Source organism: Lytechinus pictus, chromosome 5, assembly GCF_037042905.1.
Source record: "Lytechinus pictus isolate F3 Inbred chromosome 5, Lp3.0, whole genome shotgun sequence".
NCBI lineage: Eukaryota > Metazoa > Echinodermata > Echinoidea > Temnopleuroida > Toxopneustidae > Lytechinus > Lytechinus pictus.
In genome coordinates, this window is record NC_087249.1 from 34377159 (window position 1) to 34446562 (window position 69404).

General features: G+C 35.8%; 3 protein-coding genes across 3 annotated transcripts; 2 read left to right on the top strand and 1 right to left on the bottom strand.

The window, feature by feature from the left end:
• The first annotated feature begins 6557 nt into the window (after positions 1-6557).
• Positions 6558-34151, top strand: LOC129262043 (extracellular matrix protein 3-like). Its single transcript, XM_064099472.1, has 19 exons — positions 6558-6621; positions 9353-9502; positions 12935-13144; positions 14987-15184; positions 15644-15808; positions 16315-16497; positions 22596-22729; positions 24875-25027; positions 25545-25721; positions 25896-26151; positions 26441-26775; positions 27083-27284; positions 27737-27841; positions 28038-28165; positions 28549-28683; positions 29086-29212; positions 29682-29869; positions 30250-30396; positions 30850-34151. The coding sequence occupies exons 1-19, from the start codon at positions 6558-6560 to the stop codon at positions 31270-31272; spliced, it is 3480 nt and encodes a 1159-aa protein (XP_063955542.1). The 3' UTR covers positions 31273-34151.
• Positions 34152-35465: 1314 nt separating this feature from the next.
• LOC129261504 (uncharacterized) lies at positions 35466-45815 on the bottom strand. The gene is made up of 8 exons (XM_054899564.2): positions 45798-45815; positions 44801-44860; positions 42832-42942; positions 42110-42211; positions 41381-41543; positions 40791-40970; positions 39251-39375; positions 35466-38745 (listed from the first exon to the last, which is right to left on the bottom strand). The coding sequence occupies exons 1-8, from the start codon at positions 45813-45815 to the stop codon at positions 38671-38673; spliced, it is 834 nt and encodes a 277-aa protein (XP_054755539.2). The 3' UTR covers positions 35466-38670.
• A 4524-nt stretch (positions 45816-50339) lies between these two features.
• Positions 50340-57089, top strand: LOC129262042 (uncharacterized). Its single transcript, XM_054900078.2, has 2 exons — positions 50340-50854; positions 52958-57089. The coding sequence occupies exon 2, from the start codon at positions 53028-53030 to the stop codon at positions 54762-54764; it is 1737 nt and encodes a 578-aa protein (XP_054756053.2). The 5' UTR covers positions 50340-50854; positions 52958-53027; the 3' UTR covers positions 54765-57089.
• Positions 57090-69404: the final 12315 nt, after the last annotated feature.

The window sequence follows — 69404 nt, forward strand, 5'->3', positions numbered from 1 at the left end:
AATCACTTTTATGTTGTAAGAATTAATCATAAACACGAGTTGAGCTGGTGCATCATATTTATTCAGATTTTAAAATTTGCTTCCTGTAAAGGATAAACAGTACCAGGGATCTTTGAAAATTAATGGAAGACAAAGTTAAATTTAATTTCTTTAAAAAAACAGACAAGCCATGCATTGATTAAAAGAAAAAAATGAAGACTAACTGTAAGAAGATACGGTAGCAAAATACTCCTGTCAAATTTTACATCCAAAAACACAATTTGTGAAGACTCGACCCGAAAAAGCGAGCATCCTTGTCCCCCGGGCATGATGTGAATTTCCTCGTCCGATTCGCTCATCTTCCCTAATCCTTTGAACGATGCTTTCCTTCCTCAAATTGACTACTTTTTGTGACATCGCCATGGTGATGGGAGCTGAAATTGACAGTTACAAATACACCCATGTCTAGCACGGAAATTGGCAAGTTAAACTTTTCTTTGGAACCCTCTCTCACTTTGTTGATCCATGATATAATCTTCAAAGCATTTACAGAGAACATCCCAAACAAAATTGTCTGTAGGTATTTGTGAGTAGACACATCACCATTTATTCCTCCTACACGCTTGTCTCCCCCTTTGAACATCAATTAACGCTTGAGGCACATCTGTCAAACTATATACATTTTACCCAAGTAACATGCATATATAAACACTTCTATTCCTTAAATCATCAAGTTGATGATTCTTTTAAATGATAGATAATATCGTTCAAAAATATTGTCAATTGGTCTTGGTTAACTTGTTGCATGACCCCCTTCACCAGGCCACCTTCCAACTCTCCCCCTCCTCCAGTCTGCATGCAACTTCATAACAACAAAAAATATCCTTGATGATTCATAAATGCTTTTCTTCCCACCCCTTCACATAAATTAAAACTTCCTCTTGATTCTTTTCTCTCAACCCCCATCCCCCTCTATTCATCATGTCTACCTTTGGGTTCAATAGTTGCATTTATTTGCCTTTGAACATGAAATAAATCACACAGAGTTATTCATAACCTGAACTCTATAACCACCACACCAAACCTTCAAAAGTGACACCTACAGACAGTAGCCCCAGTGGTATAACCTTTGAGAGACTCCCCAGCTCAAGCTGGGGAGCCTTGAGCGCCATTTCCCCCTTAAGATCCCTTGTAAGTCACTTATTCGTTCTGTTTAAACAAGTTCTTAGCATCAAGCGAAATCTTTTGACATTTTGCAGTTGAAGAGGGGAGATATTACGCAGCAGGGGAAGCAACAATGGAGACAAGCTAGGATTGTTATCTCAATGTAAATCCTCCTATATCAACAGATTGTAAGAAATATACTTGTTTACATAGTCCATTTTCATATTTTCAAAGGAAATCATACTCTCCTGAAATGCAATAGGGCATTGATTTCCAAATACTGAACAAGGTAATAATCATTTTTGGATTTGAATTGATCATATGTTTTCATATTTCTATCTTCCTTATAAAACTGGAAAGATTGCAATACTTTAAAATGAAGATTAAAAATATTCATTTCACAAATTGTGAATTAAACAAATTTTGTAGGGAGTATGTACATGAAAACAACAGTATTGTATCACATGTTATATCATTTATATCATCATCAATACATTAATTCCACTGAAACAAAATATAGAAATGTGCAGTATGGTAAAAAGGGCTAGATTATGAACAACAGCGAGAGGGCACAGCAAATGATAAATTTTACGCGGCAAAATGCTACAAGTGGGATCGCTTCACAAACTCTCTTTTCCAGTTTAATGACATAACCACTATGTATGTCTGAAGTAGATCACGCTCAACCCAAATTGGTAATGGCTTTTAGTTCTGACAATGAACTTATCATTCAAGATCTGTCAGATCAATTCCAAATCAAGGATCCTTGGTAACCATTTCCAGAGGAGAAGAGGGGGGGGGGGTTGAATGGTTCTTCCAACCAGCCAGTGTCCCAATTTAGTTTATCTGCTCTAAAAATCGCATCACATTAGGAATTGGTAATAAGCTTTGGAGTCCTTTTCAATCAGTTATATGAGGGGGTGATTTTGGGTCCATAGGGGCTCATTCCCACCTTCATCACACCTACTGCTATGAACTCTGACCTTGCTAGTTGACCCCGTGTCGCATCCCAGCTTGTCGGCTCACTCAGTGATGAGATGAATAGGATAAAGAGTGTTGGGAATAGAGATTAAAGCAAGTACATTTTGCATCATTTAACTCTATACAGTTTCAACATTATCATTAGATAGAGACAGATGTTGTTAGCAAATACCAGGCATAAATTGTTTTTAAAATAGTTAGTTTTCCAAAGCAGAACAATTTTTCCTCACAGAACACACAAAACAATATTTGCAGGTGACAGGAAATCCTTGAAATTGGTTTACACAAACACATTCAATTCATCATGCATGAAATTCAATGACAGATTAAGAGAAGAAAAACTTTGATCAACAATTTTTCACCATTGATCTGATAATGTGACCTTGTACTGAGAACAAGTTATCTCTTTGCAATATTATGATAGAAATCAAGGAAAATTTCCCCAATTTTCTGACCCTTGGTATTTTGGGGGAACCTCCACATTTGTAATCAAATTCCTTCTTCAAGAGTCCAAAATACTAAAGAAATAAACACTTTAGATTCATGATCCTTAAAAGATATATCCTTCATGCTATTTCTTAACAGAAACCTGTTGATCTATGAGGACATTATAATCTAAACTTGAGTCTCAAGTTTGATTTACAGCATGGAGGTTGATACATTTTACAGACACTTGTTAGATAGTTCACAAAATCCACCTTGACACTTTAAGAAGATTCAGTTTCGTTCTGGAATCTTTTCTCCATCATGCTTAAACTATTAGGTCGATTTTGGACATACAAATTGATTCATCAGTGTGGTTGACATTGACTATTCCAGATGTCAAATGTGAAAAACTGTTGGTACATCTGTAAAGAACATTGGTTTTTACTTTTTTGCTTTTAAGATCCATATTTAAAATCTGAACTCTCTTGGACATGGCTTTATTCTCTCATGTTTTCTGTGCCTCTTTGTCTGATTGTCTTTCTCTCTCTCTCCCCCGTCTGTATTGCTTTGTGTGTATTCATCTGTCACTTTTCTCTCTCTCACTTATTCTATCTGCATTTCCCTTCTCTGTCTTTTTACTTGTATCTCAACAATCTGTCTTTCTGTCTCTATCTCTCCACATGTAAGTCTAGACATCGGTATACATTGCTTCGCGTCTACCTACCAAGTCCTGACTCTAATTTACATTGGCAGTTCCTATAGTCCTGTCCACTTGCTACCCACCACTTTGTTTGCATTTAATTTCTAGACATGTATTGGTGACTGTCATACGAAGGTCAAAGTCCCATTATGATTATGACTAATTTGGCCTGAAACAAATTGGATTATTTAATGGGAAATAGGTCATAAAGCTTGTCAAAAATGCTCTTGAAACAAGTGGACAGAGAGCTTTGTATGTAACATTCACCTCAGACCTCCTGTGCTATTAAGCAGATTTTGTTTGAAATTTAAATGAACTACCAACATTTTTCCAAACATGAAAATTATATTGTTTGCATATTTCATTTATTTTCTTAGTTAATAGAATGAGAGAGAAGTAATAAGAAACAAGACAATGCGAAGGATATAGTACAACTCCAAACCTGAAAAATGTATGTGTTTTTGCATATTTGTTCTGGATTTCCTTTAAAATCTAAAGAAATGAGAAGATAGGAAAGATTTTATTTCAGTTTAGTTCTTGTTCCACTCCATGCTCTCCACTTCAGATGTAGGCTAACTCTATGAGGAAATGTTCAAGTTGATTATTTGAAGATCCTATTTCCATATTTTAAGATGCAGAGTGACTTTGAGCCACAAAACACACAAAAAATTGAGCGCAAAACACAAAGATTTAGTCCCAGTCACATATCCATTGTATTATTTTGAAGGAATATCAATGCCCGGTCACCTACACTTATTTGTTGTTTGTGTTTTGTTTATGTAAGGTACTCCATCGTGAAGTGGTGCACACTCTTTCAGTCTTTATGTCTCATTTCTGTGGATGTGACTTTCAATAGTAATGGTCATGAATACTGAACAGTGTCGGGAGGTTCAAAGTATCATTGTGGTTTTCTTTCCAGAACAAAAATTAAAGTTTCTTTAAAAAAAAAATGTTTACACAGGGGTGGATGGTGAAGGGAGGGAACAAAGAATCAAGAAACCTCACAAAATATTGGCAGGAATGAGTTGACCATGCCTACAAAAGATAGGTGTGCATTTTGAGGCTTTAGTGCAAAGAAACAATCGGAAGTGTTCTGAATTGCCAAAATAAGCAAGAGAAATGGCACACAAATACCAGAATATAGCTTCTTCTTTTTTTTAACAACATGTAGCTTTTTAACTAAGTCAGTGAAAAAAAAAGATCTGAATGTGCCCTATATTGTAATTTTTGTTAATATTGTCATGATAATACATTATTTGGTGGATTAAATAATGTCTTTGCACAATTCAAATTCCATTATCCCATCATCTAGATTATACTTAAATGCAATGATTTTTTCCATCTATGACTTCTATGACAATCTAAAGAGTATGCAAGAGTGCATCTCAAGTTCAAAACCGGAACATTGCACACAAATACGGAGCACATGGGCGGTATGTTTGTAACATGATATGATACCGGTCTCTCATCCCTTCATAAAGTCAAGAAATTTGATTATTTTTACAGGGAGCTGGAAGTATGTAGGGGTCCTTTTTTGGTTCCAGGTGGATGAATTTCCAATAATGAGGTGCCCCCATACCTTAACCCCCATCGGGTTTAGAGTCCAGGTCTAGGATGCCTGCCAACCTGTTTAACATTTTATTGGAATAAGGGAGAACATTGTCCTCCTGAAAATAGGATGATGTAGGCTTAATTGGGACCAGAACTACATAATGTTTCCCTCAGGGGTTCATGGCCCCCATAAAGAGCTCATAACATGCACATTCATTTTGGTTCCTCAAAGTGAAATTAGGTGTTCTTCCTAAAGGTTTGGTCCAAATTTGTTCTAGATTTCAATTCAGATTCTTCAACCCAATGGGTACCTTAAAATGTTACATGTGTGGTCTATTAAATTGATATAAAGCAAATTTTTGAATGAAAATCTTTTAAACTTGTATAATTTAGCCTAACTCATTTTAAGTAAGTCTGGATAATCTAGCCCTACAATGCAATAGTAAACATTAACAGTCATTGTAACCACAGACTCTATTATGTCTTTAAATTGTGATAAAAGTGTTTTATAATGGCTTTCACCAATAACATATCATCCAGAGGAATGCATTGAAAAGACACTTTGGGAGATATAAAAACTTGCAACTAAATCCATAAATTATCCATGTTCACTAAATTCCTATCAGAAACTGAATAATATCTCCTTTGTGACAAATTGAGCCGACACAAACAGTAATTGTGTTGGTCATTGACGTAGATGGGCCTGTCACAATGTACAAAACGTGATTGCAACCTAGAGATTTTGTACCCCCTTTTATTGAGTATTTCTATGACTGGCATCATGTTGGTGACCTTCTTTAATAGATGACCTAATGATATTGCATTCGGTCATCTGTAGACTCTATGCTGGACGGGGGGGGGGGGGGGGGGGGGGGGGTACTCACAAAATAAGGCATACAGGGATGTGCCGCTGGAATGGGTCGCTTTTTTGGAAGAATCCCTAAACATGGGGTATGGTTTTATTGCTGGAAAATCTCTAAGCATGGCCCCAATTTTTAGATACCATACCATATTTTCCTCCAATTTTGGGTGATAACTTTTTTTTTTTGCTTGTCAAATTTTAATAAATACTTAATAATGGGTACCTTTTTAGCCAAAATGACCTGTAAATATGGGTATGGGTTTTGAACATTCAGCCGCACACCCCCATCCAAACCAAATCTAAGTACCCCCCCCCCCCCCCCCCGGTGCTGGACTTTGATGCAGATTTGGTGTATATTGGCAGTGAAGTGAAAACTTTGTATGGCTGTTCCTTTATTTTTTCATCTTTGCCCCAAATGAGCAAATTCTTGACATGACCCAACCCCCTCCAAAAGACTAAAGGGCCCCCTCTAATGGTCAAGTTGTGAATAGGCAGGAAACCATCTGTAACCAATCCAGTCTCCTCTAAAATAAACTTGTTTCCTTTATACTCCCTCTCTCACTTCAACCCCCTCTTCCTTTCCCCTATCCCTGACCCCATCAAGTAGTCTTGGCAAATAAGCTCAATTTAAAAATGAGTTGTGAAATGCTTATTACCAGAGTGATAAAAACAACATAAAATTAATTTCATCAACCACCTTGAACTAAATAAATGTATTAATTGAAATAATTCAATGCTTTTTGTTGTGATTTAGTAGTTATCTTGACAAATATTTGTCAGGCAGTATCAAAATAAGATATTGCACATATATGTTATTATACTTGCACCAAAAACAGCAAAATGTAAAAACCCTATTAACCTGCTGAGGTCAAATTCTTAATTTACCAATTAAAAATGTTAAAGCTAGTATTAGATTTGAAAGAGGAAGGGGGAGTAGACGTAGGGGGGTTTGGTGGAGGCAAACTCCTGATATTATCCTGAAATTAGACATTTCCTAAATGAGCTTCGTAAAAACATTGGGTAAATTAATCCAATAGCTGAGTCAGGTGATAACTGCTTCTATCGGTCTAATTCTGAGCCAATGTGGATGTATACATTCACAATATTGGTAAACACATTTAAATTATCACCTCGAAACACCTTGGTGTTCAATTATGCAATGTTGTTAGTTTATTCTTATGGCCAATGTACAAGCTATTCTGAATTGTAAATAATAAGCTAAAGATTGAAGAAATTGTTGCCTATTAGAAATAAGCAAACCATTGACAGTATAATCATCAAGTCCATGAACACAAAGGTAAACAATTAGCGTAATAGTCATATGTTTTATATCAATGTCATCTTGAAAATGTTCAGAAGATAGTCATTCAATTGATAAACAGATGTTTTGAATTGTAACGGCAGAATTTATCTTTACAGAGGCTAAGTGTACACATGAATATTGTAGAGCAGATATATAAAAAGGGGATATACTTCAGTCATCACATTTTCAATAACATGATGTTCATTGAAACTGGAGGACAAACACATTCATACTCATAGATATCAATAGTATCTAAACCACAATTTCTTTGGTATCAACTTTAAGATTAGTTTGTTCAGTTTATTTGCAATAATTACAAACTTGTATGTCATCCGAGTCTTGCGTTGGACAATTATGACATGATAACTGTTAAATTGAATGTCTATGGTTGATTAATCAAAACCCTACACCAACACCCCCTACCTAGACAAGTATTTATTTGACACCTAGAAAATAATTATGATCAATGAAGTTATTATTTATTCACTTGGTATTAAAGCCCCAAATTTGCATTTACACTCTCTTCCCATTGACAAATTAAAGCTGAGAAAAAAAGGGATCTATTTATAATGAAGTTGTGCTAAAAATGGCTTGCTTTTCCAATTTGAAGATTGAAATTGATCCCAGACTAAATAATGGCCTCTTGGCGAGTTGAATACTCCTAAAATCTACAACTGTTGGCAATTATTTACTTATGGTTTGTTAATTTTTCTAACTGAACTGAAGCCTGTATAAGTATAAAGAGGTGATTTGCGAAGCTCTTTTTCTTTCAAATCAAAAGGAAGACCCACCAATAATGATTCCTTTCTTTGCCCCATAGGATTTGTTTATATCTAAGGGATGATAATAATTAGTAGTCCCCTGGCTATGATTTTGTGTAAGTCAATTTAGAAACACAAAAGCAAAAGCAGAAAATCAGTGTTGATTCAAATTGGCAACCCTTCAAATGTTGAGTGTGATTAATCAGCCAATTAAGTATTTTAAGGGGAAGCCATTTTGTGGAAATGAGATAGGGGGGGGGGCTCTATGTGATTTTTTAAGAGCACATGTTGGGTCTTTTAGAAGGCGTATATCCATTGGAAAATGGGAAGAAAACGTTTTTTTTTTACAATTTAGAAAATATTTTGGTAATTTCTATATTGGATTGCTTGTTTGTAAGTTACCCAGAATAAATACAACACCAAATCCGGAAATGTCTATGCCATGTCAACAACTTAAATCCAAATATTTTTTTTTCTTGCCACCTTACTGCACACATAAACAGATCAGTCCAAATCATTATAAATACAAGTACAACAATAAAATAAATTCAATAAAATATTGTTAATAGAAAAAGCAGCAATACACTTGTTGCTCTTTTTATGACACTGTTGACGTAAGATATTATCATGAATATTGGTTCCTCCGTTGTCTTTTGTCGTTTCAATCAACTTCTCAACCTTTAAAATCTTTTCAAATCCAAACCATGTCAAATTTGGGATCACCTACACTTTGATGAGCACCTATGCACTTGTAAGTTCTTAATCTCTGAAAATGGTGTGTTGACATAAAGGTGCAATTGAAGCCTTGGTCCGACATATGCCTTTATATGTTGTCCTTTCAATCAAAATCTCACTGAGAGAGGTCAGTATTGGGTCAGTAAATCTTTGGAATTGATGTAAGAATAATAGTTGAGTGAGATTAGATAGCATACCAGTGAATGGATCGCATCATTGGTGCATGTCGTCCCTCTACAGGAGCCACTGAAGAGAAACCATTAGCACAAAAAAGGTGGCCTTCTGGCCCAAATTTTGAAATAATGTTAGAGTGAAGTCACTTACAGTTCATCTGAATATTTTATGTTATTCTGATGAAAAGAGGAAGTTAGAAGGATAAGAAGAATGGGGTGCAATGCATGGTTTCTGGTTTAATGAATTGGAATGGTCTCTCCCATCGATGATAAATTTACCCCAAAGCCCATAATTTTATTCCTCATTTGATGACATAGAATGCATAAGATAGATTGAAGCTTCAAAAAAGTTTTTTGAACATGTATTCTCAAAATGAAAGCAACTGTTATATAACAAATCTTTCTTATAGTAATATATAATTATACGTACACGCTCTTTTAAAAGAAAGGTTCAAATATGATTAAATCCTTCTCTATTTTTTTCTCCAAGAGTAATATATGTTAATAGTCTATATCATCTATATAGAGTTTACATGATTAGAATAGTTTGTTTCAGTTTTTTTTATTATGTTAACATTACAATCACATTTTCTGATATCAAGAGATTCAGATAAAAACATACATGTATTCACATATATTGTCTAGTACAAAATAGAGTAAATGCTTAAAGGTGCAAGCAAAAAGTTCTAATGGAATCATGTTTTTCTTTCATTTTAGTTCCATCATTCTACTTTGGTGAGCCAGAATACAAGGTTGATGAGAATTCTCCGTTCATTGAGGTCACCGTCTTCAGGACAGGAACCGATGTATCCAAGATGGCCTCCATCACTGTCCGATCCCGTGCCTCCAACCCTGTCTCTGCTGTTGGTGAGTATCCATTGGTTAACCTTTCATAAAACCATTGCTTTTTAGTTATCCATTATGGTATAAGACATGAAAATGGTATGTTGCAACCATTTCACTTAAAAAGTTTAAGTTTTGGATGTGAAGTCACGACAGTCACTTGGATACAATGATATAAAAAATCTGCCTACCTGCAAATGTTTTCATAAAGATGTTTATTTAAATAATGTTAACATACTGATGATAATGAAATAGTCCTATGGTTTCAGAGTATTCTATTTTAGAGTCCTTAGGAGTGGTATATATTTTGACATTCTGAAACCTCAGGAGGAATAAAAGCCTGTTATTCATAGACTATAGAGGGCTTCCTTTTCATTTGAAATGCATCCTGGGAAAAAAATGTTGATATCATTATAATTCCATTACCTGCTTGAGAGCCCATTCCCTAACCCCTTTTCCCATGGGTCATTTTGAAGGATGTAACTTTGGAAAGAAGCATTGAAATGAGATCTAACTTAATGACTTAAATACAGAAAGCCATATTATAGTTTTCAGTTGATAGCAACGCAAACTAATGAGATTGTTTGTTAACTTATAACGCATCTGCTGGATCATGAAAAATGTACCTTTTTGTGTCCTGTTTATTTGCTTTATTGATCATTGGAACTTTTGAATTGCACTTTCCATATTAAACACATAAAGAATGAGCATTTGTAGGGGTTTCAAGATAAGGGTAAATATCACTTCTGAAAAATAGTGAACAGCGTGAGTGGCAAGAATACAAAATGCACATTATTTCTCCTTTTGCATGATACCAATTGATAAAGTAAGAGTGCAAGTCTTATTGTTATCACACGATTTCAGACACTGCATAGCATCTTCAAAATACTTGCTAAAGTAACAACAGTAGCCCAAAATCCACCAAAGACGAAATCTTTTTGGCTTGAGAGATCTTGGCTTCAAGATCACTTTGAATCAGGGTTGATCTGAAAGTGATTTCCTGCCTAGATTTAAAGGGATTCCCATCACATTATATCATCAAAGAGGGATGTCCAGATCACTATTTCCTTCAATTTTCAATTTTATTCCAAGATGGACATGGTTAGATTGAGGACAAATGATGCACTGGGGCGCATTTAAAAAAGCTATTTGTCAGTGAGTTTTGCTCACAGCTGTTAGAAGCTCCCGAGATTGTAACCTCTGATTGGTTAAAATCAATTTTTTTTAAATGCTCCCATTGCCCTGGTTCTACTCCATTATAAATTTCAAGTGTAGGTATATTGATTGGATGACATGATACATGGACAGTTGTTTGCTGAATCTAAATTTCTTGAATTAAAGTTTGATTCTTTCTTTCCCAAATTGATGAACAAAATATTATCCTAAATTATAGAACCATATATTGTATTCTTGGTCAAATGGGAAATTACTTCATTTATAATTCATAATGTTTATAGGAAAAAAAATAATTATAGTGATAATGATAAATACAGACCAATACTCAACAGAATGGTAGAATATGACCTTCAAGATTCCTGGGATGACTTGATATAATTTTGTTCATTTCATATGAAATTATTTTCAAGAATGAAGGCATCACTTCCTTTATCATGTTATCCCTTGCCAATAGCCTTCACAACTCAGATATACTGATAAGACCTGACAGTTCAGTTCCTTAGTACTAGGGTCTTGAGAGACCAGGGCCCCCTCCCATCCACTTTCTGGATTTGGAGTATTTATACTGCTTCATCATAAGATATCTGACTTATGCAGAAGCTTGCATATGTCTAGACATTACTGAATATAAATGACAAAATAATATATTTGCCAATTTCATTCATATGGGAATGATATGAGTTCCCTGTTTTATATAATGACAATTTATATGTTAAGGTTATGAAGTTTACAATATTTCGCATCTCTTTTGATATTATTCTCCTAAAAAACTTTCCTATTGTATGATAAACCTTACCAACTCATTTTTTATTTTAATTTCCTGCTTCATGGAAAGAAAATTGGTAAAAATACTAATTAATATGCCAGTCTCTCTTTTTATTTCATTGGTATTGTGCTCTACCAGTTATTTAGTATGCCATTGATGCTCTTAGTTCTTTGGGGCTTATGCATGAATATGTTGCATGTAGTTTTATCCCTGATTTTTTGGTTCATTTCACTTTCATATTGTCTTTCATTTTGCCCACTTTCGTCACTATTATTGTTTTGTTATTATATATTTTTATAAGTGTTGTTTTTGTTGCAATAATATTGTAAAAAACTTTTTTTTTGCTCATTTTGTCATATAGATATGGATTTAAGAAAAACTTTCAAGCACAAGGCATATTATAAGCTTTAAAAATGGAAGAGGGGGGTGATCATCAAATCATTCCTTGGGATATAATGGCTTAATGCCATATGACATTTTGTCATTATGTGGTTTCACACACCTGGGACCTTTGTTATCATACTCATTATTACTAACAAGTTGTAATAATTGATTTGATCCATGGAAACAAACATGCGATTGCCCGGAAGCAAATTTGTGGTATCAAGAATCATATGCCAGATGTTACATGCTCTCAAATAGTAAAATCACCCTGGTCCCTGGTACATGATATTGATGTAGCTTTGAAATAATAAAGATGTGTAATGCATTCTTAATTAAGGAAACATGTCTAGCAAACCTTCATCCTGATGTCTAATCCAAGAAAATCATATTTTTTTACAACATACCTGGGAGTGTGTCATGTAGGATTAAGCAACACCTGTTCTCCTTACCTCTACTTGACATTTTCCCAAGGTGTTAAAAGGTATTATGTCATCTTTTAAGAGCCACATGGGAGTTTAATCTGTAGGCCTACAATTTGAATCATATTCAGTACTAGTAGGCCTACTACTGTATTGTACAAAGTTTGATACCACCATGCAATTTGAATTTATTTTGGGGGATTTTTTTTGTTCTTATTGAATTTGGCCTTCATTTTATATTTTGCAAAGAAAGTCTTTTAGACATTTTATGTTGTTAATTACAAGGAATCCCCCCTCAGTGACTGTCTATTTATTTTGCTTTGCATCCGTTGTTTGTGTGTCAAAATGTTTGGTTGTGAAAGATTTGGAACATGAAACAGGACAGTTGTTAGACAGGCAGCTGATGTTCCTTCATTTAATTTCCTTTTGTTTTCCAATGAGATTCATGCATGCTTTATATGTTCTACTGTTGCAATTTTGTCAACAGTGTATCATGTGTTAGATTTTGTCAGAATATGGTAAATTAGATTCATGAATAATAACTTTGCAAGGAATGTATTCTTTATAATTTCAATTTTCACTTGTGTTTTGAAGTCTATGTATGATTGTGTTGGTCATATCTATTCAGTTGTAATCCAATGAATAAACGAGATAAAATTAATTGTTTATCTTCAGACAAATGATAACATTTATTTTATTTCTTCGTTTCAGCTGGTGAAGACTATGCTGGTATCAGCCGCAACCTGGACTTTGCTCCAGGAGTCAACCAACAGACTGTCAAGGTCTACATCATCGATGACCGTGGTCAGCCCCGTCTTGAAGGACCAGAGACCTTTGAGCTTGTCCTCAACATGCCAATGAATGGTGTCCTTGGAGCCCCATCAAAGACAGTCATCACCATCAATGATACCATCTCTGATTGTAAGTGAAAAGGAATGGGAAGGGGTCACAGAAGAAAGGCCGAAATAAGGAATAGATAAGAAAGAGTCATTATGGTTAACCAGTTATGGCACAGGACGGTTTATCGGTTGAAATAGTTGTCCATTTGGGGGAGTTGGAGAGAAGTTATGAGATGGTGAAATTTACTTGTTGTTCTTTCAGTTTGCTTCATGTGTTATCAAAGTATTCATCCTAATTAATGAAGAAAGTGACATTGAGTTTTCCTGATCAGTCCCTTAAAGTACTTGCCTTGCTTCTGAGGAAAACAAATATCACTTGTCCAGCCAAGATACCTGTATTCCAGCATGCTACTTGATCAAAACAGTCCCACGTTTTATCAGATTGAAAGTGTAGTTGCAAACATATGAATACCTGCCAGAAATGATCAAACACATCCAAGTTATTCAAATACTGGCAACTGCCCTTTCCTACCCTTCCTACCCCCAATATTTGTCTATATTAGATTATGTAATTGCACATATCTGAAAGGCCAGGTGCAATAATGGCGGAGAATCAAGAAAGACAAATTTGTCTGAACTCTTGAGAATATGTCTTAAGGCATGAAACAAAGACAGGCGTCTCATCTTAAGTAATGTCAGAAATATGAGGTGTAATACAGGAAATGTTTATTACACCACATGTTTCTTTTGGATGTGCATTAGATGGGGGGGGGGGGGGGGTGAATGCCACTGTTTTCAGGTACTTATGATGATTCATGATTAAGACATAACCACTTGTTGACAGTAACATCTAGATGATATCTTCAAAGAATTTCAGAGGTCTACATTTTTTTTTGAAAACCAATATGGGCAGAGAGGATCCAATAGCTCATCTTTATCTCAATTTCTTACTCTAACAATTCCCCAGCCCACACGCTATCTCATATCATGTAATTGCAGTCCCCGAAACAACCCTCAGAGACGGAGAGTTCATACAAGAAATTAACCTCAACCACCTAGAATTTTGAGTGGGAGGGGGGTAAACAAGACAGGAGATAATTGGTGGAGAAATTTGAAACAGCTCCAAATTTCCGTCAAAAACATGAAGCAGTCACCTTCTTCCTTCGCAGCCAAACAGTACTTTATTGGGAACAAATGTGTGACACCTATCATATCGTCTTGAGGGTTAGAATAAGATTTTAACATGAGATGGATAAAGATCTTGACAATGACATGGAACCAGCTTGCTTGATTCTGGTGAAATCCTCACAATCCGTTAGGGCATACAGTATTTGAAGAACTATGAAGTCAGAGAGCAGTTGGTATGTCACAGACATGTTTTGATATACAGGATTTCCTTCAAATTGCAGGTGCAACTAATTTAGTTACTTTCTGTTTTGAAGTGGAATTTGGGGTAAAATGAGGGAAATATTGGGTAGGAGAGGGTTACAAAGGATATTTTTAGGGGTGTCTAGTTGTGTTTGCATTTAGATTATACATATCAATCAAGCAAACATAATAAAGGCATGTAGATAAATAAATCAGAGTTTGAGTGTAGTTTATTAATCAAATATGATAGGTTTGTAGGCTATTTTTGTCAGGTTGCAATCAAATAGTTTTTCATTGTGGTGGATATAGACAATTTTAATTTCAACTCATTGCAAAGAGAAGAAAAGTGGTTTCTGTATCATGCAAGCCTTGGGATATTTGAGATGATTATAAAGAAAATACATAAGGTTTTTACTTCCATTAATTTTAGTGTTGATTTGCTACCCAATTGAATAAAATTCCTGGTAGTAAAAACTTTGCAGACTCTTACAGATCCTAATAATGTATTTGTGAATTCTTTTTCAAATCCATGATTTTCCTTTCTCTCCAATTCCAGTGCCTAAGGTTGAATTCAGACACCCAACTTACGAAGTCAACGAGAATGACATCAGAATCACTGCTGAGGTTGTCCGCTCTGGAGATCTGTCTATCGAGAGCTCTGTCCGCTGCTACACCCGGCAAGGATCCGCTCAGGTTATGATGGATTACGATGAGAGACCAAACACTGAGGCTTCCATCATCACCTTCTTGCCTGGTGAGTAGAATGATTCAGGGTTCAAACCTCCTCTAGGAAAGGTTTATGTAGACACAATGGAAGGACATTGTTTGTTCATCATATTGATTGATTTTCTTACAAAAGATGTTTTGAAAAGTCATGAAACGTGCTATTATAAAGACTTAGATCGAGGTTAAAACTTTGATGGACCAATTTTATTTCTAGAGCAGCTTAATAGAAAGTTGTAACAATTCTTGTAAACGTTGAAGTGGTTTTAGTATGAACATCCAATGTCTTTGAAATAGCACATTTGGTGGAGATGGTAAACTTTTGATGACTAGTACTTCTCTTATAATCATCATCTTTTGAAAAATCTATTGAATGGTTCTCATCTAGGTTCAGTGAAGCACGAAAACCAATACACTTTAATCATACCAGATGGAATTTTCTTCTTAACCCATCTAATCATTATCCCCTTCATCTATTTCTCACTCTCAGGTGAAAGGAGCAAGACCTGCACAGTTCTACTGATGGATGACAATGTCTTTGAGCCTGATGAAGCCTTCCGTCTTGTTCTTGGATCTCCACGTACCGCTTCAGGTGTCCCTGCTGTCGTTGGTGAACAGAATGTAACAGTTGTTACCGTCCACGATGTTGGAGATGGTATGTATATCTAAATAATGGAATGAATATTATATTGAAAACCTAGCTGAATTATGTAAAGTTTATATTGATAGTTTTAACCTCTTTTCAAACCCCTCTCTGTGAATAAAGCTGTCATATCAAGTGTTAGTAGAATTAAAAAAAGAAATAAAGCCACTTGCTATTTTCTGTTACAGCAAAATTAACACTATCATGTAGTTCTAATCATTATTTTTTCTCTGCTAATAATGTATGGATTAGTGTGAAAAACAGATCTTTTAATAATGATTTTATGCACATTTATTGAAAATTTGATTAGTGAGTAGTGACGGGGTATGTTTTAAAATGATATAGATAAACTGAATATTACATTGGTTTGAATTACAATTAGGGAAGCTATCGATCTTGATATTCCCTTCTTAAATGCACTTCAATGCGACAAGATATTAGAAGGGAGATGAATTTGAAAGTAGTGTTTTCCAACTCATACATTTCCATTATTCTCTCCCTTATCCCAATACACACAGCTCCAATCATTAAGTTCCCTGAGACCAAGTTCAGCATTGATGAACCCACCGATCTAGACTCTGTTGTTACCGTCTCCATCCCTGTCATCCGTATGGGAGACAACACTCAGACCTCCATCGTCCGTGTATTCACCAAGGATGGTTCAGCCAGGAGTGGTATGGACTACAACCCTCTCTCGCAAGGTAAGAACTCCAGCATTTTGGCTGAATTTCTTTTTGTCAGGAGGTTGCTACATATCCGTCTCCCATCTATTTTTTCTTTATCTCGCTGTCTTTCATTCCGAATCGCCCTCTTATCATCTTTCCTTCATTATCTATATCTTCTCCCTCAGTTTCTATGTGTTCCCATCTCTCTTTTACTTCCTCTCTCTTCATCCACCTTGTCTTTCCCTAGTCTTTGATCTTTCTATCTTCATAACTCATCTTGCATATTTCTCCCCCCTATCTACCTCCCATCTTTCATTGCCTATCTCCCTTAACCCTCATTTTCTATTATAATCCATCCCAATTTCTTTACCACAGTCCACCAACCCTTCATCAACCAGACATTGAATTCCCTTGCATTAAGATAAACAATGTATCTAAGTACCAATCTCTTAAAAAACAGTCACTCCTGTACTGCAGGGCCAACTTTAGAAGTTCATGTCAGAGTCATTCATAGTCCCTGGAGCTCTTCATGTTTACCCCCCTACCACCCATCTCCCTTTACCCCTGACAGCTCCAAATCAATCATCCAGGAACAGTTTGTTATCACCATCCAACCATTACTCATAATCCAAAACAATTTCAATGTTTAAAGCTGAGCTGTTGTCTTTTGAAGAAGGGAGTTGGGTCACATAGGTTTGTAATGTAAATATCCCCCTGATTGCATTCTTCGTACATGTAAGATATCTTAACCCCTGAATTCCCTTTCCTCATCCTCCATATGGTACTCGGTAAATCAAATTGCTCATAATAGTACATTTCAGGAACATGTTAACTGCCCATTTAATTGGAGCTCTTGAATGTGATACTGTTCCTCACTTAGCAGATTAGCTCTCATTTATTGAGTGATTTGTGTACTACAAATGTTTGTCATGTTTCATTTACTTATCAATAGTTAATTCTCAATCTCATTTACAAAATAATTGGTCCTGTTGTTTGAAATGGATGAACTTCTGGCAATGAGTTAGTAATTTACTTGAGCATCATAAACAGTCTGTTAATGAATATGAACATTTACCGTTGAACCTTACCCCCCCCATCTTTACTTTCATGCCAAACATATACCTTTCTCGCTCTCAACATTATGTGTTATTTCCCATGATTCACCTTTCTTGTTCAAACCATATTTTCTGCCTTACTAACAACTAAGTGAGAGTCAAATAAATCCATGTACGAGGTCATGCATCTTTTCTATGCCCGAGTTGGCATTTATGTATACCCAGTACTAAGAAATGTAGACAAGAGATAAATTTAACCGTTTCCTGTATGAGGGGATGGCAGGAAAATGCTAGGAGGCCTTTGTCACGCAAGTTCTTGTGAAGTATTGTTATTGTTGTCTAAATGATGGTGGTGGGGAGGAAAAGGGATTTATGGTGATCAAAGAAGAAACTCGGAGGGAAAAGAAGATGAAATATACACAAAAATGTAATTTTGTGGGGTTTACTGCATAGATAGTATGAAAAAATAAGAGAGAGATAGTAGAATTGTGAGAGATGAAAGAGTGAATGGGTAAATAAAAAGGAGAGGGGGGGGGGGGGGTGTGGGGGATAGTCTAATGGGACAGGCTGACAGATGGGAGAGATTACTCACATGAAAAAAAATCAGATAAAGTCTATCTCTTTTGCAAAATCTATATGATCTTCACTATAATAGGCCCTACATGCAGTCATGAAATTTGGAACATTGATTTATAATTGAAGTAAAAGATCCCCTAGTTGGGGCAAAAAGTAAAGGGGTAAAACGTGAATTTTAATGGATAAATGATCCACATTAGGGTGTAACCTGCGAGGGATTGGCTTTTAGAATGAGTAACCAGGCCAAGGAAGGTGTGGCAAATTGGCAACCTTAAGTATTCTTGGATGTGGTAAATTGTTTGGGCTGTATGAATATCTTAATTAAGTCCCATATCAAAATCTGTGTTATTTTCTTGTATATTTAAACGAAAGTAATTTAACACGAAGATACTTGCTCTTGGTTCTTGGTAGATAGAAACTAATTCCCCTCAGTAGGAATTTACTTTTGTAAATATATTATTAAATGTCAGACAAAAATACAAGATATCCTTTTTCTAGATGGTTTCTGTAATTTCACTTTGGGATCATGCATGCCTAAAGACACAAGATGCATAAAACAATGATAAATGAAATGTCAAATGTTTTGAAAAGATTGTAGTGTTCATTTCAGCATGACCTTTAACCCAGACAGAATACACTGGATAGTAGAAAAATGACTGTGACCCGAATTTTACTATTTGAGCCAATAAAGCATACAAATTCTAATTGCATTCAATCTGTCAGTAGTCCCACCCCCTGATTCTTGTGTGGTGTCTGTCCATGAAATCTCTGAATATAAATCTCTCAACAGCATAATTGTGGAAATATGAAGAGAAGTATGAAAAAGAATCACCCCTGTTAGCTCGAAACAGCATTTATATCCTCACCCTGCTCATGAATCTCCCTAAACCAGTAATATTACCTCCCCTTTACACTCAGTGCCACTGTTCAGAATATGACCTGTAAATCAAGAGGTCATAAGGTCGTGACCTCTACACTGGAGGTCGGATGGTTTGAAATCTTAAGATGAGAAAGCTCGGAGAGTATCTTGCATATATCTGTCATAATGCAATAATCATTGAGATTTTTGAGTGAGGGACTTGAATTTGATGAGTGAGCTAAAGAATGTTATAATGGATATTCTCAGGACCAAAGGTCAAGGGTCAAATTTGAAGAGGTTTTATGGTGGGATAGCTCTGTAGCAACGTTTTGATGGTTTAGTCTTTTTAAACCTCAGAGACACCTGAACCTACCCGCATGCAAAAATTCCACAATAACTCATTGATGAAAACAAATTGCGTTGTTTAAGAGACTGTTTCACAAGAAGTTTTACAGTTTTATTAAAATAGATTTTCCTCATATTTTCATACCAAATTCTCCTATTATTAAATATTTTTTCCCATTAGCAATAACCAGAATACCTTGAAATAGTTTTGGGGACAAGTAAATAGGGGAAATCATGGAAAGTACTTTAATAATGATTTGGAAGAGTAATGTCAGACTTATTTCCAGTTTTGAAACCATGTTAGCTAAATTGCAGAGGTGTACATAGAGTTCATCTATCACTAAATGGTATATCTCATGTCATATCACTTCCTTTTGCCAAGTTTGACTTCAAAATATTTTCCATTCCAAATATCCAGATCTATTTTTTGCGATCATTACTCTGAAAATCAGATTAGATTTCCACTAATAGAATCAATTTTGATAATTTTGATCCTTTCATATATTCCCTGTTCTCCTTTGTTGAATGAAAGTTTCCTGCCCCGTGAAATTGAGCATGGCGTAGGGCAAAGTTAAAGTTGGGATAACGCAATCCATCGTCATGGGGGAGGGGAACGGAAAAACAGACGTTGGTTGACGATAAAATCATTGCCACAGCCAGAGTGGTTTGAGTGGAGTATGCACGTTGCTCCTCACAAATTGATCAAATCACAATGGCAATCTCTGAATCAGTGGAGTTATGAGTTTTTATAACTTCCATCAACAGATGCATAGTGGGACCTCGTCATGCTAATTTGGTATTGAGTACACCAGGGCAAGGAAAAGCAATTTAGAGTGCAGTTTTTGTGGCGAGTTGCTAGTATTTTCGACACAGGCAATGGAATTTCAAGAGCACTCCATGTTATAATTGACTGTACTCTTTTACCAAGTCAATTACTTTAATTAACCACAACCACTATTGAGGGGGAAATGTGGAAAGAGTCATAATACATGTAGCTTGTGGGGACATTTACGTGATCATGACTACTAAATATCTAAAGAAAAAAAAGGGGAAACTTTTTAAAACTACATTTTAAATAAAAATAAGGGTAGTATTTTGTAATGGAGATTGTTGCATTTGAAGGAAGTTGTAAAGGAAAATGGGAGTTATCTTCATTTTTATCTTAAAGACAAATCGTGTTGCTGGGAAGATTTGGGATGAGAATACAGGATTGCAAAATAGTTGGTTTGAGGAAGGTGTCAGGTAACATCTGAACATAAGTTCCTCAACACTTTCTTGTGAAACTGAAACTGATGAGCCAATCCGAGCTTGTTATCCATTTGATAGGATAATGAATCCAATAAATTTTATACTGCTTTCAGAAAGAATTTTTTTAGGAAATGAGGGATGAAAATCTAAGCTTCAGAATGACCATTCCCATAAGTGTGTGGGTAGGAGAGAGGGCTATGGAGGAAGGATGGGGAGGGGTGGAAAGAAAGAAGGGCTGTAAAGAAGAAAGAATGGGCATGGATAAGAAAAAGTCCAAAGGGACCGAGGGCAGAAGACAAATATTGAAAGATAATTTGATACTCATGAAAATAAGCAATTGGTGCATTCATTTAAAATTATAAACAGAGATAGGGAGAGATGAAGAGAAAAGGAGGAGAGAGAGGAGAAAAGGAGGAGAGAGGAGAAAAGGAGTGGGGTTGAAGGGGTAGAGCAAGAATATAGTGGGGAACCTTTCTGTCTGTATGCATTTCACTCCCAAATATCAGCTATCAGATGACCTTCCAAGAAGCTTTACCCTCCCCTCACTTCCTACAATCCTTTCCTTTCTATCATGAGATTATCTTCATTAATATCAGGTCCCCATATCCTCTTATCATCATATTTCATCCATGATACGCCATTCAAACTTCAAAACCGAGTACGCATAGTTTACATGAGTAATGCCAGGCTGGCCAATCAGTGATAGCAAGTGGTGTAACTTGTCACCCTCAATGGCAACTAGTGAGTAGAAGATGCAGAACAGGGGAGAGATAAATGCAGTCATGTGACCGCAAGAACGTATCAAGGTCATTACTGAATCACAGAAGGCTTGACTGTCACTCAGACATGTGTATGTGGTATATCACATGTTATATCATTTAGCAAGTTGAAAAAAAATAGGGCTATTGATTTTATGTTCTTGAAAAATATCATTGAAGTCGGACAAAAATAGAGGATGTTGATTATATCTTATGATTCAAGGGAAATGAAATGTACAGTTTTGAAGTGAGTGAGCTTTTGTGCAAGAATGGGGGGTCAATGCAAGAAAAAAAAAAATATTGTTCATAAGCAGAACTTTTATCAAAGGTGTGATAAATATGAGCCTGGATTGATTGGTTTTCTTCACTGTTGGAGACATTCACTTCACACTTAGTAAAAATCAAAGATAAATATATAGACCCTCACAGGAGACATTCCTCTCCCATAAACAACAGCTTCATAAACACAATTCCCTATCATCCAGACAAGGGGGTAAAAAGATATCAAGAGGAAAATATCTGAATTATATAAATGATGAAAATGCCCATTTCTCCTCCCTCTTTTGTTTCGTAGTGTGCGCTGTAGGGCAATGAAACAAGTGAAATCCTGGGTTTATGGCAAACACTACTTAAGAGCTTACGTAAAGAGAGAGCTTTCATCGTAGTGTCAGTAGATGGGTTGAAAGTCTTAAGTTGACCCATGGTTAATCCTGGCTTACATCTCTTCCTGGTTTTGGGAGTACTGCATTTTCTTAGGCAAAGGATTGACTCTTGCCTTCCCTCTAGCTGTAGGGACAGGATCAACCAACTTCCTTCATTCACAGGAGGAGGAAAGGAGGGGGATGTTAGCTGAATTTGAGAGAGGGACGGGAGGGGGATTATGGTTTGACTTGTAGCAAAGACGCCCTCCTTTTGGATGACCACATATGAAGGCTGTGTATTACTGTGCAATTGAAGTGTAGTCTCAAGTGTATTCTTCTGTCTTTGAAAATGCCTTCTTTCTGGGTCTGCTATCCATATCCTTTAACATATGTTTATATTCTTGTGAAGATGAAATGGATATTTAATAAAGCTTAAAAGAAGATGTCAGAATTGAAAGATATTGAATCTGAAAAGTGGATTAAAGGAACTTCAATAATTTTAGTTTTTTTGCTTGAAGCTTTTTTTGTGTCAACATATCAAATAGATTGAAAACCTGAACTGTAACTTTAATGAAAAAAAATCTTAACATTGGTGTATCACTACCTGTAGTATAATTACCAATTCTTTTCTGTTGTTATCCTTTTTTTACAGTGCTTGAGTTTGGATTCAATGTCACCGAGCGTGTTGTTGAGATTGAGATCCTCCCAGATGAAGATAGGAATGAGATGAGAGAGGCTTTCACCCTTCACATCACCAACGATCAAATGATGATTGCTGACGTACAGGTTGGTATCTCTCAAGAGGTTGAGGGTTCAAGACTTGGGTTGTATTGCATGGCTTACTTTTTTCAGAAAGAAGGCTATAAAGTGCTGCACTGGGCGTGTACAAGTCGATTATCAGTGAAAACGTGGGTGAAAATGTTGTATCCATGTTGGGTATCTTATTTTCTGGTTAGGGTATTGGATGCGAGTTTTATTTTTCTGTTTACATTGCATTGACATAAATGCATCAGAAATAGCTTCAGATACTTGGATTAAGGTAAGAAAAGTCTGTTGTACCCGTTCATTGTATAATGTGATCGGTAAAAAGTAGGGTTGGGTAAGCAAGCCCTTCGCTCTAGCTTGCACAGTATCACCTTGACCAATAAAAGCAAAGAAAAAAAATCTACTCTCTCAACAGATCAACATAATTATCATTTAGCCTAGTATAGCATTACTCCCCAACTTCAAACATCATTCATAAAGGATCTTAGTTTTCTGGGTTGATTTCAGAAAAGGAAGTGATTTGGATGTCTTTTGGTAATATTATCTGGATGTTAACATGAAAGGAAAGATGAACCTTCCCCTGTGATCTCCTAAATGACCCCAGGAGAAGTGGAAAGACGGTTCTGGTTACGTTATTGCGCATCCCATCGCAACCCAGAATGGCATTGGAAAGGTTGCTTGTGGCTCATCAGAATCAGTCTATGATGTATTCTTCTTGTTTAGGGAGTTGAGAAAGATGAATACTGGGGCCCGGCTAAAGGCTGGAGCTTGTGTTTGATAACATTGAATCGCATGCTTTTATTTGGGTAGGGGGGTGCAAGCAAATGTAGAAAAACATTTCCTGCTATTCTGAAAGAGCAAGCCTGTCCTGTACATTTGTATTTTTATTATTGTAAACAAGGGACCTGTTGCTTAAAACTTTTGCCATAAAAAAACTCTGGCAAAAAAATTGCTTGAGAGTTTCTTTTATGCAACAGGCCCAAGGATTATGATGTCACGAAAACTGGAGTAAATTGTGGGTCTTTGATAAATTCAAGTAAGTGTATTGAATGTAAATCCAATACAATTTCTTTAGAATTATCTACATCAAGGACATACATATGTTATGCTTGTAATATCAGATGTTGAAGGGTAGGAGACATGTAATTCAGTTGGTTTATAAAAAGGCTCTTAAGAGTTCAGACAATAATACAATTGGTCGATATGATTCAGTAGTTCTGTGGGTTAGTCACCTATTACGACCATTATAATACATTAAATACTGCTTTCCTGACTTATTCAGTCTATATCTGATTCTATTTGGTTTTAAACAAGAGATCCACATCCGATAAATCTTATAAATGGGTTTTTATGGATAGGTTTATCAGCTTAATTTAAATGCTTTGAGATAATCCCCACTTACTTTAATTCTTTGTTCTATGATCTTGCCTATGCAAAGCTTAGTCAGGCTACATCCTTGAAAAGCTAGTAGGCATGGTAAAGGTGGAAGAGATTGAATCTGGCTTCCAACTTTCTTGACAGCAAAACAAATGATGAATTCCCACCCTTGATTGGGATTTGGAAGATGCATTAATGCAGATGATCCCATTTCCCTCGTTTCTTTTTTTTTCTTATCGTCTTGTGTTTATAGATGAATTCTTGGTTATTGGAACTATTGATGAAGGGATATGAATTTGTATCCTCTCAAGAAAATTAGGGTCATTGTTTAAATCTCCTAAAAAGTTTTTTTTTAGTTCTTTTATGTTTGTGAGAAGAATAAGTAAAGAGTTTGATCCTTTGAATAAAATCATGATGGTATTGATCCATGACATAAAGATTCTAAGCCTGATGAAAGACAAATATTGTGAAGCCAAGTGAAACATGTATATCCCCTTAATAACTTAGGTATAAAAGACAAGAAAAATCAGTTGGAATGCTCCATTTCTTATGACAGTGTAGGTTGATCTCAAATACAAGAATTACAGAATGTGTATCCAAATAGATATAGGTTGCATTGAGCTATAACTCTATCTGAAATTATCTTTGTATTTTACTTTTTAAAACCCATAGTTTACCTCTGTTCCTATAATAGACTCATTTTTACCACATGACCAATAAAAGCATGGGAATATATTAAACGATTGATTAAAATAAATTAAATTCCTTCTTTCTTTTTTTTCCCCCCAGATGAACCATGCCATCATCTACATTGAGCAAGAAGGCCAGGCCTCCGGAGTCACCTTCCCATCCCAGCCTGTGGTTGTCTCCCTCCTTGATTACGATGATATCCCCAATGCCAGGACCTACCCACCAAGAGGTTACCCACTCATCTGTGTGTCTGTAAGTAGTCTTAAGAACTCCTGCTTGGAATATTTTTTTCTGGTTTATACTTAATCATGTTAGATAGAATACCCCTTGGAGAGTACATTTCATATTCTAAGGTGGTACAATTACTGTGTATTCTTAAACAATTAGCTCTTTTGTAATAATTGTAGCACGTACAACATGAGTCGGGATATCATTATAAATGAAAGATGATTATATTCTTCCAAAATTTTTGTGGTTGTATACACTGATGTCAATACCTGTGATACAAAATATGAAATACAAATGAATATTGGGTCTATCTGGAGCCATCTTTATATAGAAGACTCTGTTACAGATTTGACAGACGTGGCAGTTATTCTTTTGGCCAAATTCCCCTAACCAATGGCACTGACTGTAACTGCATTTTCATCTTTTTGTGGGTTGTTATACAAAGCATTTTATATGAATTCTGTCCATTTGATATTCTTTGAAATGTTATTCCAATCATTCGTTCTAATGACCTTCTTTATTTTTATCATTCCTTACACAGCCTTGCAACCCCAAATACCCTGACTTTGCTACCACTGGTCCCATCTGTGACTCTGAGGGTCTTAACGACACTGTTACCCAGTTCAGATGGATGGTATCTGCACCCACTTCAGAGTCTGGTGTGACCTCTCCTCTCAGGCAAGCTGATAGTGATACCTTCTTCAGCTCCACTAAGAGTGTAAGTAAACTATTCCATTTCATCTAATTAACCCATTGACTACTGAAATCTGTAATTCCCATTGACTTTCTTCAGGAACCACATGTTGTCTTAAAAAGTATCTGATTCATCCTGTTGGAAACAAATATCGGCCACTTTATTTTCTCTGACCCATTCTCATCATCCCTCTTGCAGATCACCCTTGACAGTGTCTACTTCGGACCTGGCTCTCGTGTTCAGTGTGTTGCCCGTGCCGTCGGATCAGAAGGTGATGCCGGCCGTGAACACCCAAGTAATGCCATTGTTATCAGCACCACAGATGGAATGTGTATGCCACGAGTTGCCAACGCCATCGGTGCCGAGCCATTCACCGCCAGGATGCGCTACACCGGACCTGCTGACCCTGACTACCCCAACAAAGTTCGTCTGACTGTCACCATGCCTCATGTCGGTTAGTGTTTCTGTTGATGCCTTTCTCTTTTTGATTCCTGCTTTGACTTCCAAATTCACAAATAATGTATTTCTTTGATTATAAGGACAGACAGACTTAAAAGGAAATATTAGATGTTCAGGCCAATTGTATAGACATATAAATGAATGCTCTTTAAAATCAAAGGTATCAAATCAGATTCAAATCACTGAGTTGTTTCTCTTGAGAGAACCTTACATGGAGCAATTACAGGATATTTAGTATGTTACAAACCAAATCTAATCCTTCAACTGTCATCTTCTGTTTCTAGATGGTATGCTTCCAGTCATCTCCACCCGTCAGCTATCTAACTTTGAGCTTGCCCTCAGCAAGGATGGCTACCGTGTAGGAACCCACCGTTGCTCCAATCTTCTGGACTACAATGAAATCCCAACAGACTATGGCTTCATCACTGAGGAGACCAAGAACCCCAATGTCGTTGGAGACACCTATGCTTACCAATACTCCCCAGAGATCCGTGGAGAAGAGACCCTTCGATTCTACCGTAACTTGAACCTTGAGGCTTGTCTTTGGGAGTTCAATGCTTACTATGATATGTCAGAGCTTCTGGATGAGTGCGGTGGTTTGGTTGGAACTGATGGACAGGTAGGTGATGTTTAGGCAGTAGCCTAACATTCGACATAAAATATACTTTATACGGCTGTTCCAAGATAAAGGTGTGATATGACTGATAAAAGGAGCAAAGAATATAAAAGCTTACAATTTATACCTCTGGAATAAGTTTCAGTAATGAACATATTGCTTCAAATATTTGATGCTGAGAATTTAAATCTTTTTAATTATCAGTAAAAATCTATTTCTGCTCTAAATGTTTTTTTTAAACATAAGTATTAAATTCTCATAAGTGTAGAAACTAAAACTAAATGACTAAAACATTCTTCTGCTTCCACAGGTTCTAGATCTTGTTCAGTCCTACGTGAGCATGAGGATCCCACTCTTCGTCTCTTTCGTCTTCCACTCACCTGTTGCTACTGGAGGCTGGAAGCACTTTGACCAACAGTCTACCCTGCAGCTTACCTTTGTCTACGACACCTCTATCCTCTGGCAGAACGGAATTGGATCTCAGGTCACAACTGGAACTCAGTCACTCCAAGGTATGCTAGGCAGAAACCATTTGATTCATCAGTTTATCAATCTATATTTGGGTTTTGCTATTTGTCTCAGAATTAAAAGAATTTGATTTTGTTTTGTTTTTATTTGTTGATGTTTTTTTATTCAATTAGCTTTGATTTAATAAAAAATCTTCTAGTGATGAGATTCTATCCACAAATGTCAATTCAAGAAATTGTTGTTCTTTTTCATATCCCACTGCTGCCACCAAAAAAGCTTGAATTTCAGCTTCTTCGATTATAATTGGTTTACTCACAAATTCCCTTTTCCCATAATCATTGGACTTTATTGATTGGATTGATTTGTTTTATTCATATTCCACATTCACAAAGATGCAATGACAATACTCTCCCTTTTACTTTCATATTTGTTCTTATTCTCTGTTTCTGGTTAAATATCTGATGTGCAAAAAATGTATTTTTTTTTTCTTGCATAGGAAACCTGTACCCAACCAGCATGAGGATTGATGAGGATGGCCGGCTTGTTGTCAACTTCAGGACTGAGGCTCTCTTCAATGGTCTCTTTGTCCAGTCACATGAATGTAAGTCAGCTCTGGAAAATATAGTAGACTACAATTAATTTTGCACCTTGTTTGATGCTTTTGGTAAACTCTTTAAACAGTTTGATTAAGACTGGCATCTTAGTTCAAGTTTTCTTCCACTCATAATGTTAAAAGCCTTGTATTTAGCATGTTAGGTGTAGCAAAGTCTTATTCCATCTCTATTTTCCTTTGACAGCTACCGATGTTGTATCTACTGTGAACTCCATCGATAATCCAGGAATCACCTACTCACTGTCTCTTCTTAGGACTGAACCAACCTATGCTCAGCCCGAACAGCTCTGGCAGTTCGTCTCTGATCTATCTGTAAGTTGTCCAAACTGTTATTGCCAGTTCCTTTTTGTTCTCTCATTGAATATAATTCAAGATGTCAACATCAAGTTGATGTCAGAAATATGATCTTCTATCAAGCTATTATGAAGCTGAGAATTACCCTTGAAACGTTTATGAAGTGATTAGTTGATGTCTAACAAGATAGACCTTCATAACATGAGCTGAAAACTTCTTTTCATTCACAAAGCATATAATAGATTTTGTGTCATGAGGAAATTCTAAGGGTTTTATACATCTTGTATACTTATAAAAGGAAGATCTCGGCTTATTTTGCAACAACAAAGTTTCAAAATCCATTCTCATCTTGCCCCAAGTCATTTTCATTGATCTTAATCATTGTTCTCTCCATCATACAGGTATCAGACTACAGTGGAATGTACACCATCCAGCTGATTCCTTGCACCACTCTACCTAATACCATCTACAGCCAACCACCCGTCTGTAACCCTGAGGATATCATCACCTTCGAGCTCCCCATCAGATTCCAACAGGTTAGTTGATATGCAGAGGACCTTCTCTTTTCCTAGGCCATTGGACATGGGCACCCGGTTGTCCTTGTTTAAGATCTTGTTGGAATGAAGGGACTCGAACCTAAGTTCTTACAAAGGTCAAAGCTGAAATTCTTCAATGAGAATGATGAAATTCAAAAACCTTAAAAATCTTAAAATGATCAACATGTCAAATATTTGGAGTCTGAGAATTTCTGTAAGCCAAGAGTCTGGTACATGAATATTGATAAACTTCTTAGCAACACAGTAGCTGGTACAAATCTACCTTGCTTTGATTAAAGAGCTTAGATGAATGAAGAAGCTAGATATTGTCTTTCTGTAAGTGGCAAATGCCATTGCTGCAGGTTAACCATCTGATAACATGGTTTTACTTGTATTCTTCAGGTCAGTGACCCAGTTCCTGAGGAGTACAGTCTGAACACTGAATTTGTCCTTGTTGGCAAGGAATCCATCTACCTGTCTGACGGTTCAATGGGCTTCGGAGAGGGCAGTGATGTCGCCTACAACCCAGGTAAGAGTAATTACTGGTTCAACTGTTAAATTAAGTCTAGTTCAAGAAGATAATGAGTGTTGCATTCAGCCCTTGGTGATATCCTGTATTTCTGTTATAGGATAATTGCATGAAGCAAAATTGGAACTCCTCAGTTTAGATGCTACATCATGTATTCAGGAAGTTCAATTTTAAGTTGTACCCTGATAGGTGTCTTGACAATACAAGAAATGATCCATTGTATGTAGTATCTAAACCTTTGTACATGACCATTGGAACAGAAATACTGCACTTGTCCATTCCATTGATACAATAAATGGACATATCTGTAAGGTGAGGAACAGCTTATAAACAAACTGGATACAATAGTGCAAGTTGGAAAATGGCAAGATGTCTGCAAAGACAACAGTCATCATTCCTTTCTACATTCAACCAATACTGTACCTTCCAACCAATCTCAAACAATCTTGCCCCTCTCTTGACTTTCCAGGTGACACCATCTTTGGACGTATCCACGTCGACCCTGTCCAAAACCTTGGTGCCGGATTCAACCTTGATATCCAGAAGGTATTCCTGTGTACCGGACGTGATGGTTACATCCCCAAGTACAACCCTGCTGCTAATGAGTATGGATGCGTTGCTGATACACCAAACCTTCTCTATGCTTTCAAGATCTTGGTAAGCCAATAGAACTTTTTGATTTTGTTGTCTTCATTTTGTTGAGGAGTGTTTGCCAATTAGTATATTGTTAAAAGCTAGGGACCGAACTACACAGGATTTTATAAATAGATAAAGAAAGAAATTGAAGCCGTCTTAAGATTTGGATGAATATTACACATACAATCACAAAATGTTCTTGAAATCTGTTTCAATAAAAGGAGAGACAGAAGTGAAGAAATAGTTCTAAACACCTGGACACATGGAGGAAAGCTATCATGTAGAAGTGTTTAGAATTCTAAATAATTATTGTGCATGCCACAAACTGAGAATATTTTAGAAGCTCTCCAGATTAAATATTGTAGTAAACTTGACAATTATTTCAACATTGTTTTTTGCAGGATCGTGGAGCACCAGATACCATTGTGAGAGAGTTCAACGGACTTCCTTTCAACGCTACCCTTGCTATTGATAACGCTGCTGATCTTGAGCTTGTACAGCAGCCAGGTGCTGATGGTTTCAGAATTGCCAGTGATGCTCTCTTTGAGGTCAGTTTTTATCATCACTGTTTTGTTTTTGGTTCTATCACTAAAAAGTTCTTCTGCCATGTCAAGGTCTAGGTCCTGTAGATTTGTGATCTCGAGTTCCTCCCCTATTCATTTGAGTTTGTCCTTCTGGTAAAGATGCTCCCTTTGGTTTTAAAACCTTGAGAAGTGACCTCTGTGTTTTAACAGCTTTACCAAATATCTTCACCTGATGCCATTTCTTCCAAAAGCATTTGTTGATTTTTATAAATGTTCATCAGTATCTTCTGCTCTTTAGTAATATTCCCCACATTCAGATATTCCTTTAGCCCTTTTCTGTGTTTAAATTGCCCTTTGGAATATATGCTGTTCATTTTCACATGATTGAGCTTGTTTTATTGAGAGGTGTATTGTAGAAACGATAAATAACTGGATATCAAAAGTCTAACTCATTTTTTTTTCTTGATTTGACTTCAGGTTGACTATGGCCGTACCTGGTATCTCCACTCCATCTATTCTATGCGCTCATCAGAATCATCCGGCATTGGCAAACGGGAAACTGAGCATCACGCCATCTCCAGCCGACAGAGAAGACAGGCCAATCCTGAGGCTCTGGTCGACCCTGCACAGGGTCAAGGAACCAACATGAAGCGTGTTGCTCTACAGAGTTCACAAGAAGTCGACAACAACCTCGGTGGAACTTATGAGCTAGCACCTAAAGGCACAAATGTGGTTATGATTGCAGTCATTATAGGTGTTATTCTTATTATACTTCTTGTGGCACTTGTAATAGGAGTGGTTGTTAGGCGGCGTCAAGCCAAGCAACAACCTGTTGTAGTGGTTAATGGTAGTGCAAAGGTTGTCTCAAATGTCCATTTTGATGACAATACAGAAGTCTAATGGCTGTAAACCACTTGGATGTAATTATTCCACACAAAAAAAGTAATAAAAAGGAAAAATATTAATGGCAGAAGAAGATTGAAATTTGTAGGGCTTGCAACATTTATTGTCACTTGAGAAAGATCATTTAAGTCATGATTTTTTTTTTATTGTGAAGAAAAACTTTAAAATGCTGCCGGACTTTTGATACAGATAACCAACTTATTCTTCTCTACTATTAGCCATAATCTGTAGCAATTCACTTTTTCTTGTCTCTGCACATTGGGAATGAAAAACTGCCATATGACATATTTTTCCCAGACACGATGTGATGTATGCCCTAGAAGGTTTTTTTGTTTGTAATTTATATATTTGTGTATGCTTTGATCAAATTGTTTTTCTCTAATATATATTTACTTGATGCTATCTTTAGAATGATTACAGAAAAAATACTCTAGGTTCGCCAAGAGGAAGAGGTTGACAAAAAAGTCTTTTATTTTTTTCTCTTTTTTTAAACAAAAAAAGAATTGTGTGTATTTCATAAAGGTGCTCATTTTGTAAAAAGATATTATAGTCTCTAATTGCGAATGAATTTGTAAGAAATAATGAATACTAGGTCATTAACTTGTAGGCTAGTCAACAATTCATATTGTATTGATATTGGTATATGGAACCCTTGCAGTTTTTATACAAAACTCTCTTTCTCCTCCTGGGCAATTCACTACTGTTTTTATCTTATAGTCTCATCTAGTGCAATTTTTTATAGAATAGAATGTGCTTAGCTTTTCTTCTCACATGTTACAATTACACCAACAAAAAAATTAAGTGTATTTTGACAATTAGTTTCTCAACTAACAGGCTATTTTAATCATGTGTAGATATTTAATGTGATATCATGCAAAATCCTATTGAAATTGTCTTCTTTTTAAAATGCAGCACATGTGTACATTTTTATGACAGAAAAAAGGGTTCAGATTTGAGGACACTCGTGTTTTTAATGTTTTTATCAACCAATTTCCCACTTAGATTTGAACACAAAACAAGTAGCATTTGTAGAAAGCAATTTGTATATTATTGTAAATCACTCGCAGTGTACTTAAGCATATAGTAGGCTATCGATAATGTATAGACTTGTTTGCGCAAATTTGGAGCATAAAGTATTTCTTTGATTCAGAATCAATTTAGATCAATTCACTGTATTTTATTGTAGGTAATGTGTATTAACATGAACATTTTTGTAGCATATTCGTTTTTGTATGTAGATTGATATATGCAAAGGCATTTTTTATATATTCTATGCAAGTCTAAACTAAGTAAATATGATGAGTTTGATCTTATTTTTTTTCTGAATTGGTGCTTCCTATTGATTTTAAAACTTCTACTTCTTCTCTCAGAATCCCTATTTATCCTAATATAATAGCCACTGACTTGTAGATAATTCATAACTTATCTTTATGTACCGTTAATGAGCATTTGTAAGTGCCTTATTCCTATTTAACAAAAAAAAAACACCGTTGGTAACAGGGTTGTATTATTTAAAGAATTTGGGTGATCTTAGTGTTTTTTATTTTAATAGAATCTCTCTCAATGTTTATATAGTCCATACATTGTTTAACCATGACACCTTCAGCATTTGTATATCATACTTCCCTTTCATATATTTTTTAAAAGATAATAATAACCCATTGTGGGTTTCATAGTGTTCAGATGGCTGCATCATGCAGCATATTTTCTCTCGTGTGAACCACCTTGCCACTGAAAATGTGTTATTTTGAAGCCACCTATTTCAACGCATTAGTGGATTTAAGGAATGATTGCCACACATTTTTTACTCTTTCATGTGCAAAATGCTGCAGATGTACATTTTAATGATGTACTTAACTCATCCCTCGGTTTGTTTTTTGTTTTATTTCTTATGTAAAATTATTTTTTTACATTGTGTGTGTAACCATTGGCTGTTCTTTGTATGTCTCTTTGTTATAAAATTGTGTTTAATATTTTTCTCTTTGTTATATGTTTGAACGAGAGCTTTTGCCCTGTTCGAGAAATCATGTCTGAAAGTGTCAAATCCTCCTTTAAATGACGGTGATTTTTGTCACATTATCTGCCTGGATTGACCTGTATTGCCCGAGAAATGCAGGATCCGCTGTGAAAATCAATCATTCTGTCTCATTTTTAGAATGAAAGTCACACCTTCAGACATAGTTTTCTTAACCTATTGTGCACAGCTCAATGTAGACAGATTTAATCCAATTAAATGCACTTCAAAAAACTAAAGAAAATAGGACCAGTATAATAAAATCAAGAGCATTATGTAGACAATGAATATGAATTTCTCACAGATAACAATCCTATGTCTAATTTATTTAAAAACCACACACACCTGTCTCAAATGCCTTTATAATATCAGTGTCTTCCAAGCATATCTATACACTATAGATAAGGGTAACCCATACTAGTGTCAAATTTTCTGGCATTTTTCTGTACATTGAACCATTTTTGTTGTTCCCTTTGTTATGAAACTGTAACTTGTATGAATTCATCTTTTTTTTTTACTTTGCACAAGTTAAAACTATGAGAGACTGAGGAACCTTTGTATGATTTATTGATACAGTTTATGATTGTTTTAAATCAAACTTGTGCATAGGCTCGAGGTGGAGGGCTACTATTTTGTATTACCAATATTGTTCAACATGTTAAAACAAGGTATTCTCTCCAAATTTCAAACCATCTTAATCTCTACAAAGAGCATTCATAAACGATTGTCATCCTGTCTCATTGTAATGTAATTGACTCCACCTATTCCAACAGAGTTTGAATAGTTTCTAATATAATACTTTGAATTGAAGATGGTTCTGAAAAATTGTCAATAAAATTGTATCGGCCTGGCGGGGAAAAAATGCTTGTACCGGTTGTATTTTTATGTGGTATAGATTATTTAGTGGCTCGTATTTACACTTTAATGCCCTAGTCCAAACCTTTATTATATGTTGATTTGAATGGGAATGAGAGTAAGAGTAGGGTCAGTGTTGTCTGATCAGTTTGAGGTGAAGAGAGGTGTGCATCAAGGTTCCGTATTGTTATCATTAATATTCACAATTACGATGGATGTGTTACGGAGAGTGCATTAGGTAGTTTGATGAGAGAGATGTTGTATGCTGGTGACTTGGTTTTGATGAGTGACACAATGGAATTGAATTGCAATTGAAACTGGAAGAAAGCATTTGAGAGTAAATTTTGGGGCAGACAATTGTTGGATGGAGGGAGGGGGAAGTGTAAGTGAGAGAAGGTAGACCCATGTGGCATAGGTAGAAAGTGGGTGATTCCTGAATCAAGGCAAGAGCTTTTGTGGGTGGAAGATGCTAAAGGAGCTGGAGGTATGGTGGAACAATTCCATGACTTTTGCTCTGGCAACAATTAGCTCCAATCTGCATGTTAAGCCAAACAAAATCTAACCTCCAAAACTAAATAAACCCTAATCATAATCTTTACATAATTCTGAAGAAAAAAAAACTGAATTACAATCCTAACTCTAACCCTATGCTCTTTGGAGCAAATGTGTCAACGGTGGAACAGTTGGAAATGTGTAGTGGGGAGTGAAGTGAATGTGCAGTGAAGGAGATATACATTGGAACAGTGCAAAAGTGTGGATGGTGTGTACGGAGAAAGCTGTGACAGCTAGAGCAAGGATTGGCAATGTGTAGAGTTGATACTCGTGAAAAGATTTCCTAGAAGGTGAAAGGAATGGTGTATGGGGGTAGTGTAAGATCTGTGATGCATGGAAATGAGCCATGGAAGAAGATGGAGAACGTGATGCGGATGTTGCGTTTAAAGGAGCGGTGGACCAGTTAGCGAAGGAAAATGGAGTATGGCGCTATGGGCATGTGCCTTGGAGGGATACGGGCTTTTGAGGTCTAGGACCAGGAAGGGATGGTCGGAAGCAAGGAATGAAGCAAGAAAAAATCGGATGTGAAATAAAAATACAAAATCATGAAGTTTCTTGTACCAAACTTTTTATGAAATTTACAGTGTTATGCTATAAGTGGATGTGACATGATAGGTATATTACCTGAATAATCATTTCAATACAGTATAAAGACTATTTCATCTTTCCCAAGAGATAGAATGCTCCTTACTAATTATTCCCCTCTAGAGCATGTATTGCTTTCTTCACTCTCTACTTCAATGCTAAGAAAAACAAAAAGGAACAAGCATTTTATTTAAAAACTAATGCGCTAAAATGTTTAATTCCAGACAAAAGTACAAAACAAATATAATAAAACAATACAGAGTTGAAAAGATTGACAAATATCAGGATAATAAATGCAAATTGTAAATTAACAAGAGAATTCCTACACTTCCTAATTCTATGAAAATGAGATGAGGAAGAAAACCTTTCAGAAAAAAAATTGTCACAAGTACTATATTTAGTCTGTATTAGCAATTCATGTTTTGGGGAAAAGATCTTTGAATAAATATGTTGTGCTAACAGAGCTCTGTAATAGCTTATTTTTTCCCCTTCAAATTGTGCTCACCCAACCATCACAATAGGGAGCATTTAACATGATAAAACTTCTGTAAGGCTTAGTAATGATCAAAGTATTTTTGCTAGGAGCATACATGAGAAATGCATTATGTCACAATAGGTCTTTTAAATTTATCACCATCCTAAATATGCAATGCAATTCCAAGAGATGCTCATCCTGGATGGTTGTTTTATGTCACTTGGAGTCTACTGAGTACAGCTCCAAATAAGTGCATACACCTATGTAACACAATGGGTGATTTCAAGTTCAGTGTTCACCTTTTGGTGTTGGTGTTAGATTAATTTTTACATGAGCATAGGACCAAACAAAATGAATTTGGTCCGGTAAAGTCACTCACTAGGTGTTTAGCCATTATTTAATACTGTGATCGGTATCATGTTTTGGAGCTAGGAAACATAATCCAAATTGTGCATCTAACACCAACATCGGACTTGAAATCACCTAATAGTTAAGCACTGCTTCCCTCCAACACACCTAACATTATGGTGCTACTTTCTAAAGTTGTATCATCACAAAAGCTAAAGCAAATTTGCAAACACATCCTGCGATAAGACAATACTAGACATACTAGAAAGGTTCTGCATCACAGAAATTGCATTACAAATCTAACGCTACCTAATAATGATAGCTAGGCTGGTCAAGTGTTGAATACATGAATCAAGCGTTGAATCTCAAATCTTGTTTTGGCGTATACATGTACATCAAAATGAAAAGATCCTTGTGACTTTGCCTGAAAGGGGTGATCCAGATCCATCTCATTTTCAAAGAGTCGGGAAGTGTAGAAACACTCCTGACATGTGTGATAAAAGACAATACTCATTGTGTGCTGACGCCGGCAGTATACAATATGTTTGAAAAAATCTTAAAAATACCCCCCCCCCCCTTCCTCCAGGAAGTGGAATACTAAATGAAGAAAGATTGTGATTTCAATATATTCATCTAAAAAGCGTACTAACCACGAAATGAAAATTGTTTCTTGAGGTCATTGGTTTTAAGAGAACAAATTTCAGTACTCTCGTGGAACTGAAATCAGAACCGGATTCTTCACAAAGCATTACATTGACAAGACGCATTCATTCATCTACATACTTCATAGAATGATTGATGCTTATAAAGAATGTAATTAATGTATTTGAAGAGCATGATTTGAATACAATATATTGAAATGGAACCTGTAACAAATAGAACTACAATGTTCAGTGATTGGTACACTTTGAGATGTTCAAAGAATATAAATTTGTTAAGGGGTATTAATGATTACTCATAGTTTTTTATTAACAATTTTATCTTACATTATGGAACGAAAGGGCATCTTGCTTGTACTGTCAGAGACTGCTTCATTCAATTGATTGGTTTCACTTTGAGTTCATATGTGAAGACGTTAAATTATGATGGCCCAAACACATTAGTGAGGTACAAATGGGGTCATGGTTTCATGAAAGGACTTGTCGGGCATCATATCCAACATGTTCTGTTTTATCCGACAGTTACCATAGTAACAGTACATCTCAGAAGCCAATCAAAATCAAGGAAAGATGTCAGGGGAGCATTCCATGAAAGGACTTGTCGGACATTTCATCCAACAAGTTTGTTTTATCCGACAGTCGCGATAGTAATAGTGCTTCTCAGTCAATCATATTCAAGGAAAGTCGTCAGATCTGACCAGTTGTTGGACACCAAATGTCCATGAAATGCTCCCCTGTTCTGACAACTTGTCAGACGAAGATGTTGATGAAACACTCTCCAGATGCGCATAAGTTTCTTCTTTTTTTTATTCAATGGCATTGCCCAATTTAAATCAGAGAACACTATTGTGGAAAATTGTTGGCAATTACCTAAGTTCATTTCAGCAACAGGAACTTTTATAAAGAAAGTGGCAACACAAAGCTCTGGAACTTGTCAACATAACCACACATAATACTATCCCATGGAATAAACTCATGGGCGATAATCATTACAAGCATTCATATATTCACACAAATATTAAATTCTCCATTTGAATTGCATTTGTACAAAAGGCGCCAAGGAGAAGGGATGGAGATTTTGTTTTCCTACATACAAATGAAACAACTGCCCTTTTTCTTCTTGAAAAAGTGCTTCTATTAAAAAACATTGAACTATACAGAGAATGCTGTACACATACAAAGGGCTGCAACCCTTCCCCGCCCCCTTCATCACTGGTAAGGAGCGTGCCTTTCAAGAGTTATTATCTGTATAATCGAAGCAGTAATTACCGACAACATTGATCTTTCTCAGGAAAATAAATACTAGACAAAAATACTGGATCATCACATTTGAATATAAAAACAATTCAAATGTTCAAATGTATTAATTTTCCAATAAAAATGGATGATTGTGTTCAAGCAAACAGGGCTATTAAAATCTCAAGGTTTATCAAAGGGTCATGATAAATAATTTTAAAAACATTTCATTAAAAAAGACGTTAAGAGATTGACAGGAGTATTTCACTAAGCTATTTGTCATTGATTTACATTGACAATCATTATAAGCTGCTGAAATCTATGTTTGTGATTGGCTTAAAGCAAATTTATCAGTAAAAATCACTGACACAACACTTCATGATTGGGGACCTGATACCTAACATTGTTCATTAAAAAAAATCTCCCTCGCAATTAAAGCTCCGATTGGAAAGGATAATCCCAGTGACACATTTTTGCCCTACTCCCATTGGGCAATAGCAGCTCTTCTTGCAATCGATCCACAAACGAGTTATCTTCAACCTTTGACGGCTCAGCACTGCTTTTCCCCATAGACTTGATCTTACAGAGGGAGGCGAGGGCGATGGGTGGAACATGTGCCAAGGATTTTGGAATATGAGAAAGCACAGAGCTAGTCTTGTGCATCCAGTCTCTTAGTGGGTTAATGATTTGTAGATGGCCGATGTGTCCTTGTCTCCTAGACCCATATTCTTTGCTCTCTTGTATTGCTGCAAAATAAAATGAACAATTCAATGACTAGGTAAATGGTGGTTGTTCTTTCAAATACAGGAAGAAACAGTCTAAAAATTGTTGTAAAAAGTTGCTTATAATGCAAGTAAAAAGGCATTGTAATCACCAATATGGGTCTATTTATCATAAGCAACATAACAACAAAGACCCAATTAACACATTTGTCTAAAGATGGCCACATATTAAACTGATTTAAACCATGTTAAGCCATGGTTTCACTTCGTATACAATTGTAAATACTGGCAATCTGGTCTTCCGGGGAGCGATTCATCAACATTTTCGTCCGACAAGTTGTCAGATAAGGGGGGCGTTTCATCAACATTTTTGTCCGACAAGTTGTCAGATCTGACAACTTTCCTGTATTCTGATTGGTTGAGAAGCACTGTTACTATAATAACTATCGGATAAAATAGGACTTGTCGGATAAAACGTCCGACAAGTCCTTTCATGAAACGCTCCCCAGGTAATATCTTTCTGACTTACCTCATTAACTGCTGATGAGACTGGTAAGGGTTGATCAACCTGCTCTGACATAGCTAGTGCAAGCTTCAGATCTTTCTGTTGGTATTTCAGAGGGAAAGCCGGTGGGTACTTGTTGGCGAGGATTGCTATAGGAATGAAGAAGAGGAGAACTCATTTAAGGTCTGTCAACTTATGATGCTGTAGATGCAAGCAACAACATTGTATTTAAAGCACAAGCATCACAAAAGCTGAGATAAGAGCAGTATTTATTTGGAGGCATCACCGATTGAGAGAAACATATGCTTCACAAAAAGAATTTTCAGAAACAGTCGAGTCTCCTTTATACATGATGTGACAATGCTTGGCAACATTTTTCATATTGTTCATACAAAATAAGACAAAATACATCATTCACTTTAAAGTAAAAAAAAAAGGGTCAGATATTGCACAAATAAACTCATGATATCACATTAATTCCATGACATCATTACTCATATCATATGATTCACAATTGCAATATCATGTCATGAATAACATTGAAGGACGTTGTTGGTTTTCCCATGCAACTCTGTAAAGATGATTTTGTGCTAGCTTGTTTTCAGTTGTCATAACCATTTTTTCAAAGATTATTAGTGGTTCTATATTTTTGTCACAAAGAAACAGAAGAAAAGTTGCTTGCCTCTGCATTTTTTTTTCTGAGCTTTGCCACTCTGTGCCTCAACAATAAATAATAGCTGGATTTATAAAATGCTTTTTGCCCGAGGATACAAAGCGCTGCTATTATTACCCCGGCTTTAGCTTGAGCTACCATCACCAGCGCTCAGTGCATGCAAGGAATTAATCCTGCCGGGTCCCCATTCACCTCACCTGGGTCGAGTGCAGCACAGAGTGGATACATTTTTTGCTGAAGGAAAACACGCCATGGCTAGGAATCGAACCCACGACCCTCTATTTCAAAGGCGAGAGTCAGAACCACTAGACCACGATGCACCCATTTAACCAATGACCCAATTTGTTTGATGATATAAAAACAGCACTAAAAAGTTATGATGCTAGAGCAAGCATCCATAACCAAAGTCAATGTGGGAGCATTGCAGTCAACCTATTCATCAAGAACAGCCATACATGATGCGTTGGAATAACTAAATTCTTAGAATTTAGAGTTTTTCTTTCCCATTTTTATTTTAATAGCAGATTCTCAGCATGTACAGGTAATGACTTGAATTCCACATGCTTGTTGTGGTAAAATGAATTCCACTGTAACAAAGCCTAAGCCTGTAACATCAAGGTTTGCAATAAATTGCAAATATGAAAGAACAATTCTGATTGGTTCTAGGTCATTGTTTTGAATGAAATGTGCATGCAACAGTGATCTTCATTGGCCCATGCAATTTAGCGGTTGATTGCACACCTGTGTTTTATAGAGCCCTGAATATATCAATACAAGACAAGCCTTGGTATTCCACCTGGGTAACATTGGCATGTGCCAACAAACATATATGGTTCATCAGGCAGAGATGCATTGCACAATGACCAAACAAGCTCAAAACTTCCTTCTAACCTTTTCCTTTTCCACTAATAAGAGGGTTGGCGATTGATCCAAGATTGAGAATGTCGAGAAGAACGCTTTGACTGAGGCCTGACTTATCAGCAAGGGCCATTCCTTCTGCAAAGCTGCACATGACGCTGCCTATGATCATGTTGATGACCAGTTTCATCCGAGCTGCATTACCTGTGTCAACTACAGAATATTAAAAAAAAAATTATACTAGTAGGCATGCAACAAAGAATTTATCATATTAAAGTAGGAAAATCTGTTACCCAAAAAGGTGTTTTCTATGCCTGAAAATGCAAATTTCCTAACATTTTTTTCAAAGTGGTATTGCTCCAGGAGTGTCGATGTATAGACAAACCATTAGCCACCACTATCTATTAGTGTGAAAAAACCTATTAACACATTAAAACACAACCTGAAATAAGTTTTAGCTATTCCTTACCATCTCCACCTTTCAACCTTTTTCATTGTTCAATATTGAAATCTCTGTTTATTGACCAAGGGACAAGTTTTTCTTGTCCAAATTCAATTGAAAAGCATTAAATACATTTACCCACATCACACATTATCCCTGGTAGGCAAAATAAATGACTTACTAAGATAGAATGCTTTCTTTCCCATAGATTGAAAACATGATTCACACTCGTCAAAGAGTTCTTTATCTCCAGCTGCAATGATGATGAGGGAACCTTCCATGGCTGGTTGGACGCTACCACAGACCGGTGCCTCTAAGAACCGGCCATCCCGTGCTTGAACAGCCTACAAATGAGAGGATATGAAATAAGTGCCTGAAGGTACAAATTTTAAAACAATACAATATGCTTACAGAGATATACAAACTTTGTGAATGGAGATTGGATAGAGAAGTCCACAGTGATATTGGCAGGCCAATCAGTGCTCACTAAAATACAATTTTTTTCCCCCTTTAATTTAATTCAATATAGGAAGTTGTTAAGGGAAGCAGAATTGATGTACATTAATCTACTCCAATAAACTGACAAAAGTAAAGAAGTAAAGTAAACTTTACAGACATGTCTGGAAAAAATGACAATTTTCTTTCAATATGAAAGAATAGTATATTCTTTGCACAGACAAATTTAGGTTCATAGAACATTAACGTTTATCAGCCAAAGCCAGGCCTTCAAAACCAGTCAGAAATGGAACATTCAATTGATTACACTAGATCAAAACATACAGCACTCAAACAAAATTGTTCTTATAATGAATATTTAGATTTCATATTATCGGATCACTTAATCTGTATCTTGACTTTTTTCTTTGCTATAAAATCTTTTACTCATATTATAAATGTCATGCCTACTTACTTCTGCAACTCCTGTCACTGTACCAATATCTACTGTTGACATGTCCACAAATGCTTTACCGTCACTGATACCATCTAATACACCATTCTCACCAAATACAATCTGTACAAGAAATGATAACAGATAATTGAAAATGACATGGTGTTGTAAAAGGTAGATTTGGAAGTAAAGAAGAATCTGATAGAAGTAACTTGACATGATCTTCAAAAGACAAGACAGGCTTAAATCATAAACATGAAATCATAACAAAGATTTTGAAGATATAGAAATCACAATAAAAGTACTTGAGCAATACGATCTTACTGGGTTATACATTTTCTATTGAAGAAATTAAATCAATGCATATGAAGATAAATAAGAAACAAAACATAGAAAATAGTAGTGTTTGTAAGGAAGCCAACTTGGCAACAGAAAACAGGTGTTGCAAGTGGGGGCTGATGGACAAAATAACAATTTAAGCAAATGAAAATGGTATTTCATTAAAATATCTTAATCAAACAAATATTTCATTAGTTTCCAAAATCACAATTAGATTTATTTTCACATCATGTATTTTTTTTAAATTGCGTATCAAAAGCACAAAGTAAATCTAAGCTCTTCATCTCAGAAGGAAAAAGTATAGATATGAGCAAAATTTGAATCATTCTTTATTTTCATATAAAATGAATAAAAAATATGGACATTTCTCATGTGAAATCACTGATGATGATGTAATAACTTACCGCTCTGACTGCTTCTGAATCTGATACCATAGAGAATGTGATGTCACATGATGAAACCAGGTCCGATACTGTTTCAGCTTGACTTGCACCAGCTTTCACAAACTCTTCACACTATAAGATGGAACAGAGCGACGTCGGGTTAGATCAATTATCACAACTACAATTGATGAGTTTTCACCAGAAGTCTCTTCAAAGTTATTCTTCAATAATGGTAGTCACTATTACCGTGTTTACACTTAATCGGCATTTGAATCGGCTCGCGGTTCTGAACCGCGAGCCGATTCAGCATCGGCTTTTTCATAGCGTGTAAACGCGAGCAACTTGAATCGGCTCGCGGTTCAGAACCGGCAATTTGCACCACCAAAGTAGTAGGTTCTGAACCGCGAGCCGATGCAGAATCGGCTTTTTTACTACGTGTAAACAGAAAGCCGATTCTGCACCGGCAATTTGTGCGCATTTCAATTACTTTACCATTGTGACGTAATTGTAAGCGCACTGATCCAGCGTTGTCTTTATTATGACGTATATTGTTGGTATGCGTATCATTTCAGGTTTTTGCATCGGCTCGCGGTTCTGAACCGCGAGCTGTAACAACGTGTAAACGCAATCCAAATGCCGATTCTGCATCGGCATTTGGTTCAGAACCAAATGCCGATTAAGTGTAAACACGGTATATATTGTCAGCTACATGTAGCATAAAAATGAATCCATATAATCATAGTTGATGCTAAAATTCAAACACAGGTGAAATAGATTATTATCACTCTGGTCATCAGATATTGGTTTGCCTGCATACATTGTATACACTTTCTCCACTCCATAGGTAGAGTCTCTGCAAGAAAATGCTAGTCATACATGTACATTGTGTTTTTCATCCTACCGGGTACCCATTGCAAACCTGAGTAAAGAATAGCAACGTGTAGATCGAAAGGATGCTGGTGCCACAATGGGATTTGAACACACAACCTTCTGATAACAAGGTATGAGTCATAACCACTAGGATACCTACAACATGTAGCTATTACTCAATTGCAACATTGTTTGTAAAAAAAAATTCTATTCATCTTTTAAATATTAATAATTTTTAGTAGAATATCTACGCCAATGAATTGAAAATATACATTTACTTCATTTGGTCTGTTTAATTCCATTTTCATTTCATTTAGCACCCACAAACCTGGGGAAAATTATAAAGTTTCTTCTATCCTTTTTGCATGTCCCCTTTCAAAACATAATGAGAAATCTAACTTTTTCTTTTTTTTAATTCAATCTTTACAAAATGTACACATTTATTCTCATTGGTTAACATTTATAAGCAAACAACCCACTTCGCTAGCCTGCTTCTGCAAGAACTTCAAAAGTGTAGATAAATTTATTTAGTGTGCACATCAAACTGTTTTAGTATACTGCCCTCTTGTGGCAGAAAGTTGTACAATTTTAGAAGCCAATCATGGTGAGATTTCCTAGATCTCCCAGAATCTTGTATGCCACAATAATTACTATGTGACAAAAAAAAGTTTGTCATTTTTCATTCTAAAAAAAGGCCCCTCACATAATATGAAACATTATAAGTACATGTATGTTGAGAGAAGAATACCGGTATATATGAACATAATATGTCATAACAGAAAAAACCTGATGTAAATACATGTGAGAAATACTTAGATATGAAACACTGCAACACTATGTGAATAGAAACTCATAAAGACATTAGAAAGTAATATGAAGCATATCAAATTTACTATATTCTTATCATAGAAAATAAAGTGTATGAAAATCCTGTACATTGTTTACCTTTTGTGCAATAAAATCCCACTTTAGCAAAACACAAATTCATATAATAACAAAATAATTACAGGAAACAAAAGGAGTCTGAAATATGCACTACAAAGCTCTATATTAGTACCAGAAGGAAAATAATGTAGATGTAGATAAGGATATTTTTCACAGCACTCGGTGTATTAAATACCTCTGTAAAATCTTCTGAGAATAATTCATCATCTGTCTCTGGATAAAGACCATTTGAATCCTAGCGGGTCAAAGGAAGTAGTGATTAATCTTTATGAAATTCTACAAAGTTACATAACTATTGTTCATAAAATCTGAATAATCACTTTATTTGGCAATAAAATATACATTAAATCAAGTATGTAAGTGATATTTAATTTTGAAAAAAAAAATGTCAAAATGATTATGCAATATGTCAGGAATATTAGTGTATGCTGGTTATTTAAAAAAAGCTAGCTACATTACTCTAGTCTGCAAAGAGTTGCATGCACTGCACATGAATGAGACTCCACGCTAAAGTTTTGTCTGAACATTTCAACTGATTTGCTTCATAACTTGAGTGTGAACACATTTTCGAAGCAATCCTGTGCAGAACTTGGCTGTTTTACTACATTTTCTTCTACAAAAATAACCCGACAAGAATGTTTCTCAGACCAAGACTTTCCATTCAAAATATAATTTTGATAAACCATAATGTCAGAAGAGTAATTCTGATTTTCATTTGTCTTGTATTTTTTCAATTATTATTTATCTCATATTGCTTTATATCTCCACTTCATACATAATATTGACTTTATTTGTAATGCAAAAGACCGGTCCAATTTCAACGAGGATACAGACTTTGAAACAATAAACTATTCTTATCATTATCATGAAAGTTCTTGATGTTGGGAGAACATCAGGGCTTTCAATTCCCAAGAAAGTACTGAACACAATTAGACAAGTACACATATTAATTCACACTATGCTACAACCCCAAAAACATGTCATATTTGTAGCACAAAGTGGATGAAACATCTGCCTATAAATCTCTTTTTTTCTCTCTACCTTTTAAGGCCACCGCACACCTTACGACCCGACTGGTCTGCAACTGGCTTGCGACTGAGTGAGGGGAGATGAATCGCAAGGTAGTCATAAGCCTCGACACCGCACACCTTGCGATCCGATCTGCGACTCACCCATGCGCTTTTTGGCATAGCAACTGAGAAAGTGCGCTTACTACTGCGTATGCGCGTTGTTTATCATATACGCATCGTGCAACTCTGCTGTCTGATTGGCTGGAAGTTGGATTGAGCTTGCGATCCAGTCATAAGGATTCGACATGTCAAATCCTTACGATTTTCCTTGCGACTTGTCTCTGACCCGTCTGCGACGCTCAAGCTGACAAGAGCTGTGACGTCACATCTCCCCTCACTCAGTCGCAAGCCAGTCGTAGACCAGTCGGGTCGTAAGGTGTGCGGTGGCCTTTATACACAAGTGGGTTTTCGCCCAGCGTCGTACGACGTAGAACGTACGTGTGCAAAAATCGCCAACTTTCATGGAAACAGAGGCCCGAGCGTTCTTGAGCTCAAATCACGGACGGTTCTTCCGCAAATTAGCGGGCGTCCGCATTAGAACGTAGGATTTGTCAACAGCCGTCAACAGCCAATCAGATCGCTTGTAGAGCGAGCAAGCTGAGCCGATCGATGTAAACACATTCGCCCATCGCGTGCATGCACATGTTGTACTCTACTCTGACTACACTGATAGCTGAAAGCTTCAAAACATGGACTCGAATGCGAGTTTTTCGGTGAGTACCATTTCAATTATACTAAAATCAAGCTAAGTATAATTTCAAAATGTTACAGTAGAAGTTTAAACGAGTATGATTATTGAAATATGATTGAAAAGCCGTTGCATGGCTCGGTCGACGACGCGACTGCAAGACACATGGCACTGCCAGTTGTGTGCACATAGTAGGAACATATACAATGCACATGTTGGCGTGTCAACATTACATGCCAACCATGCCAGCCGGTCGATCCGGCCGCGTTCAGCGATTTGCGAAACTGCTTACAAGCGAGAGTTGAGCGCGACGGACGCACGAACAAAGAGATCGTTCTACGTCGTAGATAGCGTCGTACGACGCTGGGCGAAAACCCACTATTAGCTTTATTTCTACTTCGTCACTTTTTTAACATGTTTTTAAGCTTTAAATATAACCTGCTATTATAAAACACTATTTGAATAGTGTTCATTCAAAAATATATAAAGGCAATAAAAGGCCTCCACCCTTTCACTTTAAAATAAAAACCTAAACATTTTAATACCCATTCACACTATGGTTCAAACTTCCAAACATTGTGACAAAAATTGAACAGAACTGCAACAAATGTCATGTTGGTACGATAGTGTAAATGGGTCTTCAATACAAAAGCCTTTATTGTATTATGTAATTCAATTTAATTATATTGAAATTTCAAGGTATGTCAAGGCATTTCAAACATAAGGAGATGCCTTAGCATGGTACAAAATAACTGCCTTTCTATAGTTCTGACAATCAAGCGGTCAGTGATGAATTGTTCGTTTATTGTCCATTTGTTAAAAACTATCCTTCAGATATATGGTACTCCCTTGCACCAGCTCAATAAGTAATAGCTCCATTCATCTTTCTTTATTTCGTTATTACTCCCCCTTTTTCATTCCCCCTATATTATCTGCATTTTGTAAAATCAATGAGACCTTATAATTGTGCTAGCATATTTTCTTCATATTCTGTGCTTTATTTTCCTTTTCAAAATGTGAAGGATAAACGCCTTGAAGGAAACTAGAGCCGGGGAAAGTGCTATGTGAGTTTTGAATTGGTGTTAACATTCAGCGTTCAGTGAAACACAAGGCGAAAAAAGCTGGAAAATACTGAAGACACAAAAATTACCCTGGACAAATGGAGAGCCCAAACCTGATCTTTTCTCAACCACAAGATATGTAAAGAGCTGTTCAGTCCAATGTCACTCAAATGCAAATAAGATAGAGTACGAACAAAGTTTTTTCTCTGAAAATACTTAAAGACGAGTCTGTATCAGGCACCGACTGACAAGAGGACCCTGGAATATTGATCTGTTTTTATCATAATAGCTTGATTCAAGTTTATAAACTACAAGGATTATTATTGCTATAGTGAGTACACTGGAGCTTCCCTGGGGCTGCTGCATATCAACAAGAAAATTATTAAAATTTATTTAATTACTCCAATTTGCAAGAAAAAAAAAAGATCTCTGTTTTAAAAAGTGCCCAAAGAGGAAAACTGTTCACACAGATAAATAAATCTTCCAAAAGGTGTATTTTTTCCTTCCTCAATGGGTGCGGGGGGGGGGGGGGGGGGGGGGGGGGGTGCAGTTATATAAGGCAAGCAGACTCCAGGTTTATAAGGAGTCATTTTTATGATGATAAACTTGATTGCGTAACATGATGGCTAATGTAAAGAAGTTTGAAGTGGGCAAAAGAAGACACAAACAAGTGAAGAATCAGAAAGGTGACAAACCTAAATACAAATAACACAAGCTTCATTCCTTTATCTTTTTTATGTGTCAATTAATTTACAATTTTTTGGGGGGGTTGGCTTCTATGCACAATGAATGAAAATAAAAAGTCAATGCCAACATTGCAAAAGAAGAAACAAAACGCATCAAGTATGAGCTGCAGATTTCTTGCATGTCATATCAAATTTATGTTGATAGATTGAATTCAACGGTCTTTCAAGTTCTTTTGAGAAAAAAAAGAAGTATATTTTAATTGGCGACTTAGGCCCATATTCTGGCATCAGGTTTAACTTAGACCATGGTCTAACTCTGTGCTAAAATCATGGGAAGCCAAAAGTGTCAAAATTTTTATTAAGTTGTATGTTTCTTATGTTTTCTGTGCTCTTTCCTGATTCACCAATGGTGAAAAAAAATCATCTTTTTATACTTCCTAGACAATTATGAATGATTTGAGAGCCAAATGAGCTGAAATATGATATCTCTACTGTTAGTGATTTATGTAAAAATTGGCTATCCATACTTAAACCACAACTTTACACCTGAGTATAAGTTAAACACGACTTCAGAATACGGGCCTTTGTATTTATAAACTGACAACTTCGACAACTGGGGACCATTTCATGAAAGTTGTCAGCCCAAACAAATAGCCCCTCCCACTTCCCCAAAAAGTTATTCTCTGACAGTTGCCATCAAAACAATCAGAAGCCAGTCGTTCTCTGTAATCAACAATCTTAAATTAGTCAGCACTGACAGTTATTGGCAGCAGACAAAAGTTGAAGATACCACCCACCCTCCTCCTTCCTCTGAACGATGGGACTGAAATAAATCTAAATGAATATTCACAACTGTATATTTTCCATAGGCCTCAATTAATATTTTAGCATCATTTAATCTCCTTTTGCAATCCATTTATACTTGAATTGATATTTCAGTCAGCCCTCAGCCCAACCCATCTTTCTTTAAAAGTCAAGAACGATCCCTGGATTCTTTTCCAATGTTGACTCTACATATTGTGTCATGACATGTACACACAACACACCAGTGACGTGTGCAGTGCTCGACTATTGCAACTTGGACCCAGTTCTCATTACCACACTAAAACTAGTTTACTGAAAACTGGTTTAGTGGAAACTAGTTTAATATGTAATGAAAACGGCTGAAGCGATCATCTTCCAAACCTGTTTGGAAAACCACCTCAAGATGTAGTTTTCGAGATCGCTTTGCCTCGTTAAACTGGTTTTAGCATAAGTGAGGACACAACCGTTCTTCAGGAAGCAATCTTTGCACATTTTGAGCCCGCTACTCGACAAACTGTGAGTAGAATGTCTACGCTGCGGTTTTGAATTTTGCGAGAAACATGTCACCCCCACTGAGAGCATTCCCATAGCAACAAGGCCACTTTAAATGAAGTGCTTTTGAAAACCACTTTCGGTTGATCATATGAGAATGCTAGCAATGCGATCTTCCAAACTGGTTTCCGGAACCGATCTCCAAACTAGTTTTAGAAAGTATTATGAGAATGGTGTCTTGCCCAATAAATGTCACTACATTCAACATGTATGTCTTTCAGAGACATGTTCATGACAGATGACGGAATGGCATTTTACAGCTTAACTTTCAATTAGTGCCCTCCAGAGAATTTTTTCAAACTTTAATAATAGCAACATGATAATCCTAATGTCATTTAAATATCCATGTATTAATATCAATGAATATCTCATTTAAAGGGACCTTTAAGAAAATTAAGTTTCATTGAACATAAATCGGCTTTCATTTTCAATTACATGTGATCACTTGCAATTAAACTCTGTTCTCACTCATGAAGTTTTTTAAATGAATATCACATTTACAGGGACCTATAAGAAAATTTAAAGTCTCATTTAACCTTAGTACCCTTTCATTTTCAATTGCATGTGATCACTTGCAATCAATCTCAGTTCTCACTCATGTATTTTACCATTATTATTTTTTCATCCACATACATGTACCCAATAAACCCAACCAATCAGTTATTAATGAAACACAGCCCTCACCTTCCTTATCTCTTTGTAAGTCAATATTTAATCAAAACATATTTATGATAATTGAATGGTACACGCAATCACCAATCTTTCTTTTCTTCCCACCCACCTCATTATTTGCATACCAGCCCACTGTCATTTGCAAAAGAAAAGTCCCTAATTATGCATGACAATAGCTATGGCACACATGAGTGGACGCAGCATGTGTGATGTCACAAGCTAGTGTGCTGTGCAGTATTTACTAATGTGTGTGTGTGTGTGTGAGTGTGTGTGCAGTACAGCATGGTACCTGTGTGTGCATAAGAGCTGTATTACGTGGAGACGGCATAGCCTGGCACCGGATTTCAATAGTGGTTTGTCCTTTTTTCCCTCAAAGGCTTTTTGATGTTGCTTGTACAGCGTTGCATGGTCTTTCTGGTGTCAAAAGACGGACTGCTTCGAATTCTGTACAACCAGTCAACCAACTGTCGCTTTGATAGCAAACATCAGTATAGGGATCATGTGTTAAAGAGCTATGACGGAATACACCAGTGTAGTAGTTAATTTACTGGCATGAGTTGTTACTAACTATCAAAAATGTTATTATCAGAGATGGAGGGGTCTGCTGTGCTGAACAGATGGCAAAGTCAAAACCTAGGAAGAAAACAGAAATCCAGCTATTCCTTTAAGCAGGAATGACATCAATTTTATATCACAGTAAGTATGCATGCCATTTATAGTGTCTCAAAACATGTCTTGTTGCTCATATACACATGTAACACAATTTAAATATATATATATTTTTTTGCTTTGGGGGATATACAGGTGGTAGGCCTACATGTACGCCACCCCAATATCATATTTCAAATAACGGATCCTATTTTCAATAAAATCTACAATCTTTCTCACCAGGGTAATGCATGTATAAAAGTGTTCTAATTTCATTATTTCATGCATTGAAATTCAAGTCAGGACAACACATTAATTTTGCTTAAAAAGTTTTTGCCATTTCGCAAAAAAGAGGAAACGACATTTCATTTTAAATCATCATAGCTTAGAGAAAATTAAGTCAAATTTAAAATACAGTCAGTACTGCACAATTGATATTGACATTTCACACCCGAGGGTACATATTTACAAGAACACACATTAACCTCAATAAGTCAAAATTTCTTTATAATAAAAAATAAAATACAATTTGACTTTAGACAAAGTGATAACCTGCATTTGCATGTAGGAGGAGCATAGGGAGAATATTTTAGGAAATATGAGGTAAAATCTAGTATCCAGGCAGGATGCTATCGAAAAGAAATGCTTAATCATGATAATTTTAGGAAATGATGTGACCAAAACAGATTTTGAATGGATACTGATAAATGCCTTGTTGCTGTAACAATGGGTATAGTACTCATAATAACAAATCCAATTGCAAGGAAAGAAAATTACCACAACCCACAAATACAAAATTGGCTGACAACAGTTCTGATTGAGAATTACTGAACTTCCATGTAATCTTCACTTTCATCATATGGACTGACTATGACACAATATCAGGCAATAGCAACTAAAAAAAAAGATACTTTTGTTATTTATGCTGCAGTGCATTAACATGTACTTGAAAAAAAAGACCAAACAAAATAATACACTTGATTTGAACAGTTTGGGAAATATCTGAACAAGTCTGTCAAAAAATCTGTCAAAAAGATTCTACTTGAAACTGACAGTGCACTGGCAAAAATGACATCCATGATAATTGCTTGATAGCTTGAATTCAACACTGATGGCTTTTGCAGCTTTCTGCCAATTTGCCAAATTTTCTACCTGACTTTCATGTACATGCAATTGTTGGCTGCTTGTTCTTCTGTCAAAATCACTCAAACTAGTAATATTGAAATACTGACAAGAAGTTTTTTAAGTCAAAATATACATGCATACTACATGTATCTCATGTACATGACATGTCATCATTTTATAACTTTAATCATTTTACTTCTTTTTCAGTCAGATTCAGTATGATAACACAAATTGGAATTAGAAAAAGCATATCAACTACCAATGTTTAAACTAGTTTTCAAATTAGTAAATGAAAAAAATAAGAGAATTAAACACAAGAAAAAATGTCAGACAAACATGTACTCGGCAAATTAGAATATATTTGCCAAAGCAAAAATAGAGATGAATGAATTGGTCAAACAAACCGTAAATAACTGCAACTCATGATGTTTGTTCAAGAATACCATCTGACCTTTAAATAAATATTAAAGTTAATGGTCATACAAAAACCTACAAAATGTTAATCTTTTACATGCAAACAAGGAACCACTCTAAAATAATACTTGAATAAAACTGTATGATACAGGGGCTAAAGAACAATTTTCAGGGGGTGGAAAAGCAAAAAATCACAATGAGATGGTAATTTTCATGTTTTTTTGTACAATTTTTAATACTGAAAAAGTAGAGGAGGAGGCTCAAAGCCCAACTACCCAACTACTTCATGGTTCCACAGCCCGTGTGAAACTTCAGTGATCATTTTGGATCTATAGTCTTGAATTTCTAAATTACAACATTAATGAGTACAGCATACATTGTACATGTATATGGTCAATTCAAGTATGCCTGTGGGATATTTTATAAAAAGACAAACTTTTGTAAGACTGAATATGATACGATATCAGGGTTCATGGGGACGAAATTTACTTTCACACTAGTTAAGACCATTAGTTGAATTTCAATTACAAATGCAACCAAAACTATGACGTCTGATGTACATGTACATTGTAAAACATTAAGTGATTTTTCTTTTTCTACTTCTCTTTACAGACAGCAGCAAGGCAAATAATAGAATGGAAATTAGTTCTTGAGTGGACATCGCAATGCTGAAGCTCCAAAGATGGCCGTGGTATTTACGCTATTTATTCTGAAGGGCATCATGCTCCTGGTCGTGCTCCATGCATATGTTACCCATGGTAAATCTCTCAATGGGTTGTTGGAGAGGAGAGAAGAATGTCCAATTTCATGTACATGTTACAACCACACTGTCGATTGCAGCTTCATGAACCTAAGGAAAGTGCCTTTCAATATTCCCCCCAAAACAAAAGCGCTGTATCTGAACGATAACGTGATCGACAAGTTAGATTTTGGGCTTTTATCAAGACTCAGTAGGTTGGAGGAGTTGCATCTGCAAAGTAATAAACTTGAGGGAATCACAGAGAAAGATGTTGAATTCCTTCCACAGTTAAGAATTGTTGATCTGAGAGATAATCCTCTAGTGTGTGATTGCAGCCTTGCTCATGTGATGGGAAGGACGTTAGATGATACAAAAAAATTCAATGTGATATTGGGGGATACAAAATGTGTTGCACCTATGCAAAATGAGAAGAGACAAGCAAGTGATGTACTGAGAAAACTTGACTGCAGACATCGCAGTAGGAGAGGTGAAATGCAATGTCATCCAAGGTACTGTCTCAACGGTGGTACATGCATCGAAGGCAACGAAAGGCCATTTTGTGAATGCCCGGATTCTTTTGTGGGTCAATACTGTGAGAGACCAAATTCAGATGTTGTGCGCATCTTTCTAGAAGACATCACTGTTCACAGTGTGAAGGTATCATGGAGGCCACCACATCATGTTGACGTAGAGAAGTACTTTGTGACTTTCCGTGAACAAAGCCCTGCAGCCGATCCAAAACATTTTTGGACGCGAGAGGATTATTATATCTTTGTTAGACTAATTCCAGGGTCCTTTTACCAAGTGTGTATTATAGGATATTTAAGTGAAGATGATACTCTAGATGAATGTTGCAAGGAATTTGCCACACAACCTCATCCCAGTCAGCCCGGACCTGGACACCCGGACCATCCAGACCATCCTGATCCTCACTTCCCAGCTACTGAATCTAGAGACAGGGAAGATGTCATTCACAAAGCAGCTGTTATTCTAGGATCTATCATAGGTGTCTGTGCCTTTTTCATCATCTGCCTGACTCTGGTTTACAAATTCCGTTCCCTGAGCAACACCAGGAACTTGGATGGAAGATCTCCTTCCCCTCCGATTGATGACGAAAACGAGGCAGAAACAGAGATCTCTCAAGCTCCAGGCAGTGAGAACGATGCTGGTCGTGGTGTCTTTGTGGTTTCTGTTCCTGCTCCAGAACAACCAGCAGCTCAACCTGAAAATGAAGTACTTGAAACAGATACTGCAATGACAGATCCTATCCCAATTAACAGGGTCCTACATGCCCTACAGCCACCAAGTTCGCGAGGGCAGCAAGAGGCACCCTCACAAAACACTGTAGTATTATACCGTTCTGAAAACAGGAACACGGTGGAGGACCTGTCAAGGGACAACCCCTCAGGGACAGCACCCTTCTTTATTGTGGCAGATGGGAACCACTACCCTCTCGATCCAGCTCTTTCACATGTTTTATGCAGTGCAATGTCTAGAAGCAACGTTCCTAGACAACCCCTTCCCAATGAACCACCACCACCCTACTCAGAGAGAGCAGAAGATACCCAACTCACCCAAGTTTCAATCAGAAACAGGACAGAGTCTGATCATTTGTCTAATGTTACATGTGAAAGAAACCTTGATGCATCATCGGTAGACACTATAGAAGAAGACAAATAATTTTACTATTACCTCATCTTGTCTAAAAGTAGAGTAAACTAAGAGAGTAGCAACCCTTGCCTCTTTTGGGATATTAAACTTTGTATATTAAACTGTTTAGCTGTCATTGTTCATAAAATAGTTTATGAAAGGATAATCAGGATTGAAATAAACAGAGAATCCTTTAAACTGCTTTGTAAAAATACATCTGTTTCAGGAAGAGCTTGACTTATGTCCAGTTCAATAAAATACAGTGAAATTGTCATATGGCTGGCAAACGGGCAGTAGGATGTGTATGCACAATGATTTTCAATTCTTGTGCGAATGGCACAAGGGCTATAGCTTGATTGCACACTATGAGAAAAGTAGTGTACGCGAGATTTAACACCTGTTTTTCTGACCAACACGAATAGGAATCGACTGACACAAAAGTCCAAAAGCTTTTCTGTCAGTAAGGCAACAAAATTGTATTTCTTTTCTAAGACATCTCAACATTCTCTTCAAATTTTCTATATTTCATTACAACAGATGTTAATAATCACAAACTCAATTGTAAAAAAGAAATATGACAAATTTATATGACCAGAACATGTAGAACACAAAGGCCATATTTCTGTTCATGTTTCATTGGGATTTAGCAAATAAATGTAGCAAAAAAATCAAGGCCCCATTTCATAAGAACTTACAATATATTGTAACTTTGCTATTACAATAACTACATGTACATGCACCATGAAAACATTGACTTTCATTTGCTTTTAAGCCCTGTTAACATGGTTGTTTATGGCATTTTTAACATGATGTAAGTCCTCTATGAAACACACCCTTTATAAAGTTTTGGGTGTACTAATTCATTACAAAGAGGAAATTAACGCTTTCCTTAGTTTACTTCATAATACAATTGATTTACTATAAATTAATTCCAAAATATATTTCGTTCAAATAATATACTGTGAAACTAGAATTAGTTAATTAAAAACAGACATTCCACAAAGAGAAAATTTGCCTTAAAAGTTACTTTAAAAAAAAGGTACTGCAGCAAGCAGGTTATTATTCAGTGAAGTATCAATTGCCTTAAATTCAAATATATCGTTGAATGTAGAATAACTTATGCAATTTTAAAAGATATACGTTCACTTTGTTGGTATAATGTAATGTGTATGTATTCAACTAAGATGTTGGTTAAAATGGGAAAACAAACATGAGAAGAGAGAGAGAGAGGGGGAAGGGGGGGGGGTCTCCATTTTGTGATATTTCATAGGAAGAGTAACCACACACTACATGCATATAACTAAGGTAAAGCCCTCTTTACAAGACATTAACCAATGAATGTCCATCTCTAAGAGGTCCGTGCTTTCACCAACCACAAACAAATTCAATGGCTGCCTGCATAAATATTTGGGGAATAGTTTTTTTGGAAGAAAATATATACTATTAATATGTGGGTTAAAAACTACAGGAGGATTTTATCACAAACAAGTGATAAGAGAAGAAATTGACACGATTATAAAGAGATTATCTGTCACAACTTCGGTTTTCAAACAATTTTGGAGTGTATAATTGCCTCCGGACAACTTTTTTTCTTCAATTTTTACATTGATGTGCTTGGCATTGGAAAGCTAGTGAAAACAGAAGAAAAAACAAAGGTTAGTCTGGCATTATCGGTGGGGCTAAGACCTCCCTTAGCCCAACTCATATAATGGGAATTTATAAGCAAAAATTTGCAAATGTAAAATGCCTTTTAATAAAAGGTTAAATATATTTATCCAAACATTGTTGTTGTAACAGTTCATGTACATGTAGCTGGCATGTAGAGTGCATGTCAATGCAATTTGTAATAACAGAAATCATAGTAGTGTCATGACCACCTAAAAATCTGAAAGTTAGTTAATTGCATAGCTTGATTTCAACATTCATCACACTTTAAAAAAAAAAATACAGAGAGTTAAAGAGTTAATACTTTTGCATTGAATCTCTAAAATGTGATGGATGGAATAAGAAATACGTTTTTGAATAATTTGTGTTTTGTAAAATTATACACCATTTGGTTAAGTTGATTATTCAACGATGAAACAAAAATCAGGGTCTAGCTATTCTTGAAAGAAAATTGATACATGTACTGCTTAATGCCAAAGCTTATTATAAATTGATGTGACATCATATGTAAGAACGATGTACTGTATTTCTGTTGTCTAACATGTACTTAATGTACTAAAATGAAAATAATTGACTTGACTTAAAATCATGAAGATATTTATATTCTGTGAGATTTATATATTTTGCTTCAAAAAGACTATGGGTTGTGTTGATTGATATGTTAAATTAAAAGAAACAAATCAAGTGGAATATTTGAGTTGTGTTTCTCATTAGAATGTAGTAAAATAAAGTGTTACAGAATTCAGTGTTAACCAAGGAGAAGTTGGATTATTGGGTCATACAGAGAGACGGATTTAATTTAATCTTAGAACTTTGAATTAATCTCAAGCTCAAATAGAATATAATCGGTTACTCTTTGAAATACTGGTCCCTAATGAATCTGATACATGTATTCCTGGTCCCAGCACAGAGCATTCTGTTGGATATTTTAACCTGATATTATGAATTCTCTTGGACCTTACAAAAACTTTTAACTTTGATCAGCAAAAATATGAGATTCAAGAGAGGAGGGAGAGGGTGAGAGACAGATAACGTAAGATGGAGGGAAAAAAATAACTACATCTGCAAAATACTTGTGCTAATGAGATGCTGTGAAGTATTATGAGCTCTACATTCACAGATTTATTATTTCTAAGAATCGACAGCTTGTAGCTGGTTAACAAAGAAATTCAATTTGTCTTGGTTGTACTTGAGATATAAATGTATTTTAATATAATTACAGAATGACCTAAAAATATCAGAGGGCAGATTTTTACTGTTTGTTATTAAAATGAAGAGCTCATTTGTACGTCACATCCTCTCTGTGGAACAATGAAGTGATAATGAAAAAAGAAGAACTTATTTCAGACTGTGAGTATTCTATTCATTCAACATACATAATTCATAACTTTTATCAATATCATTATTTTCTTTTAATCAAACTTTCACTAAAGTACTTCAAATATTTTCTGATACAGGGTGAATAAGCCTTATGAGTTTCATTCTCCTTTTAGATTTCCTGTAGCAACTGGAGGTGGATTTGAAAGCACACAGACTATTTAAAAACATGTGGGCTGCACAGATGTTACCTTACACTGCTCAAGAAGAAAGAAATATTATCCATACTGCATAATGCTCAAGTATCTTAAAGGCCATAATGGAGTTATTTCCTTTCACTGCTGGTTTAGATACCAGGGTCCCATATTGATAGCGACATGCATTGGCTGACAGTGATAGCGGCAGGAAACGGAGCAAGGATCTAGGCTTCCCTGGTTACATTCCTAACATGGTACGACCTGGTACAGACCAACATCAATCTCCTTCCACATACAGGATTGATTAATGTGAGGCATGTTCACATTCAAACACAATCACAATCTCTTACCCACCAAACACATGTACAGACCAACATCAATCTCCTTCCACATACAGGATTGATTAATGTGAGGCATGTTCACATTCAAACACAATAACAATCTCTTACCCACCAAACACATGTACAGACCAACAGCAGCCTCCTTCGACATACAGAATTGATTAATATGAGGCATGTTCACATTCAGACTTAAACACAATCTCTTACCCACCAGATGATGTGCTGACCTAGTCATTCTCCTTCCACATGCAGGATTGATTAATTTGAGGCATGTTCACATTCAGACTTTATCACTATCTTTTACCCACCAATGTACAGACATATGTCCAGTCTCCATCTACATACAGGATTGACTAATGTGAGGGATGTTCACATTAAAAGTTAATCAAAACCTGGTACATGTAGGTAGAGCAAAACATGAATTGAGCAACATCCTGATCTAGTATTGATAATTATTCAATATCATAGAAAAGTGACACACATTTCAATATGTATCTCTCTCTTTGTTAAAGGGATGCTCCAGGCTGAAGATATATAGAATAAATAGAGTAAAATTCACAAAGCAAAATGCTGAAAATTTCATCAAAATCAAAATCTGATTATACATACATGTAACAAAGTTATTGAATTTTAAAGATTTGCATTATTCCAGTGAAACAGTTCTAGGCATGTCTTCATGAATATTCATTAGGTGGGTTGATGATGTTATATAGCCACTTGTTCTACCTACAACAAAACCAATTGGATTGACAACTGATTAAGTGCATTGATTATTTCTTGCTGCAACTTATTTTATAATAATGGAGATACATCATTTACACATTTATGAAAAAATGAAACAAATTATGATTTCATGTAATAACATAAGTAATAACATAAGAAAAATGAAAGTGGGGATGTGATATCATTAGCCACTTAGTGAATATTTATGAAGACATGCCTCGACCAGAACAATGCAAATCTTTAAAATTCAATAACTTTGTTATTTGTTATCCGAATTTGATGAAATTTTCAGCATTTTGCTCTGTGAATTTTTCTCTATTTACTAGTATATATATCAATATTTTCAGCCTGGAGCATCCCTTTAATGAAGGGCACATTCACAATCAGATTTAATTAGGGTTAAAGAAAGTTAAACATTATGGTACCTACAGTCTGCACATACATGTACAACAGGTACTACAGCATTCCCTACATGTAGCTAACAATAATAGCAACTTATTAATCAAATATGCTTTTAACACTGCACTTTTTGTCCTAAATTGGTGGGGCTAAGGGGGGGGGGTCTTAGCCCCACCAATTTCACCAATTTCACACTACGTTTTAGCAAAGTGGGCTAGCACAGTAAATAGTACGGTACTATCTGGCCCTGCAAAAAAGCAGGGTTAGCCGGCTTATTGTGGTGCTAGCACCACAATTGCGGTGGTAAGAGATGCAGTGTGAAACGAAACAGGGCTAAGCAAAAGCGGGGCTAAGCATTAGCCAATCACAGAAGTCAAAATTGCACGTTAATCGCGCTCTGTATGGTAAAATCATCAATATTTATGAGCTGTGTGATTGCCCGGGGTTAAGGCGTTAACCCCGGCTAAGCAGATAGTATGGGGTTAAGAAAGACAGTGTGAATCGAAAAAAAGATAGTATGGGGTTAAGGATAGTCCGGGGTTAAGGATAGTATGGGGTTAAGGAAATGCAGTGTGAAAAGCATAAAAGTGTAATACATGTATGATGCAGCTGGTCACAACTAGTCCTGATTTGTTTCCTTCATCTACACTTCATTACATGCACTGCAAGTCCTCTTTCAAATTAAATTCAATTGCAAATATACAGTTCTTTGATACCCTATTCATAAGTAAACTGACACTGGACTGATTACACATCCAAACAGCATATATACATTTGATAATCTAGATTCTCACTTTCTATACAGTCAGAGCACATTTCAAGGGGCAATAAGAAACTTTGTTGCTATTATGCTAAAACATTAGGAACTAAGAAGTTGCTTCCAGACATTTATACACTGTACAAGGCCAATGCTTATTAAAAGTAACACAGGTTTGCTGTTGACAAGAAATGCAGAAATTCCAAGACAAATTTGTTCTTAAAAAACAATGAATTGGCACCATTTTGATAGCTTGCAACAGATAATTTGTTGTATTTGGCATCAATAAAATTTTATAAGACAGGAACCTGTTCAATAATTTTCAACAATTAAAAAAAGTAGAAAAATGTTATTGGCAGTGCGCAGAGCATTTCTTACTTATTCATTACTACTTTGCATTCCCACATCCTTGTTTAATTACTGAATATACACTTGCAGTGTTCCCTTTCACACTAAGCAGGACTCCTGACATTGAGAAACCACATATTAACTGTGATGATCAAATACTGATTTGACAAAAATCAGATGAAAATAAGAATGTTATCATCATGGCATTTGAATGGTTTGCCTACATATGTACATGTATGTATTTTTACAAAATGCTGATATGCACATCCTGAGCAGTACTCAAATTGGTGAGCTGACAATGTTACACAATCATCGTTTCTTTTGAATAATATTACATTAAATATTTCATTTTCGGTGTAAATTCAACATTAAAAAAGCTCTTTGCTAAGTTGCAATAATCATGTTGATTTCAATTGTTCCATGGTGGTGGATCAAAGTTTGACATTATTGGAGGAAAAAAGGTGAATATTCAGCATGAATGAATGACGATGCCATGTACAGATTTACCGGAGCTAACATTGTACTCATTGCTAAATACATGTAAGATCGCATTAATATGTCCACACTTTTTTTTCATTCATTGATTTTTATCAAAAAGTATATCAAATTTTTCCATAACATCTTCAATGTCATGTAATGCTGTAGTATTCTTGTGTAAATTATTTTAATTTGGTTTTTCAATTTTGACAACCAGTATTCAGCACAGTACAAATCAATGAGTTTGCAATGCATGGAAAAGTTCATTAAAGTCATGAGCTACCTCACCATTCATAAGTGGAAATGTCACGCCATATTCCATTTTGCAAATAAAATAATCTTATCTTCAACCTTGACAGCCCCTAACCTGATAACATAACCCACTTAAAGATGGATCACAAAGGAAAATATGACTCACAAGATAAAATTGGTTTATATATCAATAGATACAAATACTGTACTTCTAATAAGTATAGGTTCAACTATTTTAAAAGCTTGATTAAAAGTTTGAACTTTAGTTTCATCACCTCATATGCTTGGAGATTCAAGAATACGGTAGTTAATATCTCCTATTCAAATCATTGCATCTTACATGTAGTTACCATCTCCAACAAAAAAAAAACCCAAGTGAACAAACAAAATTACAGTAACCCAGATGGGTTATTCAAATGAATCACTCTACGCACATGCAACCATGTACTTTGGCTTGTGGTTATTAGTTTTGTTTTATTTCAAATGTATAAATTAATTATAATACAAATGTTTTTTTCAAAAATAAGAACAAACCCTAAGATGGGCTGTGAGTCTTTCTTAATCCAGGTGGGTGTTTCATAAAGCTGTTCGTAAGATATGGATGACTTTAAGCATGACTGTTGACCGCTTCTTGTTCTAGATGATACATCCCTATGTCATTCATTTAGGAGATAAGAACATGTTCCAGTCATTTGTAAAGTTGTGTGTAACCTTACGAGCAGATTTATGAAACACCCACCAGGATTTTTTTTTCAGAAGCCTGTCACTAATGGCCCATTCTCTAAATTTCTATAAATTTGCTTTAATAAAATGTAAAAATATGAGGATTCAACATTCATTCTTTTCTACTGGTTTCTGGCATCAAATCTCATGCTAAAATGAATTCATTCTGGTGTATGGTGCTTTCATGGCTCAAAGATAATCCACATCTGACCTTTGTCATGTTGTTCATAGATCAGTATTTGAACAGATAATCATTCGGATAGCGCAACTGGGCTCCGTCTTACAAAGAGTTATGATTCATCTAATCAATCATAACTATATGGAAATCCATCGGTGTCGTAATTTTTTCTACAGGAAATCTACAAAATGTCCTTTCAAACACACCAAATTGTCAAGAAAATTATGAATGTATGAATTTATACATCATATCTAGAATTTTTTTAGAATAACATGAGTTTTAGATGTTGGCGCAGCTGGCTTTTCATAGTTGAGGTTGATCAGGGGAGCGTTTCATGAAAGGACTTGTCAGATGTTTTATCCGACAAGTACTGTTTTATCCGACAGTTACTATGGTAACAGTGTCTCTCAGCCAATCATAATCAAGGAAAGTTGTCAGACCTGACAACTTGTCGGATGAATATGTTGATGAAACGCTCCCCAGATCAATCTTTGTAAGACGGGGCCCTGGTGTTGACAATGTGACATACAGGAATGACAATATTTGTTGTATTCATACATGTACAGGAATCTCGCTGTGTTAATATTTGCAATTCCCAATAGATTTTTGAATGTGAGGCCCTTTATTTCCAGGAAATCTCCACAAGCATATAAAATATATAGGAATGGAGATTATGATTCTACATGTATATGATGTATTCATTCAGTGTAAGATCATATATAACAATATAGAAAAATCATGAAAATGTAGTTCACATTCTCCTTCTGAATTCTACCATTAATAGTAAGTCTATGGTCGAGTGGTCTAAGCAGGGGTGTATCCAGTCTTCGCCAATAGGGGGGCCCGGAATTTTTTTCAGCAATATTTTTTCCGATCGGCCACTCGAAGATGATTTTTGGTTTCTGTGAAGGGGTAGTCCTGATAGTCACTTCTTAGCTTTATTTATCATAATCTTTATTTATATAATGCGAGCGCAAAGCGCGGGCTAATTTTTTTTGGAAATCTTCTGTATTTTTTCCCTAAAATTTGAACATTCTGTGCAATGTTTGTTTTCCTGAATAAGATGTGTATGCAACTAAATAATTACTACGAACGCGAAGCGCGAGCAGAAAAGAACTGATGGAAAAGGTACCTATTAAAGACTGCATGATGCAGTTAGCCATGAAGACGTTACAGATTTTTTTTAAATCAAATAATGCGAGTGCGAAGCGCGAGCTGAAAAGTTTTGACATTTCTACATAAAGAATGGAAAATTTTAATCAATTTTTGTAATCGTGAACATGAAAGCTATATAACTGAACAATTGATGCGAGCGCGAAGCGCGAGCGGAAAAAATTCGAGATTTAGACCTAAAAACAAGCCGCTCTATTTATGCTTTGTAAATTATGAAAAGAATGAGTACCGGTAATAGGGGATCTTCCTACATTAATAATGCGAGCACAAAGCGCGAACAGAAAATTTTTGATATTGTGATCTGAAACTGGATGATTTAAATAGAGAACAAGTTGAGTATCTGAATAAACATGCGCGTGTTCAATATTTAGACCTAGAATTTAGGCATTCTAAACACATCTTTTATCATGAAAATCAAACCGAGCGCGAAGCGCGAGCTTAAACTATTTGATATTCCGATCTGAAATCTATATAGATCTATAGATCTCTATATATTAAGCACTTTGTAGGAAAATTGTGAGGTGGGTATGGATCGCACTTAATAAAGAGCTGATATTTTTAATTATAATTACTTTGAGTTTTGACATAGGACCAGGAGGCCGTTTCATAAAGCTCTTCGTAAGTTAAGAGCGACTTTAAGAACGACTGGTGAACCCTTCTTACGCGCTAAACCATCGCCAATTCAATATGCCATTTACGACAAGAAAGGATCACCAGTCGTTCTTAAAGTAGTTCTTAACTTACGAACAGCGTTATGAAACACCCACCAGGACATCCTTCTAACATTTCATAAGAAAATGATGACTGTCTTCCTATTCCTCTTGCTAAGCCCGAGATGAAACAAAGGGACAATTCAATTATCAAATTAATATCTTATTATTAATGCCTAATGATGTCACAAAATCTGATGATCGTATGGCCTGAAAACGGGACATTTCAAGCACTTTTGAAATTATAAATAGGATGCATCAGTTAATATATTTTTAACCATTAATGCGAGCGCAAATTGCGAGCCTAATTTTTTTATACACTGTCATGAAAAGGGGATTTTAAGTAGTTTGTTGTATTTAATCAATATTGAGACATACATAACTCGCCAATCAAAATGCAAGCGTGCAGAGCTAGCTAATACGTTTTGACAATCAGACCTGAAAAGCAATATTTTGAAAACTTTATGGAATACACGAAAATAATAGGTACCTGATGAATCGAAATTTGCGAGCCGCAGCACGAGCAGAAAATGTTAATATTCAGACCATAAAACTGACATTTATACAGAGCATTTAAAAAAAATCAATTTGTAAATCACACAAAATAATTAAAGTTCGATTTCCGAGATGAAATATGTTTTGTATATTGACTTCCAAACTTGATATTTAAACTCCATATTGGGCAAGATATGAAATCACCTAACAGGCGATGCGAGCGCAAAGCGCGAGCGAAAATTTTATATAGTGACATGAAAGATTAAAAAAAAAATGTTTCCAAGCCTTCCCCTCATCTTATTTCATTCACTCGTCTTCCTCTTCTTTTTTCTCCTCTCTTTCTATTTTTTTCTTTCTTTCATTTTTTTCATATTTTGCTCCGCCAATAGGGGGCCCGGGCCCCCCCCTGGATCCGCCTATGTCTAAGGCACCAGACTACACCATGAAAGTACACTTTTTTCTTGGTAAAAAATAGAAACTCAGGTGCTCAGACTGATGCAGAGGTATATACCTTACCTTTTTCAATTGTATATGCAACAATTACCTCAATGGTTTCTAAGAAATGCCAGTCATTTTAATAGCTTTCTTTTTGAAAAAGCAAGAAATAATAAAGCTTCAATGTACGCCATGCTTGAAAGCACCCAGCAGACAGAGGAGCAGAGTGATCAGTGCAGCAAGAGAGATGGGGGTAAACCAAGACTACTTTAAGCTTACCATAAGGCTTTTTCATAAGTGGGACAAATTGTGACATGAATTTTCTACCATGGATATCTCGATATATAAATTACTGCCAAGTCTGTAATGCTGAGACAATCCCTGTTTGCAGTCTATGCAATTATGATTTTATTACCTGGAACAGTAAATCTGATTTTTAATCTTGGACAAAATAACTGTGGAGAGGAAAATTGCCACTGATTACCAAAACTCAATACTGCAAATAAGCACAATAAAGAACAGAATGTACAGGGTTCATCCCTAAAATGAATTAGTGGAGTTGACAATAAATGAGCTGAATTACAGCTTTAAAAGTGTTGAATGAAAGATAACCTAATTACCTAAATTGTGTTTGTACAAGTGCACATTTTGTAAAGATAGGTTATTTGTTTTATCTCTGAGTTCTAAGAAAATCAAATGCTCTTATTTACTCAATGACCAATCAAGGATAAATGTTTTTATTAACAGAAGTTTACAGCAGTGATAATGTTAAGGCCCTTCATTCACTGAAGGGCACTATAACACATACATCTGTTGCTTTAGGGGCATATCATCAATGCATAGATCTCTTGCAAAACAGTAGGCCTTTTATATTTGCAGCGTGTCTGTGATATGTATTTTACTATTCTCATTATGAAATATTCACATTGAACATATCAGGCATGATTATCAAGTTTCTCCAAAGAGCTTTTTTACATTCTTCATGACTAAAAATATTTTCTCTCCGAGATGCATGCATAAAATAATGTGTCTAATGATTTAAACAGCATCAACAAGAAAAATCTTTCAAATTTTCTGAGAAAACAAAATCTTATAGAATTTTGTAACTTATATCATAAGGAGCTGCTTACGTGTGACATGACAAGTAGAAAAAAATGTAATGCTGTTATTTCATGAAGTATTTTTGCCAAGCCTAATGAATAAAGATGTCTCTCTATTTTAAAGCTTTTATTATTAAAACCCCACATGACTTCAGGATAAATTCCTCTTTAATGTTCAGATAAAGGGGCTGAGTTTCTGAAAGGTATTTGAATCATGAATCTTAATAACCATCAATGATGATCTATATCATTCATGAACACCTACAGTATCATTTACCCATCAAAGGATTAGTACTAAAAAAAACAAGACCCTAGTACTTCTCAAAATCAAGATCATTAAAAAAAAAGAATAGGGTCAATCCACGTCAAATCAACCAATTTTCAGACAATTTGTCACCCTTCGAAATTTTGCTAATTTTAAGGCATTTTCAGCTATTTTTAGATCAATGTCAAGGTCAAAAGATAAAGATGTGACTTTATGTATTATTTGGATATTAAAATACAACCTGAAAGGAACATGATTTGCAATTATCAGCTTAAAATCATCATTTGTGTTAAAATGACACATAAGTGAAAGTCGGTGTAAACAACCTCTAAAGATGGGAAATTGGCGGATTAAAGATTTTGGGTGAATTTCAGCCATATTTTCAAGGTCATTGTGTTGAAAAAAAGGAATTAATACTAGATCATCCAAGTACTTATTATGGACTACCAATACTGCAAATATCAACATGATCAGGCTTTTAGTCTGTGAGAAAATCAAATCTGAAATGTGTTGTAAAACTCATAGGTGTTGTGAATATGCTGATTTTAAGCATTTTCAGCTATTTTTAGATCAATTTCAAGGTCAAATGATAAAGATGTGACTTTATGTATTATTTGGATATTAAAATACCAGCTGAAAGGAACATGATTTGCAATTATCAGCTTAAAATCATCATTTGTGTTAAAATGACACATAATTGAAAGTCGGTGTAAACAACCTCTAACGATGAGATATTGGCGTATTAAAAATTTTGGGTGAATTTCAGCCATCTTTTCAAGGTCATTGTCTTGTAAAACAAATTAATTTATAATAGATCATCCAAGTACTCATTATGGACTACCAATACTGCAAATATCAATATGATCAGGCATTCAGTCTGTGAGAAAATCAATTTTGAAATGTGTTGTAAAACTCACGGGTGTTGTGAATACGCTAATTTTAAGGCATTTTCAGCTATTTTTAGATCAATGTCAAGGTCAAAAGATAAAGATGTGACTTTATGTATTATTTGGATATTAAAATACAACCTGAAAGGAACATGATTTGCAATTATCAGCTTAAAATCATCATTTGTGTTAAAATGACACATAAGTGAAAGTCGGTGTAAACAACCTCTAACGATGGGAAATTGGCGGATTAAAGATTTTGGGTGAATTTCAGCCATCTTTTCAAGGTCATTGTCTTGTAAAACAAATGAATTAATACTAGATCATCCAAGTACTCATTATGGACTACCAATACTGCAAATATCAACATGATCAGGCTTTTAGTCTATGAGAAAATCAATTCTGAAATGTGTTGTAAAGCTCACGGGTGTTGTGAATATGCTAATTTTAAGGCATTTACAGCTATTTTTAGATCAATGTCAAGGTCAAAAGGTAAAGATATTGCTTTATATATTATTTGGATATTAACGAAGAACCTGAAAGGAACAAGATTTGCAATTATCAGCTTAAAATCATCATTTGTGTTGAAATGACACACAAGTAAAAGTACCTGTAAATACAGTTTAGCGCCCTATAATCACAGAAAATCGACCTGATTTATTGTTTTTGATGATTTTCAGCTGTATTTTTCAAGGTCATTGCCAATTTGTCAAACTATTTGTGATGCATATCCTTTTAGTACTAATTACAGACTACCATTACAGACAATACCAGTATTTGTTGGCTTTTCATTTCTGATTTATTGCAATTTGAAATGTGCTGATAAACCTTTATGTATCGTTTTACATTGGTTTAGGGTGTTTACGACCATTTTCGAATGCGTAAACCAGCTATTAAACATTTCGGTCACAAACAATTTTAAGTATCCTATGAAAATATAGGTAATTGTCTATCAGTATACAGAAATTGGTGTTGCTCCTTGATGGGACGAGGGGTGATCCGTGACCTTGAACTTGGCAACTTTTAGAAAAAATCCAACTTTGAGGGCGCCCTACAAGAGATCGACGCGCACATTTAGGCCAATTTTTTGTAGGTCTGTTGAGCAAGTGGTAGTCTTCAAATATGCATACTATTGGGCTCTAAGCTAATTGAATTTGGAAGTTATGAGCTTCCAAACATGCACCCAAAATCACTGACTTGGACGCTTAACACCATTTTCAGTGACCTCGTGCGCAATAATGGCTGGTCAGATCCGTGCCATAATATACTGTGCATGTTAAGACTAAAAAGTTCTTCCAATTTACAGAAAATAAGCACTCTACCTCATCAAACTTGGTTGCAGCAGTCAATCAAAAATAGTAAATTTTTTTTGAATTTGGTTGTTTGGCCACGCATTGGTTGCTAAGGGAGGCCGTATCTTAGCAACCGTTTGACCTTGGGGCAAAATATTTCAGATTTTTCCGTCAGACACTTGGGGGAACATTTGGTGCGAGTTTAAAGAAAATCGAAGGGGGTCGGGTGACAAGCATTGGTTGATTTGACATGGATTGACCCAATAGGAAAGCTATTGAAAACTGAGAATTCTCTGAAGCATAGCAAAGTCTGAAGCTCACAGAAACGCCCTGACAATAGGCTATCTAGTGAAAAGAACAAGAACTTCCAAGAAACAAAAAGAAAGTAGAGAGAAAAGCATGAAATATGTGCATTTGTACCATCATTAACAGGAAACTTTCTAGAGCATGTCTGAAATGCCCTACAAGATCCGTCTAATGAGATGTTAAGTTATATTTGAGAAAAAGGCAAGTTAATAATCACAAAAAATTATTAATTCTTTGCTTGCCATGTCAAAGGTCAACTGTCCATATCATTAAAGGTCATGTAGAGGTCACGACACTCACATACACGCACGTCAAAATTTCAAAATACTCAAAATCACTTTTTTGACCAAAGTAGAGTACATTTCAGGTCATTTTAAAGCATTTCAAAAACTTGCGCACACGCACGGTTACACGTGCGTTCTCGTGTGTATCGGCATTACGCAATACAGAATCACCTTTTTTTAATGTCAATGCATTTATGATATAATTCTGAGCAATTTGATAAATTGATTAACCTTTTACGATCAGTAATAAAGGAATTATTAACCCTAAATAGACTGGGCTATTTCGATGCCTAAGAAGACTGGGGGGGGGGGCTGATTCAGCCCCCCCGTATGATCTCGGCCGTCG

What these genes read in the sequence shown, in the direction of transcription:
- LOC129262043 (XM_064099472.1), top strand. Translation starts at nt 6,558, where the DNA reads ATGTTAAAGCTAGTATTAGATTTGAAAGAGGAAGGGGGAGTAGACGTA. An exon ending in TGATGATTGCTGACGTACAG is followed by an intron (nt 22,730 to 24,874) that starts GTTGGTATCTCT and finishes TTTTCCCCCCAG; the next exon opens with ATGAACCATGCCATCATCTA. An exon ending in TCTATGCTTTCAAGATCTTG is followed by an intron (nt 29,870 to 30,249) that starts GTAAGCCAATAG and finishes TGTTTTTTGCAG; the next exon opens with GATCGTGGAGCACCAGATAC.
- LOC129261504 (XM_054899564.2), bottom strand. An exon ending in ATTCAGAAGCAGTCAGAGCG is followed by an intron (nt 42,212 to 42,831) that starts GTAAGTTATTAC and finishes TTTCTTGTACAG; the next exon opens with ATTGTATTTGGTGAGAATGG. An exon ending in AAAGAAAGCATTCTATCTTA is followed by an intron (nt 40,971 to 41,380) that starts GTAAGTCATTTA and finishes AATATTCTGTAG; the next exon opens with TTGACACAGGTAATGCAGCT.
- LOC129262042 (XM_054900078.2), top strand. Translation starts at nt 53,028, where the DNA reads ATGGCCGTGGTATTTACGCTATTTATTCTGAAGGGCATCATGCTCCTG.